This window comes from Suncus etruscus, chromosome 18, assembly GCF_024139225.1.
Source record: "Suncus etruscus isolate mSunEtr1 chromosome 18, mSunEtr1.pri.cur, whole genome shotgun sequence".
Classification (NCBI taxonomy): domain Eukaryota; kingdom Metazoa; phylum Chordata; class Mammalia; order Eulipotyphla; family Soricidae; genus Suncus; species Suncus etruscus.
Window position 1 is genome coordinate 58,669,866 of NC_064865.1, and position 72,089 is coordinate 58,741,954.

Consider the following 72,089-nt stretch of genomic DNA (forward strand, 5'->3'; position numbering starts at 1 on the left):
TGTTTGTTCTGACTATTCAGGTGTGTTTCTTGTAGGCAGCTAAAGGTTGGGTTCAGTTGTTGTTTTTTTTTTTTATCCATTTAGCCACTCTGTGTCTTTTAACAGGTGCATTTAGTCCATTGACATTGAGAGAGATAATTTTCATGTAATTTAGTACCATTTTTGTGTAGAGGTTTGATGTATTTGTTGGTCTGTCTTGTCTTAAATTAGACCTTTCAGTTTTTCTTTTAAGGCCAGTTTTGAATCTGTAAAGTTTCTTAGGTGTTGTTTATCTGTGAAACTATGTATACTTCCTTTAACCTGAAAGTGAGTAGGTCTAGGTGCAGTATTCTAGGCGAAGCATTTATTTCATTGAGTTTTGTCACTATGTCCCACCACTGCCTTCTGGCCTTGAGTGTTTCTGGTGACAGGTCTGCTATAAATTTCAAGGATGCTCCCCGAAATGTAATTTCCCTTTTCAATCTTGCTGCTATCTGTGGGTTTCATCACTGTGACTAGGATGTGTCTTGGGGTGTTTTTTCTGGGGTCTCTTTTAGCTGTTATTCTTCGGGCATGCAGGATTTGGTCACATGTATTATTTAGCTCTGGTAGTTTCTCTGTGATGATGTTCTTGACTGTTGATTCTTCCTGGAGATTTTCTTCTAGGGTCTCTGGGACTCCAATGATTCTTAAGCTGTTTCTGTTGAGCTTATCAAAGACTTCTATTTTCATCTGTTCATATTTTCTGTGTAATTTTTCCATTGTCTGATCATTATCTTTAAGGCTTTTTTCAATCTCTTCTGCTGTATAAAGTTGTTATGCATCTCATCTTCCAGCATACTAATTTTATCCTCAGCTGCTGTTACCCTGTGGAAGAACTTATCCATTTTGTCTATCAATTTGTTTACTGAGCTTTTCACACCTGTTATTTGACCTGATATTTAAGTTTAAAGTTTTCTGATTTATATCTTCATAATATCTTGATTCTTATTAGTGTTCTGTTCTAGAAAAAAATTGAACTTAGACCCCCAGCTAACTCATGTACGAAGGTTAAATCCAAATGGATGAAAGACCTAGAAATCAGACCCAAAACCTTAAGAAATATAGAACAACACGTAGGTAAAACACTCCAGGACATTGAGACTAAAGGCATCTTCAAGGAGGAAACTGCACTCTCCAAGCAAGTGAAAGCAGAAATTAACAGATGGGAATATATTAAACTGAGAAGCTTCTGAACCTCAAAAGAAATAGCACCCAGGATACAAGAGCCCCCCCCCACTGAGTGGGAGAAACTATTCACCCAATACCCATCAGATAAGGGGCTAATCTCCAAAATATACAAGGCACTGACAGAACTTTACAAGAAAAAGAAAAACATCTAATTTTTACATCAAAAAATGGCAGAAATGTGGAGAGAAAGAAATTCTTATCCACTGCTGGTGGTAATGCCGTCTAGTTCAACCTTTATGGAATATGCAATATGGAGATTCCTCCAAAAACTGGAAATCGAGCTCCCATACGATCCAGCTATACCACTCCTAGGAATATATCCTAGGAACACAAAAATACAAAACAAAAATCCCTTCCTTACACATATATTCATTGCAGCATTATTTACAATAGCAAGTCTCTGGAAACAGCCAAGATACCCTTCAACAGATGAATGGCTAAAGAAACTCTGGTACATATACACAATGGAATATTATGCAGCTTTCAGGAGAGATGAAGTCATGAAATTTTCCTATACATAGATGTACATGGAATCTATTATGCAGAGTGAAATAAGTCAGAGAGAGAGAGAAAGATGCAGAATGGTTTCACTCATCTATGGGTTTTAAGAAAAATGAAAGGCATTCTTGCAATAATAATTTTCAGACACAAAGAGAAAAGAGCTGGGAGTCCAAGGTCACCTCATGAAGCTCATCACAAAGAGTGATGAGTTTAGTTAGAGAAATAACTACATTCTGAACTGTCCTAATAATGAGAATGTATGAGGGAAATGGAAAGCCTGTCTAGAGTACAGGCGGGGGTCGGGTGGGGAGGAGGGAGATTTGGGACATTGGTGATGGGAATGTTGCACTGGTGATGGGTGGTGTTCTTCACATGACTGAAACCCAAACACAATCATATATGTAATCAAGGTGTTTAAATAAAATAAAATATATTCAAAAAAATAATTTACATCAAGACTAGTATCAAAGTATATTAAAAAATTAGAGTGCTCAACAATAAAAGTAACAATTATCCCATAAAAATATTGAGAAATGATAATGAAACTTTGATGAAAAAATATATGCAGAGGACCTACAGCGATTAAAAAAAGTGTTCATTGCCTTCTATTATTTGGGAAATATAAAAGAAAATCACAATGAAATAATGTCGCATGGCAGTGAAAATGGAAATTATCAGTGTTGAAAGAGTGCAGTAGGAAAGGAATCCTCATTCACTGTTGATGGGAATGTTATTTGGTTCAGCTTCAATGGGAAGCTTTATAAACAGGTTTTTCCAAAAAGGAAGAACAGAATTGCAATCTTATCTTATTAATCTAACCTTAAATTTAATTAATTTCCATTAAATTTCTAGTCATCTACATCTCAGCAAGCAAGAAATGTTCATTTGAAAACACAGCACAACTATAATCCTTGCAATGCCTAATACATTTGCCAGGATTCAAAACCACGCATATGTGCAATGACAGATGACTAGATACAGAAGTTCTTCCATAGATACAGAAGGCAAATCTGTGCAGCTAATGAAAAGATGAAATCATACCTTTTTTTTGGGGGGGGGCACACCCGGTAACGCTCAGGGGGTTACTCCTGGCTATGTGCTCAGAAGTTGCTCCTGGCTTGGGGGAACATATGGGACACCGGGGGATCGAACCGCGGTCTGTCCAAGGCTAGTGCAGGCAAGGCAGGCACCTTATCTTTAGCGCCACCGCCCGGCCCATGAAATCATACCTTGGCTGAAATATCTATGGAACTGCAAAGTGTCATGTTAAGTGAAATAATTCAGAGGGCAAAAGATAAATACCAGATGATTTTATTTTGCTGTGAAACACATAAAGTGAACCAAAAGAGTCAAGCAATATTGAATAGTATAAAATAATGACAAATCCTTTTCCTTGTGTAGCAAAACTCATATTACAAAATATGATGAACAAGGGTTGGGATGGAGGAGGGCAGCTACTGATGGCAAAGGATACGGGTGGAGAATCATGGGAACTTTGCTGAAGGTAAGGTACAGAATTATTGGACATCAATTCTATATATGCTAATACTATATAAGCCTGCTATCTGACTATAATACAAAAAATTTAAAAGACTAGGTTATTTGTCTCAGTAAGCAGTAAACTATTTCTATATTATCCTTCTTTTTCCTTTTTTCTTTTTTCTTTTTTTTGTTTTTGGGTCACACCTGGCAGCACTCAGGGGTTACTCCTGGCTTTTTGCTCAGAAATCGTCCCCAGCAGGCTCAGGGGACCATAGGGGATGCCAGGATTCAAACCACCATCCTTCTCCATGCAAGACAAACGCCTTACAGCTGTGCTATCTCTCTGGCCCTTATACTATCCCCTTTTAAGGAAAGAAAATTGCAAGCTAAGATGTTATCCAAAGATCAAATTATAAACTGAATTATGATTAATTCGATAAATGTTATCAAAAATTAATTTGTCATATAGCATATTTAAGAGATTAAACTAGAATATTATAACTAACTACTAGCATATCATAAAAATTAAAACACAAATTTTAATATATGGGGCCTGAGCGATGGTGCAGCAGTAGGGTGTTTGCCTTGCACATGGCTAATCTAGGACAGACCATGACTCGATCCCCAGAATCCCATATGATCTCCCAAGCCAGGAGCAATTTCTGAGCACATAGCCAGGAGAAACCCCTGAGAAACCACTGGGTTTGGTAAAAAAAAAAATCTAAAAAAAAATTATTATGTATTTATTATGCAATCCAATGAACACAAATCAAGGGAAGCCTCCTGTTAAGTGAATGAAATATTTAAGTTACCTCAACAGAAAAATATGTTATAAGAAAACCCAATATAATTGCAAGCTCAAATCCCAGGATATTACTCAGAATTACCAATACCCAGAGCACTGAGGAACTTTGTAGCTTCCACTGGGACTTCAAAACTATCCCCACATGGCCAAAGACTTGAAATGGACTTGTGCTTTCCTCAAATCAGGCTACATTTTAGTACAAGGAAGAGAGTGACAGAAACTACGAATTTCCTCCGTGGTGTCAGCTCCTGAGACAAACATCCTGTCTATATGATGAGGTAAAAATTTTTTGAATATATTCTGGAGAGTTTCCTTAGTTATAAGAAAGGCTGTATGTGATAGATGAATAATTATCAATTTGGGGAACATTAAAATTAACCATATTTTTACTTGAAAGTTTTTTCAAATAAAAGATATAAAAATAATATTTTTATTAAGAATAAGAATCTGGAAGAATAAAAAAAGGAATCTGGAAGAAATTATTGCAAAATTCTTCCATCCCAGAACCATAGTGGAGTACAATGATTCTTACTAGTAATATTTTTGGTGTACAGACACAATCTGTACACTGTTTTATAATAATGCTTTTCTGAGTTCAGAGATTACTCAGAATACTCAGCACATGCTTTGCATGCTTTGATCTGGGGATCCTCCAAAAATCAACCTTTAATTACCTTGTCATAAGGATCCCCTGAGCATTGCTGAACTTCAGAAAATATAAAGAAATGAAATTTTGTTTTTCTGAAGAAAATCACACATTATCTATTTTTATCTATGACATTTTGCCTGCCCACTAATTTAAAACATTCTAGAGGGGGCCAGAATTATAGCACAATTGGGAGAGCATTTGCCTTGTACTCAACCAACCCGATTTGTTCCTTGGCTTCTCATATGGTGCCCCCCGGAGCCAGAAGTGATTTCAAAGCTCAGAGCCAGGAGTGACCTTGAGCGCCGATGGGTATGGCCTAAATAAAGAAATAAGTAAAGAAATAAAGAAATAAATAAACTCTCTAGAAATCCAAGCCTGCCCTTTTCCTCAGGTCCTTAGAGTCTCCTGGAAATCCTTTGCAATTGGGTTAATAAATTTCCCCTCTAAGAGTAGAACAAACTTGTCATTTTCTTTCTTTCCAAGAAATGTATACTTCAAGGACAAAGTACCAGATATTTTTGCACTCACTTGTGGCAAAATAATAAACCTACAATCAGAAGTCAATGTAGTTTTTTTGTGACATACACAAGGAAGTATGATGACAATAAAGAGAAAGCCCAGAAGTTTGTTTCTTGGTGGTTGAACCCAATAAGCCGAGCTGGAGGGAAAAGTTCCTGCAGGTCTGTAGGGGTTGACACTATTCCCTGTGATTCTCCCAGTCTGGCTGTACCTCCCTAGGCTTGAGGATGCAGTGTTGCTTGGGTCCCAGAATGCCAGGTTCCAGTTATGCCATTCAGGAGTACTCAGGAACCTCAGGACCATCAACACTTGGAGGCCACATGGTACCAGGACTGAGGGTGTGGTAAGGGAAAAACACTCCCAGTCCTATCCTTATGCTTTTCTTTGTTTTTGTTTTTGTTTTTTTTGTTTTGTTTTGTTTTGGGCCACATACTCAGGGGTTACTCCTGGCTCTGCACTCAGAAATTATTCCTGGCTTGGGGGACCATATGGGATTCCAGGAATCAAACCTAGGTCCATCCTGGATCAGTTGTATGAAAGGCAAACTCACTACCACTGAGTTATTACTCCTGCCCCTATGCTTTTATTTTTATCTGAATTATTTTTAATCAGGGGGAAAGAAACTATCTACCCACAGGTGCCCAGGGAACCCTGAGTTCCCTCTCTTGATATGCTGTGAACCAGTCTTCTAAAATAGAGCTAGAGTCCCGAGATTATTTTCCTAGAGGGTTCTTAAGACTAAAATAACTAGATCCTGTCAGGAAGTGCTCTAAGCTTAGGCCCAGAGAGGCAGAAAAAGGAAACAGAAGACAGGACTCCTGTAAACAGTTTCTGCAGCAATTGAACAGTGACAATGCAGCAGGATCAATTCAGCAGAGTACAAACACTTCAACTGTGACTTTATATAGCCACTCAGGCCAACTGCCATTCTGCAGCAGTTACAGGCGGTGAGCTTCTGATTACTGATGTCTTAATCCCAAAAGGGACATTAATATTCTTATGTCTGACCTGGGACGATAAGAGGCTCTGTTTCCTTGTAGATTGACCCTGCAGGGCTTACTGGTTCTTTGGTACATTGGTATTAAATACAAATGTAGGTTAAGTAAATGCTTTTCATGCAGTTGCCCCTGACACAGAAATGGGAATATTCCTTAGCACCACTAGGTGAGGTCTGAAAACCAACAACCTAGAAATACAAAATCATCAGTTAAAAAAAAAAGGAAAGAAGATCTGAGTCATCCAAACCATGTTACTTAACAGTCTCTTTTACTATGCCCCTGTCTGCTATACCTTGATTCTTTTTAACTTATGTCCCAATATCCTAAACTTTTACTACTTGTAAAATTGAAATGTCAATGTGAAAATTCATAATTTTTATAACCAATATCTAAAAAATGTACTCAAGGTAACTAAATTTCTAGAGATGGATATAAATATATGAAACCTTTTCATTTTTATGCAGATAAGATGTTTATCCTGATATATTTTTCAAGCTTTGAAGCTTAAACTTACGTTGCAAAAATTTCTATTCAACAGATTCCATTTTGCTCTGCAGTTAGCGACACTCCGAAGTCCAAGATTATGGCGAACTTCACTCTGAGTAGGTTTCTTCTCCTTGGCTTTTCCGTCAAACCTGAGTTAGAAATCATGTATGCTTCTCTGTTCTTAGGCTTATACATGTTCTTTTTAACTGGTAACATCCTCATCATCACCATCACTTCCATGGACGAGAGTCTCAACTCCCCCATGTACTTCTTCCTGAAGCATCTCTCCTTTTTGGATTTCTGCTATATTTCTGTAACAGTACCAAAGTTCATTTACAACTCTTACATGCAGAGTGAAATTATTTCCCTCTGGGAATGCATGATACAGTGCTTTGCTTTCATTGCTTGTGGTTGTACTGAAATGGCCATGCTCACAATGATGTCCTATGACCGCTATGTGGCCATCTGCCTTCCACTGCGCTATGACATCATCATGGATGTCAAAACCTGTGTCTATGGAGTAATCGGAGTCTGGGTCAGTGGGGCCATCTCTGGAGTCATGCACACAGCAGCGACTTTCTCCATCCGCTTCTGTGCCCCCCGGATCATCCACCAGTTCTTCTGTGACATCCCCCAGATCCTGAAACTCTCCTGCGCCAATGACTATCTTCCTGAGGTTGGTGTCACTCTCTTCACATCTTTGCTGTCATTTCTTTGTTTCTTCTTTATTGGATTCTCCTATATGCACATATTTTCCTCTGTGCTGAGGATGCCATCTGCAGAAGGCAGAGCCAAGGCCTTTTCCACCTGCCTCCCCCACCTCGCTGTTGTCATATTATTTCTTTCTACAGGTGCCTTTGAATACTTTAAGCCTCATTCTGACTCTCCGACTGATTTGGACATTTTCCTCACTATCATGTATACTGTAGTACCTCCAACCTTCAATCCAGTGATCTATAGTCTGAGAAATAAAGCCATCAAGTCAGCTGTAAGAAAGATTTTTCATTGAAGAAAAGAAGCATTTACTTATATTCACTCTTAATTCCGAGAAAATTCAATATATAATAGCTAACATTAATATATCTGATCGATTGATTATTTTAGGACACACCTAATGGTCTTAAATAGGGATCATTCCTATTGTGCTTGGGGAATCATTTGGGATGTTAGGGATATAACCAGTATCAGCTGCATTCAAGGCAAGCTCCCTACCTACTGTACTATCACTCTGGCCTTGATAGATTAAAATTTCTTTTACGCTGAAGTAAATGAGTCAGAGGGAGAGGAATAAACATAGAATAATCTCATTCTTCTGTGGAATATAAGGAAAATAAAGACATTGGGAGATAATATCCAGCTACAATGGAGATGAGCATTAGGAGGACCAGTCTATGGTAGAAATCTTGCCACACAAAATGCAGCGAGTGCAGTTAGAGAAAGGTCTAATATGAAAGGTATATTCATGGCACCCACTTATAAGCAGTAGTGCTGACTTCAATGTCAAAAAGAAAAGAGTGAGAGAAAGGAAAATAAATTCTCTGCCCCAGAGCCAGGTAGGGGAGGGTAGATGGGAGGCAAGAGGGCATCTGGGAGGGTGCTAGGCAAATTGATGTTGGTGATAAGAAATGTGCACTGATGACTGAAACTTGCCTATGAACAACTTTATCTGTGACAAAAACTATAGTATGAACAGCCTTCTAACAATGGTGCTTAAATAAAAATAAATAAAATTTATTGTTAGTGATGTTATGGTTGATAAAACCCTTTTATTTATGTGCTCCCTGAGAAATTAAAATATTCATACTTTGGGCTACAGAGATGTCTTTTCTCTATAGTTTAACCCACAAAATCACATGTGAACATAAATCAAGTTTAATAAAATATATGTCAATGTAACTTTGACCCCCTCATAATTTTTGCACTGGCAATGGAAAAGAATAGGTATGACATTCCTAATTCATTGTCCTAATTACATATTCATGACAGATATTATATAATGACTAAACATTAAAGAAAATGCTCTGATTTTAGCAACACTAACCATTCAGAGTTTAGTAATATTCTACTGATACCTTTAGGTTCCATTCAGGCATGTTAAAATCTCTTTAAATAAGTCATGGCCTCATTTATTTTGTCTCTTTAGATGCACTGGATTACTATGCACTCATTCCTAAGTAAGAAATATTTAAATAGACAACCTAAGAGAGCCACAGAGAGAGATCTATATATGTAATATATATACATATGTATATTAGACAGAGTGATTTACATACAGAGATGCTGACTGTAAGTGAGGCATGTGAAAAAGGACCCTGGGGGAGTAGAGTGCTTATAGATTCAAAAATCATAAATACCCATGAGCCACTTCAGACAGAATCACTCCAACAACCTTTTGTTTTAGGTGGTGATGGGATATTTATAATGTGTCTCAGCCAATCAGGTTAGGAGGAAACAGGAAAAAGAGAAAAACAGGATAAGTGCTCTGCTTAAAGGAAGAACAGGATGTATGTTCTGTCTGGGGAGAAAAACAGATGTTTGTTTTGTTTAGGGAGAAAATAAGATGTTATTGTCTGTGTGTTTAGCTATCTCTCTTCATTTTCTGTTCACCAAACACAAAAATTTGAAATGGGCTAGATAGGCCGAATATACTACTATTCTCTGCAAGAGGCAATATCCTAAAACCAGTAGTAGCATCACTGCCAACAGCAAGATAGAGCAGAACCAACATACTAGGAGCAGAGTTATTTGAAAAGTAAGAAAACGGGTTATTATTTTAAATAAGCACAGTAAAAGCTGAGATAAAAACTCAACCTTAATGTAGATTAGATCAGAGTGGTCTTTCCCAAGAAGCATTTGGTCATATCTTTCCACTGCAGGTTTCATGCCAGTCTTTAGTTTGCCTAAACCTAGAAAGTCTTCTAAGTCTTAGGGAAAGTAAAGGCTTCCGTTTCCCCATTTTTTCCAGTTAGAGGCTTTAATTTTAAGACATTACATGAGCTCTTGGTCTCTATCTAATGTCCCATGTCATTGCCAGTCTTTACAAAGCCTGCTCTGGTTTTATCTAAGGCTTCAGTTGGATCCATATTTTGGAGTGTTAGGCCAATCTCAGAGCAACTAAAGTTTATGTCAAGCCAATATAACATATGTTCAGGGGTTTAGAACCACTTGGAATGTTTAAATTTTGGAGTTCATATGTTTACTGGACAAAACTGGGTGTTTGGGCCATACCCAGTGACACTCAAGGGTTACTCCTGGCTATGATCTCAGAAATCGCTCCTGACTCAGGGAATCATGAGGAACACCAGGGATCAAAACTAGGTTCATGCAAGGTAAATGCTCTACCACTGTGATATCACTCTGGCCCCAGAAACTCCTTTCTTTAAGACATCCCATTTTACTGTCTCTATGGGGAAAAAAATTGAAAAAAGAATGTTGCCACAAAATGATTAGGTATGACAAAAGCTCCCATGGGTGGGAGAGCTGAAGGTGGTAAATTAGTGTAGGCAGGTTGCTGTAGAGGAGAGAATGGAGTAGAGCTATAGGAGTATACTATTTGGCCTCAACGAAACTATGGCTAGGTTGTAGTTCACTATCCCTGATTCATAGGTATAGAACAACATTGTTCCCAAGAAATACATATATTCCCCTTTGTCTGCTGGTAAAGTCCAAGGCAACAAATACACATTTATCTTCTTTGTCTGTTGTGGTAGGATGCCCTATTTCCTCCTATCTGTTGTGATAAGTACAAGTTAGGACAATTCTGAAGAACTACTTAAGCTAACAAGAAATCCGTTGGTACAGTGCAGTCAGAGAGGCAACGGAAGTGTCATTTATTTCTTTCAGCTGCTGGGTTGAGTCATGGGTTAATATCAATCCTTTAGCCAGGGTCCAAATAAACATTCCTGTTAATGTGGTCAGTCTACTTGCAAAAGGCAGATTAAGGTGATGTCTGAAGGAGGATCAGAATATGCCAGATGTATATGGCAGTCATCTTATTCTGGTGGCACAAGACTGAAAGTGTATAAGGGTTGGCACTCAAGGGCACACTGGCTGTTGAGTTGCAAGGATTTAATAGGAACAGTGACCAATCTGGGATAGAAAAGCACAGGGAAAACAATATAAAAGGCACAGAAGAGAGGAGAGATGGCTAGGAGATGTTAAATGGCAAACGGGATGGGGTGGTCTTTGCTTCAATATGGCACAAACATAAGAATTAACTAATAACATAAATGTAGCCACCAAATATACACACATGCACACATATACACAGTTGATTAATCAGTTTTGCTGCTGCTACTATCTGTTCTTTTGACCCATCTAGGGTTGTAGGGATGAAACTGATAAAGAAAAAAACAGTTCCTATAACAAAGTTAGCCTTTTCAGTAGATTGAAACTTTTCCCCACATTTTCCAAACTCACAGACCTGATCCTAGCCTGTACAACATGAAAATGGGTCAAAGTGTTCGATATAAACACCGGCAAGTGTGGTCAGGTATGTCATCGAAGACAGTGAGAAGTTACCATTATCAGTTTTCATGCTCTAAGTGAGGGAATTAATATTTTACTAGATGCGAGGACAGGCTGCCCTAGTGGCCCCTCCTAGAGGAATAGTAAGGAAATTTTAAGATAGTTTCTGTAAATTATAATTCTTAGGAATTACTACTCATAAGGGTAAACTTGACTGTCAAAGTATCATAGGTTAAATTGTGCATACATCATTGTCAGATTAATCAGCTTTTTGCACATCCTAGTCTTTATGCATAACACAAAAACCTTTTTCATAAATTTCTCTAAGCAAAACTTTAGAACATTGCAAATATACATAATTTGAAAACAAGTTGTTAAACTTTCTTACACTGAGCACAGTAATGAGTCTTGAGCATTTAAATTACTTTACCATAGACTTTTTTGAAAGAGCTAGAGGTCTTTTGAATCTTGATGGATTCAACTTTTAATGAGGTATAGGATGTAGGAATATACCCATAACCTTTGCCTCACATTAGTGACTTACTTTCTATCCAATTTTTGTCAATTTTCAGCCAGATAGGTGAATTAACTGTTTTTGAACCTGTGCACCTTCTTGAAGGTGTGTAGGACTTTCTTTGGAATAAATTTAAAGAAAATAATGTTAGTGATAAGTCAGAGGGTCATACCTCTGTTTTTAGGTCATACCTAAAATGTCATACCTTTCTGTTTTTAAAATTTGAGTTTTGAGGGTCTTGTAATCATGTTCAATGATGTTTTATCCCTGGGGATTGTAGGAGATGCCAGCAACACGTTTTGTTTTCCATTCATTACAGAATGATTGGAAAGTTTTACTAATGTAGGCTGAGCCATTTTCAGTATTGATGGCATGGGGAATGCTCATGACAGAAAATCATTGTAACAAAAAGGAATAAATGGCTTTTAGCTCTTTCAGGAGTTATAGCGACAGCCCATATAAAATTAGAATAAGAGTCAATGAATACATGAAGAAAAGGTTTGTTTGGGAAAAGGTTAACATGTGTAATATATCCATTTGCTATTATTCATTTTATTATAGGGGTTAGCTTGGACAATTTTTCCCTGTTTTGTTTTAATGATATGTGATAATGTGATAATGTAGTGGACATTTGTGTGTAGGGCCTGATGTTCTTCTACAGGTGAGGTAAAAATAAACACAGCTACATGATTTTAAGGTTTTGTTTTTTTAAACAGCAGCCTAGGGATACTAGAATGATATCTACTCTGAGGAATGAAAATAAGTTCAGAGCATTTTTGTAAAAGAGTTCTAATAATGAACCACATGGTTATGGGCATTTAGGAAGCAATTACGATTCCAGAGGAAAAGCCAACCATATAGGTTGAATCACTCAATACATTATATGACGCTGGCAGATGGGAGAGTAAATAAATCAAAATAGTGAGTTCCACCTGTTGGCAAACAAGTTGATAAACACTTGTGGTCAAAAATGGGCCAATGACCCCACATTTTCTGAGGAGGAGCCATCATTGTAATACACTGGGGTATGGGGAATGGGGAAGATGAGAATGATGGAAGAGATTACAAACAAGTTCTTCTAAAAAATCCCAAGGTTTCCCAGTTGAGTAGTTGGAGAAAAGTTCTCTTTAGAAATCAGTAAAGCTTTTTGAATAACATTTCTGAAGGACAAAATGAAGTCAATTTCTTTCTTATGGATGGGGAGAAAAATGATATGAGGGTCATATCCCAGTAAAGTATGCACTCCCAGTCACCCTTTGATTATAAGGAGGTTATTAACTCCAAATATGACACGAGGGGGATAGTCTGCTTGTTGTGTGAATAGAGCTGTTATATCAGGCCTGATAGCTGCAGAATTGCTGCAGTGGTGACTATGGTGTAGCAAAGTACAATAACAATATTTTCCCCAGAAGCAAACCAGGAAATGTAGGACTTCTGGAGGCAATTATTTCTGAGCCACAGGGATTAAGTGCTTTGGGTTATCCAGGACAGAGACTCCTTTAAGGGTTGTCAACAAATTACTAATCTCTGAGTTAGGAATAATGAGGGAGGGGCTAGTTCAATTAATGTCTCCTAGCAACTTTTCAAAGTCACTAAGAGTTTTAAAGTCTTTCCATTTGATGAAAATTTTCTGGGTACAGTAGTACTCAATAGTACCCAGTGCACAGTAGTGTGCTCAAGAACATAATCCAACATAACCTAATATCATAATGGGGATATATCTGAAGTTTCTCTGTGGCAAACTGTAAGACAACCACCAGAAAGTCTGTCATCACATCTTCATATAATTTCTGAAGCTCCTTGTCATTAAAATACACAAGCAAGATATCTTCCATATAGTTAATAATATAAGCATGGGTAAGTAAAGGGTATAAAGTAAAGGGTATAAAACCACAATAACACAATATTGACACATGGTAGGTGAATTGGACATTCCCTGAAGTAAAATAGTCCACTGAACTCTGCAGTGAAACAGAAGATGGAAAGCATTTATGGTAATCTGGGTGACTTGGATATTATAGAAAACCAGTCTTTTCAAGCTAACACAACCAGTGGCCAGTCTTTTGGAATTACTGCAGGAGAGAAGGTTAAGTTGGAGAGTCCCCATGAAAATCGGAGTAAAATTAATATTTCACAAGTCAATTAACAACCACCATTTGCCTAATTTCTCTTGTATAACAAAAACAAGAAAATTCCACTCTGAAAACCAAGTTTTAATATGTCATCATTTATACTGTTCCTGTACAAAATCTAGCAGCACCCTTAACTTTTAGTTATTGAGGGGACACTATGGTGTCCACACAGGATTGTAAGATTTTCACTGAATGCAGAGAGGTGGTAGAAGCTGGGCCACAGCAGCTCCAATTAAAAAGACCTGTCCTCAGAATTAGGGGCCAATGAGGGTGTTGGAGAAGAAACTATAAACTGAGCGTGTCACCATTGTTATACATTTTAACCCTCTAGATTCAAGGGCATGGGGCTACATGGAGCTTTAAGTAGCTACAATCCCTTTTGAGCCAATGTATTTTATCCATCTAGCACTCTGTCAGACAGAGGAAGATGGCAAAGTGCCCACTACATGAAGGCCATAATTTATTGCCTACAAGGCCAAACTACAGGGCTAGTAATGGGAAGAGATGATAGAAACATTGAGTTCTGCGTCAATTATTCCCTTAAACTTTTTCCCATGAATCTCATAAGTAAAAATGGTGCTCACCCTCTATATAATCAGAGCCACCAGGGGATTAAGAGAGGCTGCTAAGGGATTAATGCAGCAGAAACCTTCAATCGTAGGGAGATTAGAATGGCCAGACATAACAAAAAGGAGGATCTGGACAATATGCTCTCCCCTTTCAAACATCCAAACAATTGATACTGATATGACAATTATTATTTCCTCAGTATAGTCAGAGTCTATTACCCTGACATGAACAGTGATTCCCTTAAGAGTCAGACTGCTTCTCTCTAGAAGTAGGCCTACAGTGGCTGGTGGGATTGGCCCCTTTATCATTTGTAGGGCAAGGTCCAGGTGCTATCGTAATAGTGTTAGGGCAGGGAATACCTAAGGCAAAATTCTCTATAGTAGCAGGTTTCAGTGAATTTATTAATTGTAGCACTGTAATCCCAGGTTGGGGAGGGGGAATACAGTCTGGAGTGTCTCCTGATTCTGAAGGTCTTTGGGTTGGTCCCTTGGCCAGTTATCTGAGACCAGATTGTTGGGGCAATCTCTTACCCAATGGTCTCCATAGCCACATTGTGAGCATTGTCCAGGTAGTAATTTCCAGAAGCCAGAGCCTGTAAGGGTCTGCATTATCTGCAGAAATAGTCCAATTTATCAAAACCAAAATATCCTCCCTGGCTTGTGAGGCCTGATGTTTGACTCTTCTCCAGTTTCTAAAGACAGTATTATCAGAAGAGCAGTAATATCGTGCCCAGTGGTATTCCCTGCCACACCTTGAAAAGGTATGGGGGTTGGTGCTCTCAAAGGGTGAAGTTGTGAGGGTCTTTGCATTTCCTGAAGAGATGGCCTGATTTTTCCACATTGGTACATTTGTCCTGAGCTTGCCTCTGCACTACATAAACCTCAATAGCATTCATATGTGCCTTATGTTTAATAGAACCAATGTCTGACACACTCATAAATAACCCATGTCATCCTCTCTCTCTGATGGGGCACAAGATTGCCTAAAAATATTTATTAGCATTCTCAAAAGCTAATCGCCTCCAAAGGTGTTGTTGAATTTCTTTAACCTGTCTCTGAAGTGCATTTTTCAGTTTCACAAATAAATTTACATATCTCAGAGACTCTCTGAAAAGTTCTGTATAGCTTTTTAATTTCAGCATCAACATCAATCTTTTCCTAAGCCTCAATGCTGCCTCATTGATATGAGATAAACAGTGCAAGAAATGATATCTTGTTTAGTTGTGTCTTCCCACTCTTCCTTACCTATTAGAATCTCATAAATCAATACAACCCCTGAAAATTTTCTCTCAGAATGACCTAAGGTGTGGAGTTTTGTCTTGGTCTCATCACAGAACTATTTTTCCATTGTATATTTTGAGAAGGGCTTGTGTATATTTTAGCAACCTTAAGAAAATACTGGGGGATTCTAAGTACACTTTCACCCTAGCCAGTAAAGTATTTATTGCATTATAGACAAGTAGGTCTGTATGAAGCACAGGCCTTTTTTTAATTATGTGAACAATGGTGCAAAGAAAGAGAACAAGGTAAAGTTACAGTGGAAGGACAATCACCCAAAAACAGAGTTCTCAGAAGAAATCTTCCTGCTGACACCTTAATTTTGAACTTACAGTCAAAGAACATTAAGAAAAATAAAACAGGGGCCAGTGTGGTGGCGCTAGAGGTAAGGTGTCTGCCTTGCCAGCAGCAGCCTAGGACGGACCGCGGTTCAATCCCCCGGTGTTCCATGTGGTCCCCCAAGCCAGGAGCGACTTCTGAGCGCATAGCCAGGAGCAACCCCTGAGCATCATGAAGTGTGGTCCAAAAACAAAATAAATAAATAAATAAACAAACAAATAAATAAATAAATAATAAAACAGAACCCATGTACAATTACTTTGTTCCTCAAGACCTCAGATTGTAGTACATTATAACATTACTTAGTGGTAACCAAAGCAATCTAAAGCCATAAAATTTATGTAACTGCTTAAACTTGAAGGTGTAGTAGTTTTTTACATTTCCATGTATATGAATATTAGTTTAAGTTAACCTCAAAAGTTTAAGTGGTTTTTTTTTAAGTTTAGAGTCAACGGAGCACAGTAAAAATGGTGTTAGAGTGGCAATTATCATTTGCACAGGCCCACCAAAATATGGGGGACATTGAAAGGAAAAGCCTTGGCCTAAATACAAGGAGATCCTACCTCTGAAGTTTCCTGGCATAAGATCAACTCTAGGCTCCAGGCAAACTAGTTTGTCTAATTCAGGTCATTGTCTGTAGTGCCAATACAGTTTTATTTTTCACACATTCTCTGTTGTTGGTATGTTTCTGTATTGAAGATCCTGGAATCTGTATGTCCTACATTGAAGTCAGGATGGTGCAGAGCATCCTCTAATTTCAGCTCACAATTAAAGGTCAATGCAGAAAGCCCTGTCCAGTAAGCAGGTGGTTGTTGTTGTTAAGTCTTCTCAGTGTTAAGGGAAGACTCTTTTGAGTAGATCGATGTCAGAGCAGCAGTAGGGTCTTTCCTCATAGAGGATTGGTTCCAAGTGATGTTATAGACAACTTAGGATGTTTCATAGATGGCTTCCCTAGTTCAGGGGTGAATGGCACAGGTCTTTTTAAAGTGGCCAAGTGAGTCCATTTTAGAGGCTTAATAAATAGAAGCTGATGTATGCCAGTGCTCCAGCAAAAGACATCTGTGATTTTAGTCCATCACTAGGGGACCATCATGGTGGAATATTTGTTACCCCCACTCATTTTGTCACCATTTTTGTCTCTGTGTTGAGGTTCTGTTCTCAAATACCAGATGATCAAAAACAAATACCAGATGATCTTACTTCTCTATGGTGTACAGAAAGTGAACTAAGAGTGTCGAACAATATTGAATAACATTGAATAATGACAAGTTCTTGGCATTGTATAGCAAAACTTTTTCAGGCACCAGATGTAAGTGAGACTAGTGATGTTAGATTATGGGTAAGTAAAGAGCTTACAGATTCAAAAACCTTCCACAAGTCAAGTTGGGGGGGAATTACTCTAACAACTCTTTATTTTAGATGGGGATGGGATATTTATAGTGTGTGTCAGCCAATCAGGTTAGAAATAAAACTGTAAAAGGACAAAAATGGGTCAGTACTCTATTTAAAGGTAAAACTGGTTGTATACACTGTCTTAGACAGAAAAACAAAATTTTTTTTTGTCTCAGGTATCAATGGATGTATCATAGGCAAGGGATAAATTTTTGGTATAATTTGATCATATTTTCAATTTTATCATAGTATTAATATTAACATTTTTGGTTTTTAAATATATAAATATAAATATAGATTTATAAATATATTATAAATCTATATTTCTATGTTATATATTATAAATATATAAATATAAAAATAAAAAATAGATATTAATTCTTTATATTTAAATAAAACTTTATTGTACTTTTTACAATGTGTTTATATAGTATCAAGTTATGTACAAATAGTAATATTGAACTTTGTTTATTTTCAATTTGCATCCCAGTGATTTATTTTTGTTCACTTATTGCTGTGGAGAGAAATCCAAAGATTCTACTGTTAAAATGGTAAAATAAAACATTCTAGTTTTGTGCCTGACCTTAGACAGAAAACATTCCATGTCTTTCAATTGAACAAAATACTATATGAAAAGTGATGAAATATATGTCAAGTGGAACATAGCCATAGCACTCCAGAATATGAACCTCAAAAAGAATCTTTATTATTTGGAAACATTGGCAAAAAATAAGTAAGACAAAACTAAAAAAATTAATGGTATCCAATAAGACAAGTTGTATGTGGTTAAAAAAAAGCTCTAAATTTAATAATTTAGAACAAGTCTAATACCCATATATTTAAAAAAAAAAGCTCTCAGAATGTTCAACATTAAAAGTACCAACAATCCCATAAAATGTGTAATAATGATAAAAAACTTTTCTAAAAAGAAATGAAGGGGTCTACAGACATAGGAATGTGTTCATTGCCTTCAATTATCAAGGAAATGCAAATGAAAATCACAGTAAAATAATATCTCATAGCATAGCAATGATAATGGAAATGACTAGTGTTGGTCGGAATGCAGTGGGAAAGGAACCCTCATTCACTGTTGATGGGAATGTTATTTGGTTCAGCTTCAATGGAAAGCTTTATGAGTAATTCTCAAAAAAGTAAGAATAGAATTGCAATCTGATCTTAATCCAAACTTAATTAAGTTCAATTAATTGCAATTAAACTTCTGGGCATCTAAAGCTCACTAAGTAGAAACATTAATTTTCAAACACAGCACAACTGTATTCTTGCAATGTCTAATACATTTGCCAGGATTGGAAACCACCCAAGTTTGCAATGACAGATGACCAAATACAGAAGTTCTTCCATAGATACATAAGGCAAATTTATGCAGCTAAAAAAAAAAAAAGTTTAAATCATACAGTTGGCTTCAATGTTGATGGAACTGGAAAATGTTATGTTAAGCAAAATAAGTCAGAGGGCAAAAGACAAATACTAGATGATCTTACTTCTCCGTAGTATACAGAAAGTGAACCAAGAGTGTCAAAAATTATTTAGTAGTATCAAATAATGACAAATCCTTGGCCTTGTGTTGCAAAACTCAGATTACAAAACATGGTGGACAAGGGTTAGGATGGAGGAGGGCAACAATAGGTGACAGAGAAAAAGGGTGGAAAATCTTGGGTTCTTTTCTGAGGGTGAAGAACAGAATTATTGTACATCAATGATATAAATGCTAATACTATTTTATATATTATATAATATAAATATATATAATATATTATAAAAAGTTGAAAGTCTAGGCTATTTCATTGACAATAAACTATTTGTATTTTACCTCCTCCCCACCTTTACCTCCTTTTAAGAGAAGACAACTGCAAGCTCAGTTGTTATCTAAGTATACTTAATCTTTAGAAACTGAATTATGATTCAGTCAATAAAATTATTTTTATTTAATAATAATTTTATTTATGTTTTTATTTAATTAAAATTAATTTTATTATAATATATTTAAGAAATTAAATTAGCATAATATTATTAGCAATTAGCACATTGTAGAAATTGAAACACACATTCTAACATATTGATTGCATGATCCACTGAACACAAATCAAGGGAAGCCTCCAGAAAGTAGATCATTCAGTCACCCCAACAGAAAAATATGTTACTAGAAAACTCAATGTAATTGTAAACTGGGGCCCCAGGGTGTTGCTCAAAACTGCCAATACCCAGAGCACCAAGAAAATATATGGCTTCCACTGGGACTTCACAACTATCCCCAAATGGCCAAAGGATTGAAATGGTGCTTTCTTCAACACAGGCTACATCTTAGTGCAAGAAAGAGAGTGGCAGAAACTACAAATTTTCTCCAAGCCAGCTCCTTAGACTGACAGCTTTTCCTTATGATGAGGTAAGAAATTTCTGAATATATTCTGAAGGGTTTCCTTGGGTATAAGAAATGCTGTATGTGAAATGAGAGATGAATACACTACACATTTGGGGAACATTAAAACTAACCATATCTTTACTTGAATTTTTTCAAGTAAAAGGTATAATGTTTTGATTAAGAATAAGAATTCAGAAGAAAGTATTGCAAAGTCCTTCCATCCCAGAACCACGGTGGTGTAAAATAATTACTTTTAGCATTATCTTTGCAGTGCATACACAATCTGTACACTGCTAATAATATTTTATTATTATAGAATAATGCTTTTCTGGGCTGTGAGACTACTCAGAAGACTCAGCACATGCTTTGTAGGCAGGAGCTGGGGATCCTGCAAGCATGGTGGAGTTCAATCGTTAAGCAGTTATGAGGATCTCCTGAGGACTGCTAACCTACTTCAGAAAATAAAAACAAAATGAAGCTTTGCTTTCCTGAAGAAAATCGTCCGTTATCTGTGTCTATTTAAATTTGTTTGCTCACACGTTTAAAATATTTTTAAAATCCAGAATTAGGGCTTTCTGCCTTGGTCCCTGAACTCTCTCTTTCAGGTCATCACAAAGTCTCCCAGAAACCTTTAGTTCTGAAATTTGGTCAGTTTGTTTTTCCCCTAAGAGTAAAACAAAGTGGTAATTTTCTATCCAAGAAAAAATAGATTTAATTAGAAGAAAAAGCACCAGAAATTTATACTATCAAACATGGCAAAATAATAGATCTACAGTAAGAAGCTAGAGTGTTTTTTGAGACGTATACACAGGAAGAGTGATACCAATGGAAAGAGACCTTGCGAGCTTGTTTCTAGGTGGTATTTGAACCCACTGAGACTGAAGCTGGAGGGAAAATTTTCCTGCAAGTCTCTAGGGGTTGCAGCTATTCCCTGTTATTCTCCAACCTAGGTCTGAGGGTGCTGTACTGCTAGGTCTCCCATTGCCAGGGATTGGCTATTGCCACCTCAGGACCAAAAATATTTGGGGTCCTCATAGTACCAGACCCAATTAGGGTGCGGTAAGTAAAAAAATGCTCTCAGTCCTATTCCTGTGCTTTAATTTTTATCTGGATTTATTTTTCATTAGGGAGGAAAGAAACTGCCCACCGGGAGCTCATGTGATATTTGGTCCCCTGCCTTGTTACTCTGTAAACCAGTCTTCTAATTTAGAACTAGATTCCAAAATGGAGGTGCTAGAGGGCTCTCCAGTCTAGAATAAGGAGGTCCTGTCTAGCAATGCTGTTGAACTTTCAGGGCTCACTGGAAAGTGCTCAGGATCAAATGGTGCACAGGATCAAATCCAGATGTAGGTTAAATGAGTGCTTTGCATGCAGCAACCCCAAGTTTCTGTTCCTGCACACCTTGGTTCAGTAGCCCCTGAGCACAGAGATGGGAATATTCCTTAGTACCCCTGGGTATGGCCTAAAAGCCAACAACCTAGAAATCCAAACTCTTCAGTAAACAACAACAACAAAAGTGTCACAGACCAAATTGGTCCTGACACTACGGAATCTTTGGGGTTCCCTTGAAAGTTGTGCATATAGGTTTTTGTGGGAAGTAAAGGTCAAGGACTCAAACTGTTCTGTTTACTCAAAGCAGAAAGTGAAATATTTATACTCAATTTCTTGACAAGTCATAATTTTCAGACAAAGTTATTTAGACAGAACTAATTTAACCAAAAAAAAAAAAAAAAGCACAGGGACAAACTGAAAGCACAGCAAGGCATATTTCTGAGGCAGGATAGTTTCACTTTTGAGGTTGCTTCTTGCTATCAGTAGTGTCTCAGTAGCAAGGTCAGTTGAGAAATGTTTTGGTTTTATGCATACTGAACTGAGTTCTGAAATGTTAACCCTTAAAGCTATGACTGCACCTAGGCTAAGAGAAAGTTAGACTAGAGTGTTTCCTATGTAAACATTTTATGGGATTATTATGTTACTGACCCTACCCTGATGGGTGATTGTGCCCTACCCCAGGGTGTGACCTGGCATTCTGCCCCCACCCTAGGGTGGTACCTGATTCTGCTTCCACCATTGGGTGGTATCTGATCCCACCATTGGGTGGTACCTGATTCTGGGGGATAAAAACAAGGGTCTGTGGAAGGCAAGGGGCTTTTGGCTGGAATTGATGCTGAGGCTTTGTACTTCAGTCTTGTCCATCGAATAAAGCTAATATTTCCAAAATCCTGACTATCTGCGAGCTGTTTACCCACTGCTGCACCTCAGAACCGCCAGCTGAACAGGGTGGCAGACGCGTGCTTCAAGCTGGAGGGGAAAGAGACCTCATCCTCCATCCCTCCATCAGTCAACTTCTTCAGGGGCTGACTTGCAACACTAGAGAATGAGAAATGTTTATAAGACTAAAAAAAAATACTTGAAGCTAAGCAAATGCTCCTCAGAGGGTGTGTTTATATGTCTAAGTACTTTTTAAAATGGCAGCTAAATTATGTCTCAAATAATATCTCTGATGCATGCCTTCATTTCCAGAATGCCTTGTGGATAGGCAATCAAGGATTTTCCTGTCCCTAATACCTGTGAGAATAGGTTATTTTTTCAAGCATCTTTTCTTAGAGGTGCTACTTTTTTTTTTTCAAACAACCTCTCTGCGAGAACAGACTGCTTTGAAAAAGTTCCTGTAATAGCAGATAGTTTAAAAAAAAGGGGGGGGGGCTCTTAGTCAATTAGGACTTTTATAAACTTGGTGCTTTCCTAGGTCTAAGGATTTGTTAACAAGGGGGATGTAACACCAAAAACATGAGTCTTCCAAACCATGTTACTTGACAATACCTTTGCTCTACCCCAGCTACTATATTTTGATTGATTCTTTCTAACCTATGTCCCAGCTTCCTAGACATTTATCATTTTTATATTGATATATCCAGAGGAAACTTCATGGTTTTTCATAGCATAATTATTATGTAATACATACTCAACACATAATGCATACTTATTACATAATATGATACATAATTATTACATAAGGCGTTTAGTTGCTAGAGATATTTACTACTATAAAAATCTCCACATTTATACAGAGAAAATCTTTATACTGACATTTCGACTGATGTTGCAAAATTTTCTATTCAACAGATTCCATCTTGCTCTGGAGTCATCAGCCTTCAGAAGTCAAAGACTATGGCTAATATCACTTGGAGTGGATTTCTTCTCCTTGGTTTTTCTGTCAAACCTGAGTTAGAAATAGTATATGCTTCTCTGTTCTTAGGCTTATACATGTTGTCTTTAACTGGTAACATCCTCATCATCACCACAACTACCATCGATGAAAGTCTAAGCTCCCCCATGTACTACTTCCTGAAGCATCTTTCCTTTTTGGATCTCTGTTATATTTCTGTGACGGTCCCAAAGTTCATTTACAACTCTTACATGCAGAGCGGCATAATTTCCATCTGGGAATGCATATTACAGTGTTTTGCTTTCATTGCTTGTAGTTGTACTGAGCTGGTAATGCTCACAGTGATGTCCTATGATCGCTATGTGGCCATCTGCCTTCCATTGCACTATGACATCATCATGAATGTCAAAACCTGTTTCCAAGGAGTCATTGGCGTCTGGGTCAGTGGGGTCATCATTGGAGTCATGCACACAACAGCGACTTTTTCCATCTGCTTCTGTGCCCCCCGGATCATCCACCAGTTCTTCTGCGACATCCCCCAGATTCTGAAGCTCTCCTGCTCCAATGACTATCTTGCTGAGGTTGGTGTGTTTGTCTTCACAGCTTTTCTGTCATTGTTTTGTTTCATGTTTATTGGATTTTCCTACTTGCATATATTTTCTTCTGTTCTGAGGATGTCATCAGCGGAGGGCAGATCCAAGACCTTTTCCACATGCCTCCCCCACCTCACTGTTGTCATAGTATTTCTTTCTACAGGTGCCTTTGAATATTTTAAGCCTCATTCTGATTCTCCAACTGCTTTGGACATTTTTCTCACCATTATGTATACAGTTGTTCCCCCAACACTCAATCCAATGATCTATAGTCTGAGAAATAAAGCCATCAAGTCAGCTGTAAGAAAGGTTTTTCAAAGGAGAAACGAAGTGCTTACTGCTATTCATTCTCAATTGGTAGGCAAGTTCAATATATAATGAATAATTGTCAAGATAGTCATAAATTAAAATTCAGTTTTAATGATGTACTATGATTGATGAAACTCTTACGTATGTTCTACCTAGGAAATTAAAACATATGTAGTGCTACATAGAATGAATATTGTGAATATTAACCCATAAATTAGATTTGTAACTAATGTAATACTCAGCGTTTATAACATGAGCATAATTTTGTTCCCAAGTAATTTTCTAGTAATCAACTGGTGCTGAAAGAAGAGTAGATATATATTCTTAATTATCCTTAGTACTCTAGAATTTAGACATCATATGTATCCAAGAATTGATGAAAACTTCTTATTCTCGAATCTTTTGTCATTTGGAGCTCAATAATTTTCTACCAATCCCTTTAGAACACATTCATATATGTTAAAGTCACCTTGAAAAAGTCACATATCCCATTTGCTTATTTCTTCGGATGCATTGCATTGTTTTGCATTCCTAATATAGATTTAAATAACGTGTTCAATAACCTTGGAGAAAAACAGAAATACAGGTTTCAATTGTATGTATTTATTTTTATCACTGTGATTTACAAAGCTGTTGACAATATAGTCTTGGGCCTGCAATATTCCAGCTCTTATCCCACTACCAGTAAAACCATAATGTGGAGTTTTCTTTTCACTTAGAAAATATTACCTGCAGTTACAGTATTCAAGGTAGAAAATGGGTTCAATATTATATTTAAATTTTATCATATTCATATCAATATTTTGTTCTCTAAAATATATTCTCAATGTTTTAAGTTTTATATAATATTGGTCATTTTACTTATCTTTAATGTTTTTTACTTTTATTTTCATTTTCATGATTTATTTATTTGTTAATATTAGAACTAATATTATTGTTCCATTCAATTTCCACCCCAGAGCCTCCATCCATTGCCATTATTCCAGGATCTTCATGCCCCCTGGCTTCCACCCCACAGCATTCTCATCTCTGTCTAAGCTGCATGCTTTCATTTTTAATCATTCTTAAATAGAATTACATCATTCACTATCTATTCAAATGTCATTTGACACTAGGGTTACTTACAGGTCTTGAAAATTGCCAATAATGCTGAACATATATAGTTGTGGATCTACCCTTCAGATGTTCAGGTGATATTATTAGATTTTGGTAGTTAAATGGCCATAGGATTGCATGATCAAAGGCAAATTGTTTTTAATATTTGAAAAGTACCAGCCTATTTTCACAAACAGGTTGAGCCAGGCAATGGTCCCAGCAGACTTCCTGTTTTCAAACCTCCCACCAGCTCTTACATGCCTAATTTTATTCAAATATCCTACTGCTTTCATTACTTAATATTCAATGTTACTTTGAATTCAGGAAGTATGAAATCCCCATTTTGAAATTATTCATCTTCAGGTGTTATTGTTGGGCTTGGTTCTGGTTTCAGTTTGCAGTCACACCCAATGATGCTCAAGAATTTTTCTACTCTGTCCTCAAGAGGAAACCCTTGTGGGACCTTGAGAATTCTGTTTTCCCCATGAAATGTTCTGCTTCTTTGCTAAACAGTTTATCAGCTGCTTCTGTATTTTCTTTGTTAGCTTGTAGGCTTATAGAAATGTGACTTTCAGATAGGAGTTGGCGACAAAGGGAGACCATTTGTTGGAACCAGATGGCCAGGTTGTCCCATGTGGATGTAGGATGGGAGAGATAGGTAAAGGGGGACACTTATGTCAATGTCTGTTACCATGGAATCGGGCTGTCTGAATTTTAACATTAAGAGGGACCCAATGGAATAAAAAAAGTATTCTTTAAAATGTGGCAGGTGCCAATAGGAAAGTAACTAGGTAGGTTTAGAATGATATTTTAATCTATAAAATCTGAGTGGAACAGTGACGTGGGGTCCTTGACTGGAGGCCTGCTGTCTGGTGGAAGTTTGGACCCTTACCTAGATAAGAAAATTAAATGCTTCTGTGTTTTGCATTCTCATGTCTTTGTCTGTGCTTATTGATCTCTCTCTCTCTCTCTCTCTCTCTCTCTCTCTCTCTCTCTCTCTCTCTCTCTCTCTCTCTCTCTCTCTCTCTCTCTCTCTCTCTCTCTCTCTCTCCTCTCTCTCTCTCTCACCCATGCTCAATACCTTCAAGGGGTGCTTAAGAGAACAGATGTAGTGTCAGGGATCAAACCAGGGCAGGCAGTTAAACCCCTTCCTTACTTCTTATACTATCTTTCTAACGCACATATTTATATTTTTCTGTTGGGTTCGTGCTAGCAGACCAGTGATAAGACAAATAGACCACCTGGCAATGCAAGTTACAAAGCGGGGTTTGTTTGATTAGCTAGCTAAGCATCCTAGACTTCCACCTGGGAACAGGCTTCAGGTCAAGAACCCCAAGTCTAGGGACACCCCTAGAGTCGGTGAGGATATATATAGCCATCACATGTGTCAGAGCTGAATGTACAGCTCCAGAAAGCAGATAAAAGGGATGCACAATTCAAATGCCACAAGATACAAAAAATCAGATGTTACAAGGTTGATCTGTTAAGGCCTATCCTGAGTGCACGGATGTGGGTGCCATGTTTCAAATCTTGTGTGTCCCTCTGTCTCCAACTCTTATCTGAAGGCCACATTCCCACAAGCCAACAAGCTAACAAAGGGAGTATACAGAAGCAGTTTCAGCAAAAGCAGACATTTTCATGGGGAAAGAGGAAACCTCAGGTTCCTACATTTCCAATCAGAATTGCTTTGGCTATCCTGGGCATTGTAGTTTTATACAAATATTAGTATTGTTTCCTCAATTTCCATAAAAATTCAATTCAAATTTTGATAAAGATTGTACTGACTCCATATATTGCTTTGTATATCATGGTCATTTTAAAATATTATTTTTAATGTATAAGCTAAAATGTATTTGTTTGGGTTTTTTTCTCAATGTAGTTACCTTAGGGTAATTTGACCTTTTATTGCTTTTTGTTGGTTCTATCTCACTAATTTATTCTTTTTGATTTGATAATAAATGTTATTAAATAGCTCAAATAAAACCACAATAGTTGTACTCAAATATTGAATTAGAGAACTTGATAAGGTAGAGGAAAACATCAAAAAAAGTAAAATGTTTAAAATATTATTATTTTTATTTAGCATTTATTTTGGAGTCACACTGATCTGTGCTTAGGTTTTAATCCAAGTTCTGGGCTCAGAAGCATTTCTGGTAGGGCTCATGGGACCATTTGGCTAGGCGTGTGTCCTTCCGGCTGTACTAGCTCCCTCTCCTGAAAAAACATTTTAATTAATATGACAATTTTGTAATCATGGTGCTAAAATAAAAATATTATTTTTAAAAAGATGACAGAGTATTGGAAATCTTTTCTTTAGAGCCATCATTTGTGTAATCAGAATTCAAGAAGTAAAGAGAGAAAATTGAAGAATTAAAGGAAGCAACATACTTTTTCAATCTTAAACAATAGTTATACCCAATTCTGGGATGTGCAAAGACCCAAACTAAATAAACTACACAAACTACACAAATATACTAGTGTCAAGAGCAAAGTGAAAAAAAACTCTTGAGAGAAAGAGGAAAAGTAAAGTCATACATTGGCTTCACAGAACATTTGTCAAATGAATCTCCATAGACCATAAGAAAATGTGTTGGATGAAAAATACCTCCAATAAGGGGCCGGAGCAGTGGTAAGTGGTAAGGCATCTACCTTGCCTGTGCTAACCTAGGGGAGACCACGGTTCAATCCCCTGGTGTCCCATATGGGCCCCCAAGTCAGGAGTGATTTCTGAGAGCATAGCCAGGAGTAACCCATGAGCATCATCAGGCGTGACCCAAAAACAAAAACAAAAACAAAAAAAAGAAAAATACCTTCAATCAACAATACTCCATTTAATTAGGTTTTCACTTAAATTCAAGGGGCAATAAAAAGTTTCTTACAGAACCACTAAAGGAATCAAGGCCTCTAAGCTATCTCTGGTGTTAAGTTCAAGAGAATGATGCACCGTTCAAAGACACCAAGACCACTGTCTCATGCAAAAGCAGGGGGTTTATTTTATTTTACAAGCATATGCAGGGGCTGTCTAGAATCCAGCATAAGCTAGAAACTGCCAGCCTTGAGCCATGAGCTTACAAGCTGTATATAGGAATTCAAACAATAGAAAGGTACAGTAGATTGATTTGCTTTAGGAAGTACATGACATCTAGCATTTGCTCAATCACATTTTTGCAAGGTGCAGGTGCAAGCTTACAGGGTTAACATGACCAGGTTAAAACCAAGTAGGAAAAGAAAGAAAGTTAAACTATAACTGGGTCTACAAGTTCCCACAATTGTGAAGCGGGGTGAGTGATCAGGGCAGTCAGGAAACTCAGGGGAAACTTAAGTTCCCAGAATTGTGAAGGGGGGTGGGTGATCAGGGCAGTTTGCAAACCCAGGGGAAACTTTTCCTTTACACTGGGATAACTTACAATAAATAGCAAGGAATATTTGGGCTGGAGCCACACTACAGTCTTTCATGTGCCTTGCTTGTGGAGGTACTGGGTTTGCTCAGGAGCATCTCATATGATCTCTCAAGCCCCACTAGGAATGATCCCTGAGCAAAGAGCCAGGAGTAAGTCCTGAGCACTGCTGGGTGTGACTCAACACACACACACACACACACACACACAAATTCAGTCAGAAGTACTATGATACTAATTTAAAAAGACAACCTTAAATGTGGTGTAGAGGAAAATTGATAATGTTTTTTTAAATATATTTTATTTAAACACCTTGATTAAATACATGATTGTGCTTGGGTTTCACTCATGTAAAGAACACCACCCATCACCAGTGCAACATTCCCATCACCAATGTCCCAAGTCTCCCTCCTCCCCACCCGACCCCTGCCTGTACTCTAGACAGGCTTTCCATTTCCCTCATGCATTCTCATTATTAGGACAGTTCAAAATGTATTTATTTCTCTAACTAAACTCATCACTCTTTGTGGTGAGCTTCCTGAGGTGAGCTGGAACTTCCAGCTCTTTTCTCTTTTGTGTCTGAAAATGATTATTGCAAGAATGTCTTTCATTTTTCTTAAAACCCATAGATGAGTGAGACCATTCTGCGTTTCTCTCTCTCTCTCTGACTTATTTCACTCAGCATAATAGATTCCGTGTACATCCATGTATAGGAAAATTTCATGACTTCATCTCTCCTGACAGCTACATAATATTCCATTGTGTATATGTACCACAGTTTCTTTAGCCATTCGTCTGTTGAAGGGCATCTTGGTTGTTTCCAGAGTCTTGCTATGGTAAATAGTGCTGCAATGAATATAGGTGTAAGGAAGGGATTTTTGTATTGTATTTTTGTGTTCCTAGGGTGTATTCCTAGGAGTGGTATAGCTGGATCATATGGGAGTTTGATTTTCAGTTTTTGGAGGAATCTCCATATGATAATGGTTTTCTTACAATGTACTTGAAGTTACTTGTCTTAAATTCAAAGCTCAGGCTTTACTTATAAATTTAATTGTAACCTCAAGACAAAAATCCTTAGAAGAAAAAAATAAGCAAATAGAAGTTGATTGCTTTAAAAAAAAAAGGGGGGGGGGATATCAAGTACAAGAAAAATAAACTTAAAAAATAGACAAAAACACCTAAAATCCATACTGAAGAACAATAATGCACACACTTGATCATAGATCACATGATGGAATACAAAACAAATGTCATTAAAATCATAAACTTGTGATTGGAACCAGTATCCTTCAAAATCAAATGCTCTGAATGTAGAAATAAATAAATAAATAAATAAACCTGAGGATACAAGTGATAGTACAGCAGGAATGGTGTTTGCCTTCCACATAGTTGATTCAAGTTCAATCTCCCACCTCCCATATTACTCCTGAGTGCTGCCAGAAATTATTCCCAAGTGGAGCAACAGGAGTTACCCCCAAGTACTGAGAACGTGGCAGCAAATGAACTAAGTCATCAAGGAAATCTAGGGAAACTCAATCATTTGAATCTATGTTAGAAGCAGAGGACGGAAGGCAAAAGAGATCATGTAAAGGGCTGAGATGGGAATGAGTAAAATACAAAAGGGGGCAGTACACAGGTAATTTTCTCTTTGGCCCTTCTCAAATCTCTTTTCTTTCATCTTTCACTATTCTCAGGTATACATCAAGGTAGCAGAAGTTCACACCCATATGCACTTGGACAGGGAGGAGAGCTAGGCTCAACAGCGCCAGCAACCATTGTTGCCAGGAGCGGAACTGCACCGCTGACAGAAATAAGGAGCAGAAAAGTGAAGGAAGGCTGACCTCTAAGTAGCAAAGGGGAGGAGAAAGAGCTAGGTTCAACAAGCTCACCCAACAGCCCCCTCTAGAACCACCTTCAGAAAGGGGACCCATCTCCACGCCACTTCTTCAAACAAAACCACGTAACTTGAACTAGCTAGCCCTGCCCCCCAGTTAGAGGAGGAAATAAGGGAGGCACCAGAACCAAACAGGTGCAAGACTACTAAGTATTAGGCTAGATACAGAGGGAACAATATATTCTGGCAGCCCTAGGGGTGAGGGAAGAGCATATGGGAGGTAGGACAAAAAGGGAGGTGTAGGGAGGACAAATTGGTGATGGAAATCCCCCCTGATTTTATGTAAATATGTACCTAAGGTATTATTGTCAACAAAATGTAAGCCAATATGATCAAAATAAAAATTAAATTAAAAAAAAGTCAATGAAACTAAAAGAACTGCTTCTTTAAAAAAAAAAGTAAAGGTAAAAAATAAACAAGATTGATAGACCACTGGCAAACCTAACAAAGAAAGAGAGAGAGAGAAACTTGACAACTCGTATTAGGAATGAAAAAGGAGAGATCACTACTGATATGACAGAGATTCAAAGGGTAATCAGAAACTACTTTGAGAAACTCTATGCCACTAAAAATGAGAACCTGGAAGAAATGGATAAATTCTTGGACTCTTATAATCTTCCACGGTTGAAGGAAAAGGATATAGCATATCTAAATACCCCCATCACCATTGATGAAATTAAAACGGTAATCAAATGTCTGCCAAAAAACAAAAGCCCAGGCCCAGATGGATTCACTAATGAATTATTTCGAACTTTCCAAGAGGAACTACTACCAATCCTGGCAAGACTCTTTCATAAAATTGAACAAACAGAAACACTTCCAAATAGCTTTTATGAAGCCAACATCACCTTGATACCTAAACCAGACAGAGATGCTACAAAAAAAGAAAATTATCAGACTGATATCGCTGATGAATGCAGATGCAAAGATCCTCAACAAAATCCTGGCAAATAGGATTCAATGCCTCATTAAGATCATCCACTACGATCAAGTAGGTTTCATCCCAGGAATGCAAGGATGGTTTAACATCATAAATCTATCAACATAATACACAACATCAATAACAAGAAAAATAAAAACCACATGATCATATCAATAGATGCAGAGAAAGCATTTGATAAGGTCCAACACCCATTCTTTTTTTTTATTTTTATTTTTAATTATGAGAACAAGGGTGCAAAGAAAGAGGACAAGGTAAAGTTACAGTGGAAGGACAATCACCCATAACATAATTCTCAGAAGTCCCCTTGCTGATATCTTAACTTTAAAATTTCAGCCAAAGAAAATTAAGATAAATAAGACAGAATCCATGTACAATTACTTTGTCCCTCAAGTCCCCAGATTGTAACACATTATAATATTTCTTAACAGTACACAAGGCAATCTAAAGCCATAAAACTTACGTAACTCCTTAAACATTACAGGAATAGTATTTTCTTACATTTCCATATACATGCATATTAGCTTAAGTTAACCTCAAATTTTAAGTGAGTTCTTTTTAAGGATTAGAGTCAAAGGAGCACAGTAAGAATGGTGTTAGAGTGTCAATTGTTGTTTGCATAGGCCCACCAAAATATGAGGGACATGGAAAGAAATAACCTTGGCCTAAGTACAAAGAGACCAGACCCCTGAAGTTTCCTGGCACAAGACCAAGTCTAGGCTCCAGGCAAGCTAGATCGTCCAATCCAATACATTGTCTGTATCCAACACCCATTCTTGATCAAAACTCTCAGCAAGATGGGAATGGAAGGAACCTTTCTCAATATAGTTAAGGCCATCTACCACAGCCAGTGGCAAATATTATCCTCAATGAAGAAAAACTAAAAGCCTTCCCTCTAAATTCTGGCACAAGACAAGGCTGTCCTCTCTCACCACTCCTATTCAACATAGCACTGGAAGTACTTGCTATAGCGATTGGGCAAGAAAAATATATCAAGGGAATCCAGATAGAAAAGGAAGAAGTCAAGCTCTCACTGTTTGCAGATGACATGATACTCTACTTAGAAAACCCTAAAGACTCTACCAAAAAGCTTCTAGAAACAATAGACTCATATAGCAAGGTGGCAGGCTACAAAATTAACACACAAAAATCAATGGCCTTTCTATACACCAATAGTAATAAGGATGAAATGGACATTAAGAAAACAACCCCATTCACAATAGTGCCACACAAACTCAAATAACTTGGAATCAACTTGACTAAAAATGTGAAGGACCTATACAAAGAAAACTATAAAACTCTGCTCCAAGAAATAAGATAGGACACACGGAAATGGAAACGCATACCCTGCTCATGGATTGGCAGGATTAACATCATCAAAATGGCAATACTCCCCAAGGCATTATACAGATTTAATGCTATCACTCTAAAGATACCCATGACATTCTTCAAAGAAGTGGATCAGGCACTTTTGAAATTCATTTGGAACAATAAACACCCTCGAATAGCTAAAGCAATCATTGGGGAAAAGAATATGGGAGGAATTACTTTCCCCAACTTTAAACTGTACTACAAAGCAATAGTTATCAAAACAGCATGGTATTGGAATAAGGACAGGCCCTCAAATCAGTGGAATAGGCTTGAATACTCAGAAAATGTTCCCCAGACATACAATCACCTAATTTTTGATAAAGGAGCAAGAAATCCTAAATGGAGCAGGGAAAGCCTCTTCAACAAGTGGTGTTGGCACAATTGGATAGCCACTTGCAAAAAATTGAACTTAGACCCCCAGCTAACATCATGTACGAAGGTAAAATCCAAATGGATTAAAGACCTCGATATCAGCCCCAAAACCATAAGATATATAGAATAGCACATAGGCAAAACACTCCAGGACATTACAGGCATCTTCAAGGAGGAAACTGCACTCTACAAGCAAGTGAAAGCAGAGATTAACAGATGGGGATATACTAAGCTGAGAAGCTTCTGCACCTCAAAGGAAATAGTGCCCAGGATACAAGAGCCACCCACTGAGTGGGAGAAACTATTCACCCAATACCCATCAGATAAGGGGCTAATCTCCAAAATATACAAGGCACTGACAGAACTTTACAAGAAAAAAACATCTAATCCCATCAAAAAATGGGGAGAAGAAATGAACAGACACTTTGACAAAGAAGAAATACAAATGGCCAAAAGACACATGAAAAAGTGCTCCACATCACTAATCATCAGGGAGATGCAAATCAAAACAACGATGAGATACCATCTCACACCACAGAGAATGGCACACATCACAAAGAATGAGAATAAAAAGTGTTGGCGGGGATGTGGAGAGAAAGGAACTCTTATCCACTGCTGGTGGGAATTCCGTCTAGTTCAACCTTTGTGGAAAGCGATATGGAGATTCCTCCAAAAACTGGAAATCAAGCTCCCATATGATTCAGCTATACCACTCCTAGGAATATACCCTAGGAACACAAAAATACAATACAAAAATCCCTTCCTTACACCTATATTCATTGCAGCACTATTTACCATAGCAAGACTCTGGAAACAACCAAGATGCCCTTCAACAGACGAATGGCTAAAGAAACTGTGGTACATATACACAATGGAATATTATGCAGCTGTCAGGAGAGATGAAGTCATGAAATTTTCCTATACATGGATGTACACGGAATCTATTATGCTGAGTGAAATAAGTCAGAGAGAGAGAAAAAAACGCAGAATGGTCTCACTCATCTATGGGTTTTAAGAAAAATGAAAGACATTCTTGCAATAATCATTTTCAGACACAAAAGAGAAAAGAGCTGGAAGTTCCAGCTCACCTCAGGAAGCTCACCACAAAGAGTGATGAGTTTAGTTAGAGAAATAACTACATTTTGAACTGTCCTAATTATGAGAATGTATGAGGGAAATGGAGAGCCTGTTTAGAGTACAGGCGGGGGTCGGGTGGGGAGGAGGGAGACTTGGGACATTGGTGATGGGAATGTTGCACTGGTGATGGGTGGTGTTCTTTACATGACTGAAACCCAAACACAATCATGTATGTAATCAAGGTGTTTAAATAAAAAAAAACCTCTGTTGTATTCATGAGAAATTGAACCTCTCAATATTGAACAAAGATTGAATAAAAAATTACTCTCATCAATAACAAATGTAAATTAAAATAGCTAAAATTTCCCAAGAAATCCAAATTCAAGTAAATTATATAGAATAAGTCTTCAAGAGGATCTATATTATATATGCCTATCAATATCTTCTAGAAACTAGGACTTAAGAATTCATCTAAATAATTTCTATGATAACTAACTTTACACCAAATGAAGAATGACCACACCAAAAAGGAAAATCACAAACTCAATGGCAAAAAGGAAAGTTTTCCCTTAAAGATTAAACACAGAGTATATGTATTCTAAATACTATTATTTATAGTAGTATTAAAATTACTCACCATAAAGTATTCATAAATTAACAGTAAATTAATTTATATTTGTAAGCAAGTAGACTCTTGTTATTTGCAGTTAAATTATCATGATGTCTATGACAGTATTCATAGAATGTATTAAAGCCCTACAAAATTTCTTTAGAAATAATAAACCAGCAGCATAATGTAATAGCACAAAATTAAAATGCAAGAATCTGTAAAATTTCCACTGGAAACAACATGTATACATGAGAAAGAAAAAATTAAAACCCACATTTACAATTGCTTCAACAAGTGAAGTACCTGGAAATCAGTTTAACAAAGGTGAAAAGACTTGTACACCAGATTCTAGGTAGTAAAAGAAATAGAAAGCAATACAAGGCAATGAAAAAACATTTCATATTTGTGGATGGAAAAATTAACTTTATTCAAATGACCCATGTGCCATTAGAGAGATTTAAAGCAAATCCATTCAAAACTGAAATAATAAAATCACAACCACACAACCAAACTGAAAAGTGTGTCTGTCAAGGAGGCAGGATTGGGGAAGAGGTCAAAGGAGAAACAGGGCATTGGTGGAGATAATTACAGGTGATGGTATTAATGTTAGAAATTTTATGTCTTCATTTTAAATATAAATAACTTTGTAAACATGATAATTTAATGAAAAAATTTAATCTGAATGATATTCTTCAGTGATTTAGGACAACAACTACTAAAAACATGAGGCCCCAAATACCCAATAGACAAAGAAATATCAACAAAAAATGATAGTAGCTAGTTTCTCTGGCTTTAAACTATACTGCAAAACTATAGTAATCAAAAAAAGAGTGATAACTCACTAAAATGTCTTTTGGACCAATGAGAGACTAGCTCTAAACCCTAGGGTGAATGGACAGTTAATTTATGACAAAAATTATTTTAATAAACTCATTCATGTTCTGCCTCACAAATTGAGGGGGAAATAATGGAGGGCACCAAGACCAAAAAGTCATATGAACATTGAGTAGAAATAAAAAATGATCAGACTTGAACAACAAATTCAAAGTCAATGATACCCAATCTACAACCGGCTAGACACAGAAGAGACCACTTATTCTAACAGCCCAGGGGAGGGGGCTAAAGGAGGGGAGATATGGGATACATGCTGGGAACAGGGGTGGAGGGAGGACAACATTGGTGGTGGGAATGCCCCTGATTCATTGTCATTATGTAACTTAATACTACTGTGAATGATTTGTAATCCACTTTGGTCAAAATAAAAATTATTCATTAAAAATGTGGACAAAAATAAAAAAAGGAAAGTCCCTTTAACTAATGGTATTGGGAAAATGGTATAGAAAATAAAAGTAATAACCTGGGTTCATAGGTTACTCCACAGTAAAACATTAATTCAAATGAATAAAATAAAATGACATCAGACTTGAATCCATGAACTAATTTGAAAAAAAAAATGTAGGGAAAGCTCTCTATGATTTTGGCCTCAGAGGTATCTGAACTCCATTGATAAGAAAAGCAAATAGTTCTACATCAAACTAAAGAGTTTCTGCTCTATGGGGTTAAAGAGATATTTCAGCCAATAAGGTACTCCTGGCCTTGTAAGTGGTTGAGCTGCATTTAATCTTCAGCACCCTAAACTCTGAGCCAAGAGTAAAACCCTGAGCACTCCTGAGTTTGATACAACTCTCACCCCTCAAAAAGTTCTATCCCATGAAAGAAAAAAATGGCTAAAACAAAACACCATACTGAATGGAGACAATGTTCAAGCATCATCCATATGACCTTGGGATTCTATCAAAAATATTCAAAACACACTTAAGAATGAACATCAAAGAAACAAAAGTTCCCACTTTTGAAACTGCATCAAAGAAGATATAAAGATATACCAAAGGATAGAACAAATATTAAACAGCCCTGGTTCTCAGGGAAATTCACTTCAATACACAGGACTTATAATTTCATACCAGAGAGTGACCTATATGAAAAAGTACTCAGGACTGGCTGGATGCAGGAAAAGGGGGTGTCACTGTTGGTGGGAAGACTTTTACCCTCAGAAATGAATACTCTCAATTGGGTTTGATCATGAGTCACTGAGTATGTTTTTAGAGCGTTTAATGGACATTTTTATAGTGGACATTCCATCTGTGAACAAATAACTTGGTGACTTTTTAATGGTTATTAGAGGCTTTCTGGCTCAAAATAAAATTCATTTGCTTCAGTGTTTGTAATCTACTAGCATTTACTCCCTTTGCTTATAAATGAAATTATAGGATTGGACACTGTAATGAGATAACATAACTCAAATCAATATCTAAGCCATTAAGTTTGACATTAAATTAAGCCTGTTGGAAATTCTGACTTTCAAACACAACAAAACTCTAAGTGGTGCAATTCAGCAGTAGTGTACTTTCTTGGCAGGAGTGAAACTATAGACTTGATTCCCAGCAAACAAAATTAATTAGTTAAAACAGAATAATGCTGTTTTATGACTTGGCTCAGTGAACAGATCAGTGTCATCATTAGATCAACTCAGATGTATACACAGTAGAATAAATCAATATAATTGCATGTGTGGGCCCAAGGGTATTTATAAGACAAGGTGAATACACAGAGCACCCAGAAACTCAGCTATTACCAAAGGGACTTCAGAGATTAACCTCTAGTGGCCAAAGAAGGATTGAAGTGGACGACTACTTTTTTTTCCATAGGGCACATTTTACTGAAAGAGACTAAATCACCAAGATCACGCCATCAGCTAATTGTTTACCGCTAATACTGACAACTTGCCCTGATGTTGAGAAAAAAAAGTTACTGAATATGTTCTGGTGAGTTTCCTGAGATTCTAAAAATAAAAAAGTTACATGAATGAAAGTATTGTAAAATACTGAGTTGCAAACTTGAAGTAAAATGTGTGAAGTCAGATTATTTTAATGGAGCTTAGAAACCTGAGGGGGAAAGTTTAAACCCCTTCCAGTTGAGAGCTATTTTGTGGACCAAATTTCCCGCTTCCCTAGCGATAATTTCCTTATATAGCCATGACAGAAGAAAAATGTAAATATACACATGAAGGAATGACACCATGATATATTATATATTTTATTATTCAGATTGATATTTATAATCTGTTATTGACTGTTACAGATTGATTTCAAATTATGTGGACTTCTTTCTTATCAAACATCATGCTGTTCTAATGTAATAAATACTTTTTATGGTTCTTTTATTTGTTTGTTTTTGGGCCACACATGATGATGGTCAGGAATTACTCCTGGCAGGATCGGGGACCATATGGGATGCCGGGGACCAAGCCTATATTGGCCATGTGCAATGCAAACTTTCTGCCCACTGTGCTTGCTCTAGCCCCTGATAAATACATTTTAAAACTCAAATAGATCAAATATATATATGTGTGTGTACATAATGTGCATCTTTATATTTGTGTGTTGGTGCCAGATATTAAACCCAGATCCTCACAAATGCCAGGGATTCTAAGTCACATTCCAAATCCTCAGATCCAATATTTTGGGGAAGATCACAACCAGAAGTTGTTAGTGATTTCATTTGCCCGGTACTAACTTTGACATTCCCAAATCAAAGCATATGCTTGGACACCTAAACCTTTTTCTAAATACTGGATTGAATATTTTAATGAGAAAAATAAGTACATTTTCTGTTTATAAATTAAGGAATATAAAAGGAAATAAGAAAGTTTTTTTTGGGGGGCCTACATTCAGCAGTGCTCAGGAGTTACTCCTGGCTCTGTACTCAGAAATAACTCCTGGCAGGCTTGGGACACCATATGGGATCCTGAGGATTGAACCCACATCCGTCCTAGGTAAGTGATAGGGCAAATGCCCTACCACTGTGCTACCATACCACTCAGCCATAGAAAATAAGAACATTTTCAAGAATCTACTGAGAAACCACCCTTCTCATCACACCCAATCACCCCCATTTTCTGGTTTCTTTACATAGGGAGAAACTCTGATGGAAGAAACATTAAGAAACCCCTAGAATGGACTTGTGAATGGTCAAGGCTTTAAGAATTACAGAGTAAAATGTGCACCAAAATATAACTGGTAAAAAAAAAATAAATCACTAACTGTATATAACTAAATATATTTTTGAAAACAGTATTGTTTATCTAATGCTAGATTAGAGATGTTGGATTTTAATTGGTTTGTTAAAGTGAGTACAAAGTTAGAGGCAAAGAAATTGTAGCATCCAAAAGTGAAGCCAATATAAAATTATGGAGCAAACTAAAAGTACTAGGGTTACTTTAGAATTTCATTAAAGAATACAAGTGATCATTTGTAGATACTTGACATGGAACTTTTTTAATTAGGATAAGAGCATCTTTAAATATCTAAGAACAACCTAGAGAGACTCCAGGTCCCTTCATTGTTTTCCTTTTTATATCCTTGGTACCACAGAAGTGTAGTAAAAATAAAGGGCAGCTCAGAATCTATATGTCATTATGTAATATTTTTAGACAAAAAAGTGTTAATGCAAAAATTATCTATATAGTGTATTTTTGTGTTATTGGGCACATTGATATGCTTTCAAGGTACTTATAAAGTATATATAAATGGATAAAGCTTAAAAGGAAAACCTGGACCTTATTCTTCTATGTGGTCACTATATTAGTAGTTTGTGAGAGAACCAAATTAACAACTTGGTAGAAATGCAGTATTTCAATATATATAAATTAAGTCTTTTTCCATTTGTTTCCATACAGAAAAGTAAAAATATTTCCCCAAAACATCGAAATGGAAGTTTTTGGAGGCTACAACAATTGACATGGTATGTTTCTATTACCCAAGAAAATGTGTACATGTGTCATTTTCTATCTAAAAGGATTAAAACATCATTATCTAAAGCTTTTCATTTTAGTCTAGATATAAAAATGTCTTAGTTGACCTTAGACAACTGTCTAAGAATCTCTAGAATGCAAACATGCATCCAGATCTATCTATACTTACACAAACGCACAAATAGCGTGTCACAATTCCTTGACTTCCCTATCTAAATCCTCATCTTTTTCATCAAGAGGAGTGTTAATTTTTACTCCTTTCACAAACATAATTAGTGGTAGGAATTTAGATGGATAAATATACCCACCCAAAGAAAGAAAAAAATGAAAAATGCCCCTTGTGTTTCTATCTATCTTGCAGCTATCAGCCACTCCTCAGAGCCATCCATGGCTAACTTGACTCTCAATGGATTTCTTCTTCTGGGCTTTTCCTCCAAGCCCGAGCTGGAACTCTTCTACGCTTCTGTCTTCCTGGTCTTGTATGTGTTGGCCCTTCTCGGCAACAGCCTCATCATCACCTCCATCTCCATGGACAGCAGCCTGCACTCGCCCATGTACTTCTTCCTGAAGCATCTCTCCTTCCTGGACCTGTGCTACATCTCTGTCACGGTACCCAGGTTCCTCTACAACTCTTTCCTGCACGACGGGTTGGTCTCAGTGGGGGCTTGCATGCTGCAGTGCTTTGCCTTCATCCTCTGTGCAGTGGCTGAGCTGGCCATGCTCACTCTCATGTCCTACGACCGCTACGTGGCCATCTGCAAGCCACTACACTACGATGTCATCATGAACCTCAGAACCTGTGTCCAGGGTGTCGTCGCAGTTTGGGTAAGTGGTGTCATTTCAGGGATCATGCAAACAGCATCCACCTTCTCCCTGCGCTTCTGCGGTCCCCCCATCATCCATCACTTCTTCTGTGATGTCCCCCAGCTGGTGAAACTCTCCTGTTCCAAGGACAGTCTGGGTGAGGCCGGTGTCACCATCTTCCTCTGCTTGCTGGCCTTCCTCTGCTTCCTCTTCATTGTCTGGTCCTACGTGAACATCTTTGGCTCGGTGTTGAGGATGCCCTCCGAGGAAGGCAGGGCCAAGGCCTTTTCCACCTGCCTACCCCATCTGGTTGTGGTCTTGTTGTTCATCTTTACCACCAGCTTTGAGTATTTGAAATCTCATTCGGATTCGCCCACTGGGTCTGACGTTTTGCTCACCATCATGTACACAGTTGTGCCCCCCACCTTCAATCCTGTCATCTATAGCCTGAGAAATAAGCACATCAAGGCAGCCCTGAGAAAGGTGTTTTTGACCAAAAAGTTCTGACTCTCTTGTGGAGGCACTTCGAGGAATTCCTTAGGAGAGGTAGGTTTAAAAAGTGGTTAGGTGGTAATATATAACCATCGGCGAATTGGGCTAGGTAAGTCATTAATTGTAAGGACAAAGTTCCAGTGGGTAGGATCTATCTATCTCTTTATGTGTATATATTATATAATATTATAATATAATATATTATCTGAGTAATAAAAATAGACACAGCTGAAATGATAGCATAGTGAATAGGGCATTTGCCTTGCATAGATTTGATCTATGATTTGATCTCTGGCATCTCATATGGCTCCCAAGCCTGCCAGGAATAATTTTAGAGCACAGAGTAAGGAGTAACCCCTGAGCAATGCCAGGTGTGCCCCCCCCAAAATAGTCAGATATAGAACTAAGTATATAGATATATGTATATACAATGTATGGTTCAATCTTACCCCAAAAACCAAGTATGAGAATAATATTAATTCCTAGAATTTGGCTTCCCTGTTCATTCCTGTGGATGATGGTGGAAACCAGTATAAATAGAGTTTTATTTCCCATTTTTCTTAGTTACACTGAAATTTAGGAAATGACATGATATCCAAGAACAGATGAGAAAGCCCTGGGGGTCTTTTAACAGTCCTGATCACTCAGAGCTTCAGGGATGTTCTTAGCAGCCTCTTAGCAATATATTGACATCCCCTTGCAAAAGTTTCATTGGACCTTTTTACTTGTTTCTTCAAATGGACTGGATTGCTTTGTCATTTAATGTAGAAATAACAGCATAATCCATGCCTTGAACATGCACATATAGATAAAAATAGATTTATTAACAGAATCATAAATAAGATAAAAACAAATATATTTTATTATGAAAACGGAAGACCCAATGCACAGATTCAATAGCAGATGCCAGAGGAAATAGAATTGATTCATTGAAAAAGTGCTTAGACTAAAAGAGGCAATTTTCAGAGAATGAATAAATAAAATGAATAGGAAATTATGGAGGGGGGACAAACTAGGAATATGCTTAGGTGGAAGAAGCTGGCATGAATGAGACATTGAGTGAGATCCCATGCATGGTACCTCCAGGACCACTGAGGTGACAACCCTCCTGGCCACTGAACAGTGTTGGGCTGTCTCCGGTGGTTCCCATTAATGGCAACTGAACTTGCCAGTACTGGTCCCAGTTACCCAAGGCTGCTTGAAATTGTCCCCTTTAAAAACCCTCTTGAGCAAGAGATCCAACTATAGGCATTTACAAATAACATCTATTATTTACCCATCATTATTCTCAAAGCTCCTCTTTGTTCTCTTTGACCATGCTTGGAGGGAATGGAAAGCAGACAATATTTGAAGAGGGAAAGACTTTTTACATGAAATAAAAGTCACTTTTAGGAGCCTTCTAAAATTAAGTGCATAAATTTTCAGATTTGAGAAATGTGGAATCATGCTCCTTATACTCACAGCACTATCCAAATGAACTTTATCTTTTCTGGACCCATTGTCGCCTTAGTAGATTAAATTGACACCTTTGTGTCAGATAATAAAATATGATAAAATGGGAGAAATTCTGCTTGACTTATTATTCTGTTCATGATTGTAAATATCAAACTCTTGTCAATTAGCAGTTTCCCCGTCATCTTTTATGCACAATTCTCTTTGATTAACTCTTCTATTACTTTCATTTAGGCTATAATAAGTCCTTTCAATACTCATAAAGTTTTATGAGTTCTTTACCAATTTCCAGGACATGCCTACTGAGATTTTGGTTGCAATACATTAAAACTAGAAATCAAATAGAGAATGGTGTTATGATAACCATCTTATCTTTCGATCATAACCAAATTAATTTACATTATTTAAAATTCTAATTGATTATTCTTTGTTTTTAGTGTAATAATTTTTTCTTATATATTTTCTTATCTAGTGTATATTTTTCTTATATTTGTTTCTAAGTATTTGTTGATATTCTACTTTATATCATTATCAATTGATTGTGTTCGTAGCTAACATTGCGATCAATTTCGGTGTGGTCTTATGGTCAAAGGTTTTGCTTAATTCATTTATATTTATAGCTAAACAATAGGTGGTTTTCTTTGTTACCCTATCAAGCATTTTTCTCTGACTTTTTAAAAGTTTGGTATTTATTTTGATTCTACACAAAGAATGATATAATGTAGACGGTTTTGTAATTTGAAGGAGACAATTCATCTTGCTCATTACTCTATGGACTTGTAGCATACTTGATTTTGTGCTTGGCATAAATTTGTGCAAATTTTAATTATTGCTTCATATATTTATTCTGTTCTTTTCTTCAGTTTCTATATTCATTTTGTATATAATATAATTACATTTTCCTCACAGTTTCTGGCAATAAAACAAAACCATCAGTGAATCAGTAAGACCAAGAGGTATTTCTTTTTTTATTTTTATTTTTTTACTTTTTGGGGGGAGTGTGGCACTCAAGAGTTAGTTTTGGCTCTTCGCTCAGAAATGTCTCCTACTGGGCTCAGGGGACCATATGGGATGCCTGGGATTGAACCTGTGTCAGCAGCGTGCAAGACAAACACCCTACCCACTGTGCTATCACTTCAATCTACCAAAGAATAAAAATACTGACAATATCTTAGTGATATCTTAGTGTGAGTTTATCACAATGACAAAAAAGTACCAGATAGGATCAAAAGTGAATGAGGATAAGTTACAACAGATATCACAAAAATATAAAGAAATAACTAGAGAGTACTATGAGTAAAGAATTTCATGTCATAAACATTGAAGAACCTAGAAAAATTGGTTAAATTTGGGGAATCCTATAACCTCCCAAGACTGAATTATGGGAATGTAGCACATCTGAACAAATTAATTACCAGCACAGAAATCAATGCAGTAAAGAAAAGTCTCTACAACAACCAAATTCCAAGTCTCAATGGGCTTACAAGTGGGTTCTCCTAAACCTTCCGGGAGGACTGACTTCCTTCTTTCTCAAGCTCTCCTACAAAGTCCAAAAAACAGGAACTGTTCTGGTCAATTTCTAGGAGACCAATATTACTCTGAAACCAAAAGCAGGAACCATCACTAAGAAGGAAAATTCCAGACCAAAATCCTGATAAAACTTGTAACCTTCAATGTGGATTCTTAGCAAAATTTTAGCAAATGGAATTCAACACAATCACTCCACTAGATGTGTAGAAAGTTCCACAGAATCTAGAGTCAAACAACCAAATTGTAACTGGTAATTGCTAGTGGTTCTGAGCATTAAAAAATGACAGGAAAATTCCTCCAAAAACTAGAAATTGAGCTCCCATATGATCCAGCTATACCACTCCTAGGGATGTACCCTAGAAACACAAAAACACAATACACGATGACCTTTTGCATTTCTATATTCATTGCAGTGCTATTTGCAATAGCCAGAATCTGGAAACAACCAAGATACCCTTCAACAGATGAATGGCTAAAGAAACTGTGGTGCAGATACACCATGGAATACTATGCAGCAGTCAGAAGAAAAGAAGTCATGAAATTTTCCTATACATAATGGACATGAAAACTATTATGCTGAGTGAAATAAGCCAGAGTGAGAGAGATAGATACAGAATAGTCTCCCTCATTTGTGGGATTTAGAAAAATAAAAGACATATTGTAATATACTGTCAATAGAGATAAGGGCTAGAAGGAACAGCCCACGATAGGAAGCTTGCCACAAAGTGTGGTGAGTACAATTAGAGAAAGAGCTATACTGACAACTATCATGACAGTGGTAGTGAGTGAGAGAAACAGAATGCCTGTCTCGAGTACAGACAGGGGGTGAGGGAGAATGGAGATGAAGGCATTGAAGGTGGAAATTGTTGCAGTTGGGTTAATTGAAACCCAAGTACAAACATATTTGTAATCATAGTATTAAAAATATTTTTAAATAAAAATGACAGAGGTACGAGTATATTTTTGTTATTTTATAGACTCGGGCCAGAGAGATAATGCAGGGGTTAAGGAACTTGTCTTGCCTGTGGTTAACTCCTGTTGAAGTCGAGCCATGCATATGTTCTCCAGAGCATCATGAGGAGTAACAGAGCCAGGAGTAAGCCCTGGGCATTGCTGAGTGTATCCAAAAACAATCCATCTTCCCCCCGCCAAAATTACACTTTGATTCTCCACATGAAATCTTTTTTTCCAATTCCCAATTAGTACCAAATTGCATTAGTACTTTTTCTGAGTTGCTACTCATCATATCATTGACGAGCAAGAATAATATTTTGCATCTTGCCTTTCCACTTATGGTCCAGTTCACTCCATTTTAAAATATCTTCCCATTCTTTTTAAATTTTTGCAGAATATGCTTCTCTCTTGATTTTCAGATTTCCCCTATGATTTTTATGATTTGGAATCATTATTCTGAAAGTATTTTTATAAGTTTATATTTGACTCTAAGCCTCTGAGTTACTTCAAATGAATTTGTGTGTAAGGTTTTAGTACTCTATTTTCCCATATGGTTGATCGTTTGAACTATCATCATTTTTTAATTCAGTTTTTGAGCCACACCTGGTAATGCTCAGACATTACTCGTGGATATGTGGGGGACCACATAGAAAACCTGGGATCGAACCCAGTTCTGTCCTAGGTCAGCCACATGCAAGGCAAAAGCCCTACCACTGTACTATCTCTCTGGCTCCGGCCATATTTTAAAAGAATATATTCTTCATTTATTTTTCTCCTCTCTCTCTCTCTCTCCATCATAATACTTTTCGAACAGCATGGTCTCTTGAACCCTGTAATTTTATAATCTTGTAATTTAAATTAGAAGACTTTCAAATTGGTTAACCAACCTACCTGAGATTTAAAAACAGTTAGGGGCAGTTTTGAAAAAAGATAAAAAAAAATAAGATAAAAAAAAATAGAAGGGGTGATTTCCTTGCACACAGCCCACCCAGGGTTCAGTCTCTGTCATACCTGATTGCAGAGACAGGAATAAGCCTTGAACACAGCTATGTGTGGCCCCAAAATATCAAAAGCAAAACAGACTCCTCAAAAAAAAAAAAATCTGTGAATCTCTGCAAGGGTATTTGTCTATTAAGATTACACTGATTTCTGTCTATTAAGTAGCAAGGTTCTGCTCTATTAGCATTTTTGTGTGCCTTAGAGGTGTTTCATAGTTGTCTTGGTGCATTTGTTTATATACATGTTTCTTTTTCTCTTTCCCTCTCTCCTGTTTCCCCCTCTTCAGTGTTTGCTGTAAACGACACTGTTTTTCTCCCAAACTTTAATAGTTCATAATTGGTATACAAAACTATTTTTAAAAAGTACATTGATCTCTCTCTCCTCGCTTCTCCTTCTCTCCATCAATTCTTGATATTGGACGTGGTTCCAGTTGAATTTTCCAAACAATGTAGAATAAACCCGACTCAATTTATTTCAGCGATTCAGCGGGAGGCCAGGAGGGGGCGCCCGGCCACCAGAAAACGCTAACCCCCCGATAGTCCTGTGCTTACCCTCTTCTGCCGGCAGGCGGCGCCCGAGACGTTTCTGGCCTGTGAAAAGGAACCGCTTTGCTGGGTTTGCTGTACTTAGGGTCCTGGGTCCCCCTGGGAAGAAATAGAGTCTGCGACTGCAGAGAAACTGAGTCAGGCTTCGTGGATGCATAATTTAAATAGAATTCACAGAGCAGCTCTCCTGGGCTGCTCCCAGGTGTTTTATTGGCTTTGTCAGTTATTATTTCACACATACACACACACACACACACACACACACACACACACACACACACACACACACACACACACATACACACACCCAGTGATGCTCAGGAGTTACTCCTGACTATGTGCTCAGAAATTGCTCCTGGTTTGGGGGCCCACATAGGAAGCAGGGGAATCGAACCATGGTCTGTCCTAGGTCAGCAGCTTGCAAAGGCAAATGCCCTACAGCTGTGCCACTGCTTTGGTCTCAACTCTTGTTTTATTTTATTTAAAAAAAAACATTTCAATTAATTTTTTAATTTTAATTAGCATTTTAATTATTTAAAAACCTTTTTATTTTTTAATTAAAACCATCTTTAATCTATTTTTAAAATTTTAAAGGATACTGTGGACATATATATTGGTTTTGGGGGTCATAACCCACCACGCTCAGGGGTTCCTCCTGGCTCTATGCTCAGAGATCACTCCTGGCAGGCTCGAGGGACCATATGAGATGCCGGGATTCGAACCACCGACCTTCTGCATGCAAGGCAAACGCTTTTACCTCCATGCCACCTCTCTGGCCCACTGCGGACATTTGTTCAATACCGTATTACTAACTCTTCTCTAAGATTAGCCTCAATGGCTGCACCATATCATTGAAATATTTCTTATATTTTGAATTTTATTTAATTGAAACAGTTGTGATCAACAGAATCTTTCATGGTTGAATTAGAGATATACAATGAGTCAGGCCCTTCCCACCAAGAATGTCAACCTCCCTCTACCCATAGCCCCACTCTTTGCCCCCTGCCTGCCAGTGGAACAGGCCCCCTTTGAGTTTAGATTGTTAAAGTGGATGTCCCTTGATTCTATTGTCCTTGACTTTGGCTTGGAGATTTAATTCTGTCCTTATTTCTTTCGCTGTCAATGAATCCGAGACCACTTGGCCCCTGGCCCCAGCCTTTCTTTGATCCTTTCTTCTTAGTTTTATACAAAAATGCGAAAATATTTGGTAAAATTAAGGTATCTGCGCCCCCAGGTTCTATGAAAAAGAAGGAGTGCCTAAAAACATTTTTTATAAAACTTTTTATTATTTTGTCTGTTTTGTGGCCAGAGCCTGCAATGTTCAGGGCTTATTCCAGGCTTTACACTCAGTTACACCTGTCTCTAAACTCAGGTATCAGTCCTGGTGGTGGTCTGGGGACCATGTGGGATGCTGGGGATCAACTACAGGTACCCTACCATTGTAGGATTGCTCCAACCCCTGAAATATTTTTGTAATCATTATTAATTTTCAAGCATGCAAAGTTCCAACACATCAATCCCTTCACCAGTGTCCACTTGCCTCAATTAATATTCCTTGCTTCAACCCCCAAATTCCTCAAAAGCAAACACTTTTTCGTTTGTTTGTTTTTGTCTTTATTTTTGGGCCACACCCGGCGGTGCTCAGGGGTTACTCCTGGCTGGCTGCTCAGAAATAGCTCCTGGCAGGCACCGGGGACCATATGGGACACCGGGATTCGAACCAACCACCTTTGGTCCTGGATCGGCTGCTTGCAAGGCAAACGCCGCTGTGCTATCTCTCCGGAGAGCAAACACTTTTTCCCTCTACCCTCTTCCTAATGTCCCCTTCTTTATCTTACCCCCTCCCCAATTCCAGGGTCCAACTTCCTGCTGAACTCCAGTTCTCCTGCTCTTCATGTCTTTGATCTGTAGAGCTTTGGTCCTCCAGGAGGGAGTTTCTTTATAGGCCACATATGAGAGAACGTTCTGTGTCTGTTCCTCTGCCTCTGGCTAACTTCACTCAACACGATTCTATTTTAAATCCAAATATTTTATCTTACACCAAAATCAGGGACAAAGAGATGGTACAATGGGCAGGGCAATTGGTTTACACATTTTTTACCAGATTCCTCAGCACCCCATAAGGTTCATTTGAACCTACCAGTAGTGATTCCTGACCATAATAGAGCCAGAATTCAGCCCTGAACACCCCTGAATGTGCCCTCCCCCTTTATTTCTCCCTCTCAAAAACAATAACAACTTTATACCAAAGTCAAAATATTTTCACCCATTCCTTTCCTTCTCTGGCTTATTTCTCAGGTGCTCTGGGCAGCAATGTATTTGAGTGTGGGTGGTTCTGGAGGGAGCTGGGACAGGTCTTACTGGGATGAGAGCACCCCCAAAGGGAAGTCTGTATAAAATGTGTCTTTTATTTGCATCATCTTCTCACTTCCTTCTTTGACTTGCCAGTGGGATTTAATGAATATTGCTCATCCTATCACTTCATCCCTTCCAAGGTGCTATGAAGGGGAAATTCCTGCATCTTCCCCTAAAACTTCTACCCAAGTGGTCATGCCTGTCCCCTGCGACTCCAGAGACACTGAACCCAATGGCTCAGGACACATCCAGCAGTGACTCAGCCTGCCCTTGTCTCTGCAGGGCGCAGCCAGCAAGGCTGAACAGAATAGGACAGCTGGACAGTGAGTCTGCAGGCAGCTCTGGGTGCAGAAGGAATCAGTGGTCAGGGGGCATCGTCAATGGAGCATACTGAGTAAAGGCCCTTCGCCCTGGCAGAGGCAGCAGATTTCCAAAGGAGGAAGGACTTCCAGAGGAAAAATAGTAGAAATCCCAAACCTCAGGCTCTCCCAGATGCCGACAGGGACTGGTTATTATTAACACACTTTTGACATTGTTGACTCAAGGCCTCCTTTCTGATAGCTCTCCAGGTTTTATCTGCCATGAAATATGGTGTCTCTGCTTTCTTGGATGGGATTGACAAGTCACTTGAAAAATAAATCAAGACTTGGGCATGAGCTATTGTACAAAGAGGAAGGCAATTGTCTTGAACAAATCCCCGCATCTCCTAGGGTTCCCTGACCAATGCCAGGAGTGATTCTTGAGTGCAGAACCAGGAATAACCCCTGAGCACCTCTGGCTGTGGCCTCAAAACCAAAGGATAATAATACCAAGGATGGAGGGATAGGATAAGGGTGAAGATGCTTGAGTTAACATATACTTGACCAACCCTGAACACAGAGCCAGGAGAAAAGTCCTGCGCACTATCATATGTGTATCCTGCCTCCTCTCATTCACAAAAGAAAATTATTTTGCTCATTATGACTCCTTCCCTTTCTCTGATGGTACTATTTATTTTTATTATTCATCAAGTTCTGTGAAGGGACTTGATGGAATATTGAACCCTCTCTTTTTTCCCCACTGGCTTTCTTTGCCAAAATAGCTCAATTTTCTGCTTCTTGTCTGTGTTGCTTGTCAGATGATTTTCCTCTGGTATTTGCCTGAGCCCCAAGGCCTGGAGTGGCCTTCAACCCCAATGCTCTGCCAACCCTCCTCCTGCCCTCCCAACCAGCTGCCATCTCTGCAACCCAAAACCACTGTCCCCAGCACCTTCTGCCCTCTCTTCTCTCACTCAACCCAACACCCAGGTTCTACAAGCTTCCTTGGCCACCAAACCAACTCTTGCTTCTGCCAAATTCCTGTCTTTGTTCAACTATCTCTTCAAGGCTCCACAGTTAATTCAAACTTTGTTTCCTTTCTCTCTCCCTAACAGAAGAATCCAAGAAAGAATCGTGTCATGCATATGTTTTCATTGTATGTATACTTGTGTATTTTTGTATGTGTGCATGCTTTGGAGTCACACCCAGTGATGCTCAAGGGATCGTTTTTGAAGGTACTCTGGTGACCATTTGGGTCCTGGAGTGACAGAAATCAGACCCAGATTGGTAGTATGCAAGGTAAGCACTCTAGCTGCTGTGATATTTCTCCAAAATTTTATCCTTTTGGGGGGCACACCTGGTGATTCTCGGGGGTTATTTCTGGCTTTGAACTCAGGGATCACTCCTGGAAGCCTTCCCCACTGTGGTGTCTCTGCAGCCCCAAGTCCCTGATTAAATCCTTTGAGCATTAGGCGATGTTGACATGAAGGGACCAACACTGGGTATCCTTTCTCTTCCGTAGAAGTAAAATACATATCCTGAAAGTGATGAAATCCTTGAATGCTTCATATCATGGGGAACAACATTCCTAAATTATTTTCACACAATCCCAGAGTTGGGAAGAGTGCTGGTAGGTGAAGCTCACTTTAAAACCAAAGAGAAATAAACGAACAGATGTTGGTGCTTTGAATTTCCAGCAAAATGTTCCAGAAAAGGCCAAAATCAAAACCCTCTGGGTGCAGGTATTGTAACTATTGCTCATAGAGACTTTAAATATTGACCACATTAAGAGAATTACTTTGTCCTTTTCTTTTTGATCTAAGTTGTTATTTATTTGGAGGAAAATGTTGGTTGTTCAATGGCATTTGATTCCCATAGTATAAAAGTGTCGTTTCAAAATGCACAACTCATTGGAATCTGGTACATTCACAAGACTGCATGGCTTCAGCTTCTTCCAGAAATTTCCCAGAATTTTAAAAGGAAATCCAGTGTTCCCCAGTCAAATGTGTCCATCTGGGGCCAGAGCGATAGCACAGCAGTAGGATGTTTGCCTTGCACACAGAAGACCTGAGACCAACCCAGGTTCAATCTCCAGCATTCAATATGGTCCCCAGAGCCTGCCAGGGTCGATTTGTGAGAGCCACGTGTAACCCCTGAGCTCAGCCAGCTGTGACCCAAAAACAAAAACAAAAAAAGTTTCCCATCTTCTGCACCATCCAACTCCTGACAACCAATGCACCTTTCATCTCAAGAGTTACCAGTTCTGGTATGTTCCTATAAATGTGACTTCAGTCATTTGATATGTGACTTTCTGTGTCTGGTTTCTTTCTCATAGCATAGTTTTCATTTTGTCATGCTATAAAAATGATTCATTCATTTTTACTTAATTGGGTTGCTTCCACTATTTCACTATTGTGAATAATATTGCTGTTGACTCTGGTGTAGAAATATCTATGTTCTTGTTTTCAATGTTTTTGAATATATAATATGTGTGAAATTGTTTTTTAATACTTGTTTAAGTTTGGAAGAGCTGTCAAATTACTGTTCCTCAGAGTTGGATAAGTTTATATTGCAAATATATTTTATATTGCAAATATATTTATATATTGCCTCTATTTATAGGCATGGCAGGGGGAGTGTTGTCATATATTTACAAGTGTTTTCTATATTTAAACTGGTAGAAATCAAGTAAGCATGAAATAGAGTAGTATTTCCAAAGTTTGATTTATAGTTTCCCATTGACTAATGATGTTAAACTTTGTCACATAATTTCTAGCCATTTGTATAATTATCCTTTGTGTAAATGCCTGTTCATGTCATTTACAGATATTTTACCTGAAAATCATTAGTTATTGTTAAGAAAATTCTTTACATGTTTTAGAAGTTATGATCTTATCAAATACATGATTTTTCAAATTACTTTTTCTTATTCCATAGGTTACCTTTTTCACTCTGGGCATTGGGTTTCATTTATTTTATTTTATTCTTTCTTTCTCTCTCTTTTTCTTTCTTCCTCCTCCCTCCCTCCCTCCCTCCCTTCCTCCCTCTCTTCCTTCCTCCCTCCCTTCTTTCCTCCCTCCCTCCCTCCCTCCCTTCCTTCCTTCCTTCCTTCCTTCCTTCCATCCTTCTTTCCTTCCTTCCTTTTATCTGTCTCTGCACTCAGAAGTTATTCCAGGCAGACTCAGGAGACCACATGAGATGCTGGAGTTGAACCCAGGTCAGCTGCATGTAAGGCAAATACCCTATCTGCTGTGCTATCGCTCAGGCCCCTGCCCTGCATTGGGTTTCTTGATGCCCAGAACTTTAAAGTTTTTAATACAGACAGGCAGAAAGGTAAGGCTCTGTGGAAGAGAGATATAAAAAGACACTGAATAAGCAAACAAGACTGAAAACTGGATGCCTTTGAGATGCAGACACTTTTTTCTTCAGAAAACAGAATTTTTCACAGTGACCTGCAGAACACACAGGAGATAATAACCTATCAACACTCTGTTGCTCCTAAGTCATTCCTGAGCTCAAATATTTATGTTTATCTTTTCCACAGCCTCACTTGCTTCTGGTTATTCTTCTGCTAGATTCTGCAGGTATATCAGGTCCTCTTGTCCTATATAAGAATGGAATATGAGCTATCAGCCTGATCATCAGCCTGGGATCTATTTATTCCCAGTCATCAATTTGGGGGAATGTCTTTCATCCCCAAATGCACTGGAAGAATAAAAGTTGACCCTTGCTAGTCAACAGCGTCAGTACATAGACTGGCAGCTGTCTAGTGAGAATAGTCCACATGTCCACACTGGGCAGAGCTAACTGCCCTCGGTCCTTTCCTAGGTAACTGAGGTGAAACTGGGGATCAAGGTGGGTAGAACAGGATGGCTTAGTGCATGTAGTCTCTTGAGACTCATGACCTTGAGTGATGAGACTTCAAAACTATTGACTTGACCTAAGTCTTCTGTTACCTTAGATGAGTACTCCAGGGGCATGCCCATGGTAATCAACTTAGTTGCCATAAGCCAACTTATCTCTTCTCTAACTGTGACAATGTGATCCAATCTACTTTGTTTGCTATGACTTGTCTTTGTCAAATTATTATTCTATTTTGATGAGGTGGATGGCACAACTGGTTGGGATTCAGGGCCCATTCCTATCTTAGAACTTGGGGGACCACTTTTAGCAGCCATGCAGTGTTAGGATTTAAACTTGGGGTTTCAAGCATAAAGAGTCTGTGTTCTCCAACCCTTTGAGCCAGTTCCCCATCCTCTGCCATTTTTGAAAAGGAATATTTGATTTTATGTTGTCAAGTTTGAGTTCTTTCAATATTCACATGCTGCAGAGCAATGTTTGGTCAAAAGTGGTCCCAAATTCTCATTTTCTAGTGATGTACAGACCAGGGGTGTAACACCAGAGCTATCTTTGCCGAGAATAACCTTATGCATTTGTGTTCACTGTGTTTCTTAATAACATTATTTACTTTTGTTAATCTTGTGTTATTTTGTGTGCCCTGATGTACAAAGCCCACCGATAATATTTCCAATTGGGTATTCCATGGAATACTGGGGATACTGCATGGAGATTGAATTAAAAAGTGATTGCAAACTACGAACGTGGGAAATTAGTGATGATTATTGCATGCCATAGCTGACATCTTAAAAAAAATAAGAGCAATGGGATATTATTGCTAAGCATGGAACTACATTTAAAAATCTATAAATTATAAGCAAGTAGACTAAGAAAGACCTACACCAGAACAGAGAAAATCCTAATGACTAGGGGGAAACCCCAACATAGAAGCCTATCTCCTCTACATAACAAACAGGGTCAAAGAAAGAGTTTGGCTGAAAGTCAAAGAAAGAAAAGAAGAAACTAGACCAATTATGTTGTTTAATTCATGGCTAGCTCTGGGTGGTTCATGTAATCCAAGAATTATTCTTCACTGCATTGCAAAAGTGGTTATAAGGAATTTTTAATCTAATACTTTGAAATTTTAATTTGTATCTCTCAGTGTGAATTGTCATAGAAAGTTAAATGTATGATGCATTTCAAACTTCCATATGTTTTTAAGGCTCACCACATTTTTACCAAATAGTCTTGTTTCACTATCAAAATGACCTTGTACACCTGTTCACCTTTCTCTATTCCTTCTTGGTTTAATCCTGATCTGTGGTAGACCTGTGCATTTCCTCTAGTTTATTCAATTTGTTGATATGTGGGTGCAGATATTCATTGTAGTCTCATGACCTTTTGGATTTATATGATCTTTCTGTTCTTCTATTTCTGTTTTACAAATTAGCATTTTATTTCTGTTTTTACTGGAGTGTCTGGCATAAATAGAACCATAGAAAATATAATCATCTTGCTGAGAATGCAATAAATTCACACACTACTGAGATACTTCAATGTTTCAATCCACATTTTTTTTCATTTCCTTTGTGAAAGTTACATTAAGGGAGGAAAAAAAAACCTCCCTTGAGTATTCTAAAGATATTTTTGGTGAGTGAAACAGTAATCTCAGCAAAGTTCACAGTTGGTGTCAGAAAGCAGAATTTTAGTTTGTTCTGGACTAATTACTATTTAATTTCAAAACGCAATATTTATAAAGTAGTTATAAATATTTTAAATGATATATTTTGTCTTTGATTAGCTTCACACTTTTTTGAATGATCAAATGGCTTTACGGCTTGAGATTTTAAAATCTACTCAGGCATCATGTTCTTATAGCATATTATAAAATGAAACTCCTGACAAAGGACATTTTTAATAGGAAAAAAGTCACTATTCAAAATACCACAAGATAGCTACACATCTAAGGGCCATAGAAACAGTCTAGGGTTAAGACTACTGGCTTGAATGTATTGACAATACTTCAATTCCCATCCACTATATGATACCTCAGCATAGGAAGTATAGTCCTGGATGCCCCACGAGCAACACTGGGGTTGCTAGAATATGGCCCATCATGGCTCTGAAAAGCATCACTTCCTTGGGCTCTTTCAATGTTTCTTGGGAGGCTTCCCTCAAAATCAAACAATAAAGTACAGGTTCAACTTACAATTGATTACGAAGTACATGCAAATAGGTGCTACCCTTCCCTTGGAAATCTGAGCTGAGGTTAACAGTTAATAACAGTTAATTACATCCTTACCAATCTCTAGGGACTAGAGTGATGGTTCTAGAAGAACCAGGTGATGAAAGTATGAGGTACCACTGCTCTGTAGTTGGCATCAAGGTGGTAGAAAACATCTGAACCTTATCATTCTCTTGTTCCCCTTAATGATATAAAGAAGTTGATTTAGGCAGAAACAGTCCATCAGGCAATAGATCAATTACTCATAAAAATACCAGATAATTTTCTCTGACAATAATAATAAATAAATAACCATCCAGGGACCAACAACAACAACAACAACAACAACAACAACAGCAACAAAAAGCTCTAGCCTAGCTTTTGGTATACGATCTGTTCAACAAACAAGAGCTCCAATTCCAGAAGTCTGACTGAGACAACTGCAACTGAACAAGTCTTCTGGAAACATAATGAAAGACTTTATCCCAGGCTCCACTCTAGGAGCAACATAACGACCAAGAACACCAATTACAGAATATGGATTAAAACGACACTGAAGAAGCATAACTGCTAGAACCACAAAGAAAGACTTCATAAACTCCATTCCCTGAGCTGCACAGCCACCAAGATCTCTAGAAACAGAGGTCTGATTTTACCATCCAAGACAAAGTAGAAGTCTTCCACACACCACAAAAGCAGCAAGGGGAGAGTAAATGATCATGCAAGGAGCCTAGAGTTAATCCCATGACAATATACTTCAGGGGTGGAGAAACTCTGTATCTCCTAGGTCAAGGGAATTCCCTCTACAATATCCCCAGTAGTTACTGTGCCTATGCAGGGGGATAAAGAAAAGGAGGGGAAAAAAGCACAAAACAATCATTTTCCCACATGTTTATTTATCGATTGATCGATTTTTTTTGACGTCTTTGTTTTTGTGTGGAGACTACGGTTGATGTCTCCAATATTATTTTATTTTATTTTGTCGTGTCTTTCTCTTTCTTTTTGCACTCAAGCATGATTTGATTTCAGAACTGAGACTATTGTGTGGTGCCTGTCTTTATTGCTGTAGTGCTCACCGGTTATTTAATTTGATATTTTTTTTCTGTATTGTTGTGGTATCTCAATAACCTTTTTCACGTCCTCTTTCAAACTGAGGTTGGAAGTCTCTAGAGGGACTCTGCCCATTTTCAGCATATTAGACTTTTGACTTCTTTTTTTTTCCTCTTATTTTATACCCCAATCTATTGCTTTTCTTTCCTTCAAACAAAACCACATGCCTCGATTTATCTAGCTCTGCCTCTTAAATAGAGGGGGAAACAAGGGAGGGTTCCAGGACCAAACAGATATGAGATCACTAATAGTAAGCCAGATAAAGAGGGATCCACCTACTTTAGCAGCCCAGGGGGTGATGGTGGGGTATATGGGTTGTAGAAAGGGAACTGGAATGGGGGGGAGGACATAGTTGGTGATGGGTATTCCCCTGACTCAATGTTAATATGTACCTAAAATACTACAGTGAAAGATATGTAAGCCATTATGGAAAAAAATTGTGTTTTTAATCAGAAACTTTCTTTGACTTCCATGTATTATTATTATATCAAGTATATTATGTTATGTCACTATATTATGTTATGTTAGTTTACCTCATTATGTTAATCAATTTTGTCTCTTGAATAAATTCTTACAATAAAAAATGGCAAGAGGTAAAAAAATAATAATTATAAATAAATAAGGATGAGAGAATACTCTAGAAGCTGGTTGATGAACACTATTCAACTCATCAAGTTATAAAATTAAAAAGATAGAATTTTTAAGAAGAAGAATTGCAGTCATTAAAAAGGGGTACCAAGATTACCCTTGGCCCTATAGTATAGGGAAGAGAAAGAAAGAAATGAGATGTGGGGAGAAACACAGGTAAGAAATATTTTGAGTTAAGGGTCAAGGAGACAGATATATCAGTGATGTAAAGGAGGGACAGACCTAAATACCAAAGCCAGAGTGACAACACCAAAATCAAACTTTAACCCAACCAAATTTAAAGTGGTGTATTTCAAGATGGCAGGCTGGGTTGGAGGTATGGGAGAGAAATTGGAAACCTTGGTGGACGGAGGTTGACACTAGTCATGGGATTGGTGCTGGAACATCATTACCTAACATTCAACTATGAAGAGCTTTGTAATTCACTGTGGTCTAAGAAAAAATAAATTAAAATAGTTAGCCATAGCTCAATAATGACTTTTTAAATAGACGGTGAAATGTTGGAGAACTAAAGGAAAGAGAAGACTAACCAGTTACTGGCAAAGTATAGGTAGGTGCAACCTCTGGAAAACAGGATAAATGTTTCTTAAGAAGCTAAAACACCACTACCATGCGGTTCGGCAGTATTGATTTTGGACACCTAAAAATAGAAAATCATCAGTTCAAAAAAGTTACATCCACCCCAACATTTATTGCAGCATAATTTATTATGACTACCTGCGTAAGTCAGTTAAATGGCCATCAATCAAGGATTGGATAGAAACATACACTATATACAATAAAATGTGCTTCAGTTATAATAAAAGATAAATTTTGTGACAAACTAGAAGTAGCTCAAGGAAATTTCCTGACATTAATTAAATCAACATTAAATATTAGAAGAGGATTCTTACTCCTAGATGTGTATTATACATAAAATAACATGGATTATCAGACAAAAAATAAATACAAACCAGTAGACATTGCCAGGTAAACTAGTTACCTGATAGAAAGAAAGTGAAGATTGGAGCAAAGGGAAGAGGGGCTGAAGGAAGGATGGTAGGTGCTATTTATTAGTCAAGACCTGGAAAGTACCCAAGTGTCATAAAACAAATGAACAAATAAAGATGTTATATATGTGCACAATGAACTTTCTATTCACTAGAGAAAATGAAATTATATTTTTATACAACATAAATCTGGAGAGATTTCTGTTAAACAAGCAGACTGGAAGACCTACACAGGAAAAGTTCACTCATATGTGGCATATAACAAATAAATAAATAAATAAATAAATAAAGCAAAGGAAGAGACAAGATCCAGCAAAAACAACCCCCTAGACCCAGACCACAGAGTGTGTGTTTTGGGGTGAAAGGGTAAGATGATGGTAGAGGGATATTGGAATTCTGATGGCAGATAGTGTAGTAAAAACAGACCCCAAAGCATACAAATATCTCTATTTTTCTAAACCAATGCTAAAAATAGGTATTTTTTAAATCAGATATTATTAACATTTTATTTTTTTATTTTCACCAAAGTGGATTACAAATCTTTCACAGTAATATTTTAGGTACATAAGGACATTGAATCAGGGACGTTCCCACCATCAATGCTGTCCTCCCTCCACTCTGTTTCCAGCATGCATCCCATATTCCCTCTTTTATTTTAAAAGGAAACCAACAACGTGGAAGAGAATTGGAACAGGCAACTTGATCTTCTTGGAAGGTTAATTATAGGAGGTCTCAAAACTTTTAATTTACTTTTACTTTCATTTTTTGTTTATTTATCTATTTTTTTGACATTCAAATAAACATTCATCTATTTATTTTTGTGGCCACACTCAGCAATGCTCAGAGGTGACTCCTGGGTCTGCCTTCAGGAATTTCTCCTGCCAGTGCTCTTGGGACCATTTGGGATGCTTTGAATCAAACCTGGGTCAAGGGCCAGAGTGTTAGATAGCACAGTGGTAGGGCATTTGCATTGTACATAGCTGACCCAGAACAGACCTGGGTTTGATCCCAGGCATCCCATATGGTCCCCCAAACCAGGTTCTAAGTGCAGAGCCCAGAATAACCCCTGACAGTCACCACCGGGTATGTACTAAAATAAAATTTTAAAAAATCACCCTGTGGGTCAACCATGTGCAAGGTCCCACCTACTGCACTGTCAGTCCAGTCCCAAACGTTCAGTATTTTTTGACCAGGATGCTGACAATTAAATCCAGGTCATGTTCTTATGCTTTGCCCCTTAGCCACCTCCCTCAACCCAGATTATCTGATATCTTACTAGAGATAAGAGACAAAAAGTTCCAGCTCAAGGGTGCCATAGAGAACAAAGAGGACCTCTCAGACATTGAGGAATCAGAGATAATTCAACAGTTTTGTTTTGTTTTGTTTTGGTTTTTTATCCCATAGAGCACCTGTTGTCACTGGCTCTCACTGAAACTTATTTAGAGGAATTTTCATTCTATAGAATTTAATTTGAATTGTCTTTTAGCCACCTAATTCTTGGAGAAATGCCTCTGCCACATTGCAGTATTTATTGAGTCAGTAACAACAGGCTTTGTTTTATTCCTTATTTCCCAAACCAGTCCTCACCTACCCCTTCCAGTATCTCTCTTCCTCTGTGGCACAGGCAGAGGAAGATTCCTCCACTCCTCACCCAAGTTTCCTTCCAAAACTCAACTTTATGCTTCAGGAGAGACTGGCCTGAAAATTATCTCTTCTCCATTTGGGGGTTGGGGGTAGGTTGGGTCACACCCAGCAGTATTCAGACCCCCAGAAAGAAATAGGTATTAATACAACTGAGGGAATGGCGGCCTCAAAAAAATATGTGCAGATCCTAACAATGCAACCTGGGGATGGGGCCTCAATGGAAAACAAAATACCTGTAGATGGGGTGCATGGGAGGCAATGAGAGGGGCTCATCCTGCAGAAAGGGTGCCTCCCTCCAACCCCAGTGTCCTTCCCAGAGATACAAAAGGAGACACAAACCCAGAGGCAAAGTCCAGAGCATACAGATGGGGGCAGAGATGGGATGGACAAGAGCCCCAGACAGGGGATGCCGGAGCTCTGGGAGCTGGGAGAAGCAGGAAGGACCCTCATGGGACCCCAGGATTTGGAAGAAGCAGAAAGGACCATCTTGGTTTTATGCTCAGGATCACTCCAGGCATTGCTCAGCAAACTATGTGATGCCAGTGATGGAACTAGAGTCAGCTGTACGCAAGGCAAGTGTCTTACCCTCTGTCCTATCTCTCAGACCCTCCTCTCTACTTTCGTATGAAGTCTCAGGTCAAGAAGGTCAGGAAACTCAGAAACCCAGGCTGAAGAGTTGGGAAAGAGGGGTGTCATTTGCCTTTTTTGTTGCTTGTTCCTACCAAGGTGTTTCCCCCACAGCTGGAGGAAAGGTTGGGTCCCAGGTGTTGGACAACTTCTCGGGTTGATGTGGGCCTCCCAAGTGATGTCAGAACAATGAAAATAGAGGTGTTTCTAAGAACTGCCATCTAAGAGGAACTGGGCAAAGTTGTCTGGGAAGGTTGAACTAGAGTAAACTGCCCCTCTACCCTCCACTGCCTCCCCTCACCAGGTGCCACCCCACCCAGACAGCAGTTGCTGTACTTGAATCTAGGCCACAAAGGAGAATGAAAAATGAAGAAGAGAAGCATCTTTTAGGGAAAGTCCCTCTGAAGCTCCCTCTTCATCTTCTGCCACCTACTCATCAGTCCGATCCTCTTTGTCATTAAGATCTGTCTTCATGGTGAGGGGCTGGCCTTGAACCAACTGTGCCTTTATTGTCCCCTTTCATTAATGGGAGGTAATTTCTACACTCCCATCTGACCCTGTCCAGGCAGAAATTTAGGGTACAGTCAGTGCGCTTTGAGAGGTATATCAAAGCTCTTCCTTCCCTTCCTTTATAACCACTCTCCAAATTCCCAGTGTCCAAGAAACTGACCAAAGTGGACAATACCAAGTTTCTGCCCTCTGGCTTCCAATTAGGATCAACCAGTGGAATCCCAGCAGCGACCTGATAAAATCTTAATGCGAGTTAGAAGCCAGTCCTCGTTCTCCCTCTCTCATGGTCTTTCCAACTCAATGCTCTAGGTTCTGAGCTCTTGGGCCTCTCAGGAGCAGGAAAACTTCATTGTCACAAGGACAGTAGATAGAGTTTCCTTTTCCTTTCCCATTTTCCTGTGCTCTCATTCCCCTATTTGAAATAGACCCTTTTATTAAGCACCACTCCAAAACTACTTTCAAAAGATTCCAGTCATCTATATTAGATGGAAAGCCTTATAGCGAAACCAAACTTTCTCACATAAAATAGACAACTATTTAAGGTCCAAGAGATAGTAGGACAAGTCAGGTGCTTGCCTTACATGTATCCACCTCAGATTCTACTTCTAGTACCACGTATGATTCCATGCTTCACCAGGAGGGACCCTTAAGCACAGCCCAAGGAGTATGCCCCAAACACCGCTGGGTGAGGCCCCAAATCAATAAAAAAAAAAAACGCAGACAGCTATTTAAGGGAAATGAAAATGTGAAGGTGTTATGGTTATGGTAGCTTTCAGAGGTGGAGAAATATGTGAAAAATCTTCCTAAGGTTCCAGTGAGATGGTGTTAACATGTCCTTTAAGATCCAGAAACAATTCCTTTATCCCTAATGATACCTAAATCAATCTCTATACACAATTTTTAAGTCTTTCCTTGGTCTTTGTTATGACACATCCTTGATATATATTACATATTAAAGTGAAATTCTCCTGCATAGGTGATGAGTAGATACTTTAGAGATACTTCTAACAGTCAGCTACAGTAAACCAAGTATTTTCTTCACTATGCAGAAGTTACTGGAAACATTAGGAGTTCTGGTCTACCAGAAATGAAGATGCCAACAATAGTGTCAGTATAGGAGGCAAAGAGCAGACTCAGATCAGGGATGACATGTGGCATCTACTCTGCCACACCCCAAGTCTCCCCCATACTATGCTTAGGAATTGATCTTGCCAATTTTAAATAGGGGCCACCAGAGTCACATCTGGTGATGATTGGAGGACAATGTGGTGGCCAGGATCAATTGCAGGGCCACAGATATTCTAAGCAGGTTGCTCAACTACTTAAGATATCTTCCTGGTCCCTTAGTCTTGTCTTTAAAAAGAAAAACAAGCTAAGAAAAATGCAGCCTCAATTTCCAACCATTATGGTGTGACAGAGTCTCTTGGTCCCTGCATATCTGTCTGGGAATGAAAGAATGCAAAGTCCTAACTGCTCTTTCATTGTGGGGGAGGCTTTTCCTCAGTGCTCTTTGTGTAGTTTAGAACCCTGAGATAATGCTGCCCCCAAACAAGGGGTAGGCTTTCCTCATCATTTGGCCTAAAAGCAGTGGGTTCCATACACTGCATCTTCTTAAGTCATGACCCAGAACTACAGTGTATTTGGATATGTCCTTTGGGAGCCCAGATCAACTATATGTGGGGAGTGGAGACGAGGAATATAGTGAAGATATGCAGACCGCTGCTGTGATGTGGGCATGAGACTTAGCACAGGAGTAAGGCAGTTACCTTGCAAGTGGTTAACCTGGGTTTGTAACTCAGCATACATAGACCTTGTGCACTGCCAGGAATAATCCCTGACAATGAGCCCGGAGTAAATCCTGAGCATAACTATGTGTAGCAAGGAAGGAAAGGGAAGAAAAGGGAAGGGGAAGGGAGGAGAAAAAAAGGGAAAGGGAAGGGAGAGAAAGGAAGAGAAGGGAAGGGAGGAAAGGGAAGGAAAATGAAGAAGAGTTCTCTATGTCTGACCCACAGATCTCATGTCTCCTACCAACATTTAGAAAACAATAACAGGCTTTTTTCTTAACTCATTGGGGGGTAAACTCTAATCTCCAACCAAGACTGTTAAATAAACTATACATTATTTTAATATTTAATCATCTGTTTAATGATTTTCTCTTCTGCCAGACCTTTTTTTTCATTGATTTGTTACTGACTTATAATGTTATGGAAATTCGGGGGAACAGTTTTACACCTCTACTTGTATATATGATCTAGGTAACTCCTACAAGTGTGTATGGATCTCCAGGGCCTTGCCCAGTCATGCTTGAGGGACCACATGGTGCCAGAGACCAAACCAAGGACATTCATATGTCCCTGGACTACTGCACACTCTCTCTGGCACCTCCATCTTATTTTTATTTTTTAAAGGACACTTCATACCATTAACTATAGAGGCTACACCAGTTTATATTCCCACCAGCTGAAAATCACAATTACTTCTTTTCCATATACTCACCAATTTAGTTATTTCCACAACTTTTTTGGTTTTTTTGTTTGTTTGTTTTTGGTTTTGGGTTACACCCGGAGGTGCTCAAGGTTTACCCCTGGCTCTATGCTCAGAAATCACTCCTGGAAGGCTCAGGGGGCCATATGGGATGCCAGGATTCGAACCACCATCCTTCTGCATGCAAGGCAATGCCTTACCTCCATGTTATCTCTCTGGCCCCAGTTATTTCAACAACTTTGAATATTGGCTCTTCAGTCTCAGTGAATTAGAATGAGGCTTGTCCTTTCATGATGATTTTTTTTTACTGAAGGAAGACCCCAATACAGTAAGGGTCAACACACATGTATTTGTTGCTACATTAAAGGCAGAGGTGGCATGGCTTTGCTAGCAATCACCCACCTTCAATTGGCCCTGAAGGCTCAAGACTGGTACTTTAGATGGACAAGATGGTCTGGAAGTTTGTTTCTCCTGCCAGTAGAGCTCAATTCTATTGCCTGAACACAGGTAGTTACTATTTGGAGCTGTGGCACTGTGGCAGATGCTATTACTCTCTACAGGCCCCCACCATAGTCTTCCCAGCTTGGGCATGCACTAGTAGGTTCTCATGTGCCTGACTTTGGGAGAAAAGTCAGCTGTGCTGCCAAAATCTCTTCATGTGTGTTGACAAATGACTGATGGTAAACGTTGTGTAGTTTCCTCTAGTTTTCTAAACTGGAAGGTGGGAGCAACGTATTCTGAGGATGAATTCGGACCCAAACAGAGGGCATGAAGGCCAGACTGACAACTGAAAGACACTATTAAATGGCCATTGATAACAGTATTGTTCATGGAGCTTCTCTGAGCTGGGTTCACTTTTGGATGGTTTTCCTCATTTAACACATGTGAAAAATCGGATCTGCCATGCCTCAGGTTGCAAAGAACCTTCACCCATACTATAACAGAAGTGACTCTACCATTAGCTGCAAGTTCCTTACAAGTACAATGGCTTTCCAAGTTCCCCACTCTGTTTCTCACAGAATGTCCACACATCACTACCTCACATATCCGTGTCTTCTTTCAGAACATCCAAGCCATCAGAGTCCCCATCAGACCCACCAAAACAGTCAGTGCTCCCTTGCCTCCAATTCCTTTCTGTCATCCTTGGGTGCTTCAGACTTCTCCTGTGCTAATTTGAGGAGTCAGTATTTAATCTCTTCACCCCACTTCTTCTCATAAGGCCTGTGCTTTCCCATGACAATGATCCTCATTACAATGATCTAGTTAATGATAATTCACTCTTGCTGAGGAATTTCCCGTGTTCTAGGTGCTTGATGATATGACCTTGTCAAAAGCTTCCTGTTCTGTTATATAGTGTGTGACTATATAATCCTTCATTTATAGTGAGGGAAACAAAAGCACAATTCAGGCAATATTTTGGTTGGTTCAAGATCCTCGAGGCTGGTGAGGTGGCACTAGAGGTAAGCGCTAGCCAAGGAAGGATTGGGGTTCAATCCCCCCCCCCAGCATCCCATATGGTCCCCCCAAGCCAGGGGCGATTTCTGAGCACTTAGCCAGGAGTAACCCCTGAGCATCAAACTGTGTGGCCCAAAAACAACAAACAAACAAAAAATCCTCACCATGGAATAATGTTGCTTCGATAAAGAAGAAAATTAGGTTAATGAGGGAAAATCTAGTCAGTCTGTTGAGAGAGGTCCCCTCAGGAACTCAATTCCAGGGTATAGATCAATGCTGTTTGGGTCAGAATATAATTCAACAGTTCTAATCAACCCCAATGAGCTTTTTTTGGTAGGCCTCTGTGGTATAAAGATTATATCCCAGGGGTGGCGAACACGCGGCTCTTTGCCTCTTATCATGATTTTGTCTACGGTGGCTCTTTGCCAAGTTTGGATTTTGTTCTGCTGCTTCTGAGGAGGGACCTCTGAGGAGAGATCTCCGAGTGCGGAGTCCCGTCTCCCATCCCTCGGAAACAACTGCAGGGGCCAGCGAGCGGGGGGATCTGTATGTCACATGTTGGGTCACATATTGCCGTTAGTTCTGAGTGTAAAGGACGCAGCACACCCTCACCATCACTGCAGGATTTTGACCCTCACTCAAAATGGCAAAATGCAATATGTGTTTAATATATTATTGTTAAAATTAGATGCTTTTGTGTGAGTGTCTATTTTGGCAGGTCACTGCGTGGTTTGGCTCTTTGTGTCGAACTTGTTCGCCACTCCTGCCAAATATCCAGTCACCTTTGGTTTCTGGTTGCTTGATCTGTTGGAACTGCTTGATCTATCCTCCTAATTGCTTCTGATAAAATGACTTTTCTGTGGTCCATTACTTCCACCAAACTTGAGATAAAATTTCTGAAAGCATTGAAAGGGTTGATAAGAACAGCAAGAAAGAACTCAAAATGTCAGATTTCTAAATCTGAGGTGTAATAGTTAGAAATACACAGACCCTGAGCCCACAGCCATCCAATCCCTGTAAATTCTCTTCAGCAACAACCTGGACCAGATTAGCTTTCCAAGTTACCCACTCTCTGTTTCTCACAGATTGTCCACACATCACTGCCTCAGATATCCGTGTCTCCTTTCAGAGCATCTGAATCCTCAGACTTCCCATCAGATCCACCAAAACAGTCAGTGCTCCCTTGCCCCAAGTCCTTTCTATCATCTCTGGGTGCTCCAAATAAGCTCCTGTGCTTATTTGAAAAATCAGTATTTTAATCTCTTCAACCCCACTTCTTCCCATAAGGCCTGTGTTTCCCCGCATGACAAGGAATGCTCACCTTTTATTAAATAAAAGAAGTTTTAGCTGGCTGTCCTATGTAGATATACCATAAAAGGCTATGTTAGCCCCCCATTATTCACAAACTCATGGAAAAGAAATGAGGCCACTGACACAGGATGTTGGCCTTGTGTGGGCTAGTCCTTCGTTTGTTTGTGGTAATCAGGAGACGAATGTCTTGACCAGCATTTCATTTCACTACAAACTCAACAACCTTTAGGGACTGATTCATTAATCATTAATTTCTCTTCCTCAGTGCCAGGAAGGCAAAGATGAGCAAAGAAAGAGAGCCACCTACTCAAGTAAGCTTATGGTCGTCAGAGAAATGCAGACACGCACAAATTAGACCTCAATGTCACAGCATCCACACAGGAGTGGGTGGTGAACCTTTTGAGAGCTTTTCCAGCCTCTCGACTCCTGAGTCTTAAATCAGTGACTTCCTTTCCCCCATGTCTCTGGGCAGGGGGAAGATGGTCATAAAATTGGCTCCAAGATTTTTTCCAGTGACAATGGGATCCTCTAGAGGGAGCCAGATGGTCACAGGAAAACCACCTGTTTGGGGAGTCTCCAGGCTCTTTGGCTGATACCTCTTTTTCATTTGTAAAACGTTTGTTTTGTTTTTAGGACATTTACAATTTGGCTTGAGGCATTATGATTTACAGACTCTTCAAGAGAGGGTTTCATGCATATAACACCTTTTATACCCTCCTTTGACAGCCCTTAACCTGCTGGCACAACCAAAATATAGACCAACTCCAGTTATTTCAGTGGAATTTTTATAAATAATTTCTTTACTTAATCACTGTGGCTGCAAAAAATGTTCATAGTTTGGTTTCAGTCTTTGAATATTCAGTAGAATTTAGCATGAGGGAACCTTCATCTAAATACAAAATCTCACCTTGGTCATACGGGTTATAAGCTTTGGTGTTGTTGGTCTTTTTTGTTTGTTTGTTTGTTTGTTTGTCTTTTTTTTAAGTTTAAGAACAAAACCGGATTTTGACACCCAGTTTTTATTTCAGAACCTAGTCTTTCTTTTATTTTTCTTATTTAAAAATATCTTTATTTAAGCACCATAATTACAAGCATGATTGTAGTTGGTTTCTAGTCATAAACAGAACATCCTCCTTCACCAGGGCAACATTTCCACCACCAATATTCTTCCTTTTTCTGATTAAAGATAAAAGGCAGAGATTTATTCTCTCTTGGAAATTAAGAGGAGACTCTTTGGGGGTTGATGCCTTCAGAGGTTTGAGGTAGGCCAGCAATTAGTGGTTTCCTTGATTTCCAAGTTTACCTTCACCTTGTTTCTTTCTGAGCGAGTCTGAGTCCAAATCTCAGTTAAAAAGTAATAATAATAATAAGACTAGTACATAAGATTAAGGTTATATAGGATTGGGGTTGTATGTAATTAGGATTACTCTAGTAATTTCTTTTAATTTGAAAATATTGGTAAAGATTATCTCTCCCATTTTTTGTTTTTAGAAACATCTGAGCTCCCCAAAACTGGCACCTTCACACAGAAAGTTGAGGGCAATTATAGTTAACTATAATTATGTCCCTGGCTAGATCTCTTTGAGTCTGTCCTCTCCTGCTGCCCAGATCCCTACAGTGATGTGGCTTCTCTCAAGGCCTAATTCATACTCTCCCAATGATCTCTGCCTCATCTCCTCCAGTCAGGGTCTCCCCCAAACTGTCATAGCCCTAAAAGTGCCCACTACTATAACTATCCTGGCTTGTGGGCAAACATATAATGATCAGACCTTCAAAATAAGTTGAAAAGTCTTGGCCTGTTCCACGTTCTCCATATTTGCATGTTATGCTATTACACGTGGTGGTGCCATGTTGGATGATTCTATCAGTCAACTGTTTTCACCTGTTTCCAAGCTTCCTTTCACAATATTTCCTACCTGCAGGAGAAGATCAGGGCCTTCTGCCTTTTCCCAATTTGAACACACTCTTAAAGGTCAGTGAGATTGTCAGTGATGGTTTCCATCACAGTTTCTTATGGGCAAGTCTGAGTTCTACCTATGTTTTCTTAGTTTTATAATGTTGTAAGTGTGATGCTTTTCAAGCAATTTTGAATCACTTTCTTGAGACCAGGTCTGTGGCTTGTCTTTCTCTCATGTCCTCTCAGATCAATGCAGGGTCCCAAATGTCTAAAATAGCAATGACTACTGGAGGACAGAAACAACAAATGAGTCCAGGATTCATTGAATGAAAGGGAAACTGGAAAGTAATTGAAGACCCACTTGGAAGGAGAAGGAGAAATATTAAAATGTGACATTTTGCTTCCTCATACCATGAATATTATTAATTTTAAGTGTATATATTTATAAACATGACAGGTTTCTCTTTTTTTGTTTTGTTTTTTTTGGGCCATACCCAGTGATGCTCAGGGGTTACTCCTGGCTATGCACTCAGAAATCACTACTGGCTCGGGGGACCATAAGGGATGCCGTAGACCGAACCCATGTCCTTCCTGGGTGAGCCATGTACAAGGCAAATGCCCTACCACTGTGCTATCACTTTGATCCCAACATGACAGTTTCTTAACATAATTTTAAATACGCATCATTGGGACCTGAGAGATAGCACAGCAGAAGGGCTTTTGCCTTACATGTGGCTGACCAGTGAGGGACCCAATTTGATTCCTGGCATCCCATATGTTCCGCCAGCCTGCCAGGGGCAATTTCTGAGTACAGAACCAGGAGTAACCCCTGAGCACCACTGGGTGTGACCCAAAAACGAATCATTCAAATAATAAAAAGTTTTTTTCTAAAAATAGATAAATTAATAAATACTTATCATTGATACACAGTTTTAGGGAATTTACTTTATTTTTATGCATCTATACACATGTAGTTGTCATCATTTCTACCATTTAATAAAGTCCTGCTCAAGGGCCAGCCAGATAGCATGGAGGTAGGGCATTTGCCTTCCATGCAGAAGGATGGTAATTCAAATCCCAGCATCCCATATGGTCCCCCAGGCCTGCCAGGAGTGATTTCTGAGCATTGAGCCAGGAGTAACCCCTGAGTGCTGCCGGGTGTGACCCAAAAATCCCCCCCAAAAAACACAAAAAAAAGCCTGCTCAGATGAGGAATATAAAGAAATATTAAAGAAACAATAAATGGCCAAAGAAAAAAGGAGCTGGGAATTTTGATTACAGAACTGAGTTTACTGGGAGGGACAGAGGCAGGAAAAATGTGAAGGGTCTTTGGAATGTTGGTGGAAGAAGTAGACTTCTAGTGGTGTATATGAAACAATTTGTACATGAAAAGTAGTGTTAACAGTACTGTAAAACACAGTACCTCAATTAAAGTGGTTAAAAAATATATGCACAGATGAAAGGACTTGTCCATTGAGTTACTGAAACGCAATCATGAACAACTTCGCAGTTGTGGGGAAAGAAAACAATATTATGAACAACTTTGTAAACTTGGTGCTTAAATAAGCTAATAAAGACCACATAAAGAAAAAATTTAAATAAATAAAGCACTCACTGCTGCTTTACTTCACTCATTTCCTGTCTCAGAATCCATGTACCTGCAGTGACTTCCACCTGGAATGACAGGAATGAATAAATACCTCTCCTCCTGCCCCCTCATCTTTCTTGAGAGCCATGGCTAGGAACTGGTCAAGGTTCAATGCTAAAGACTAAGGAGGTGCTGCTGTTCCGACCCAGCAGTGCCAGGGATTCCCTGGGCCTCCTGGTAGTCAAGACCCCAGTAACATCCACATGCACTCTAACCCCCTGTCCTATCTCTCTGGCTCCCAAAATTTGACTCTTGTTGGCTCTCAGAGGGGTGCATCTCAGTGTGGGTGAGAAGTGATGAATGCTTGGAATAGCAGGACAGGGACTGAGAAGATGATGTTGATCACAAGGAAAAAGGAAAATCAGACCCTCAAGCTGGATCTTCATGGCAATGGTCAGGGGCAAACCCAATGTGGGTCAAGAGGAAGATGGCGACCTTCTGAAATGAATCTTGTGCTGTGGAAATTCTGGGATGCTCGAGACAATTTAGAACAGAGGTCATTGGACAGTCAGTGAGGACAACATGAATAAATCCATGTTCAATCCAATGGAAAGTCAGGGAGGTTGCATAGAAAGGTGTGCATGAGAACATGTATGAGAACACATGTACACAGAAATTAACCATTTGGGGTAGGAGAGACAGTACAGGAGGCAAGACACTTACTCGCATGCAGAAGACTGTGGTTTGAATCCCAGGCAGTACATACAGTCATCACTGGGGTTCTCTTCAGCACAGATCCAACCAGTCATAACTCTGCCAGGCAGGCATAGCTACTCAAAAACCCATAATAATTTTTAAAAATCAGAATTCAATCATAAAAATTTAGTAATACAAGCGTTTCAATAATGATAAAATTTTATTATTTTTTTAATAATAAAATAATTTACTATTTTATGGTGGAGGATGTTTCCACATTAGGCCAGATGGGGTGGCATGACATCAGTCATTTGTGTGAATGGTGTTAGAGCCTCCAGACTCTGCTTTAAATCTCAAGATAGGGCCAAAGCAGTATAAGAAGAGATAGGAAGGGTCCTTGACTTAGATGCAGCCAACACAGTTCAATTCTTAGCACCCTGTTGGTTGCCTTGAGTCCACCAGAAGTGATCTGTAAGCACAGAACTAGGAAGGAGTCAGTCCTGAGCATCACGAAGTGTCACCACAAAAGGAAAACAAAGCAAACAGAATCTTCAAATAGCTGCCACTTTGTTTTTGTTGTTGTTGTTGTTGTTGTTGTTCTTGGGTCACATCCAGTGACTCTATGGCTCTATGCACAGGACACCCTCCTGGCAGTGCTTTTGGGGTTGGGGGGAACATAGGTGGTGCCAGGAATCGAAGCCAGGTCAGCTGCCTGCAAAGCAAGTGTCTCACCTGTTGATCTATCTCTTCAGCCCAGAGCTGCTATTTTATTCGCTGGTGAATTTGGACCTCCATTTCTTCATCTGTAATAGGAAAAAAACAACAGAGCCTACATGTAAAGAATTTTCCTGGAGAAAAAAATGAAATAAATCAATATATATTCTATGCTTAATTTCTCAGGACACTGGGACATAGTAGATAGTTCAAAGAAGTCAAAACTGTTAGGAAGAAATTGTCATACATTCAGGACATGATACCTAAGGCAGACGATTGTCTGCAAGCATGCTGGAGGTAGAAGAATGAAATATTCTTTTGTGTTTTCTACCTTTTGAATCTTTAATTAGCACAGTAAGTTGGGGCATTCCCACTGTGTGAAGGACTCCTACACACTTAAAACAATTTCCCTAAAGTCTTGTGCGCAGTCTCCCAGATCGGCTGCTCAGAGGAGCAACTCAATGCTTCAAAAAAAAAAGAAAAAGAAAAAAAATCACTTCCTACTTCACATCTGCTCAGTTTTTCTTCCTCTCTTTTCTTTTTTGTTTCCTTTTTCTCACTTGACTTTAAATCTCTTGAGCATATTAACAAGACTGAGAAAAATTTCCCTGGCCTTTTCATTGCAGTATGATTCAGCATGCTTCTGATGAATCTTTTATAATGGGTGTGCAAATTTTCTCTAATATTTGAGGGACATCACTTTAATGGATTATGTCTTGTTGATTCACAATGATTATTAAAATGTTGCTTCCTTTTCTCCCCCCCTCTAATGCTATGATCATGTTAGGGGACATTTGTCATTAGTTGATACATTTAGGGATAATTTTTCATAGTTTCTTAATCTCAAGCCAGAATGTAGAGGAAGTTTAAGTCTCGGAAGATGGTTAGATGGATGCTGAGTAAAAAACGTGTTGCAGACCACAGAGTTCAAAGATATATATTGGGATTTGATTTCTAAGATTTTAATGTATTGGACGTCATACAAGATAAAAAAAATTTTCCAGCAAATAAAAATATAACCCTGCTGTTTTGTTAATGTAAAATTAAGATTCACATCTTACCAGAAGTTTATGTTTAGAGATTTTAATTTCTGATAATACCCATTATTACCATAAATTGAAATTTATGTATTACAAAAAGTAGATTTTTCTTCTTTAAGGTAGGTGTTAGCACTTTAAGGTGGTGCTTGTAAATATGAAGTCTTAAGGAGGGGCCTGAGAGATAGTACAGCGTAGAGCATCTATGCTGCCAACAGCCGATCCAGGATAGACAGTAGTTCGAATGCAATATCCCCATATGGTCCCCTGTCCCTGCCAGGAGCGATTTCTGAGCTCGAATCCAGGAGTAACCCCTAAATACCGCTGCCAGGTGTGATCCCCACCCAAAAACAAACAAACAAACAAAAGAAGTGATAAGAAGGGGCCTGAGAGATAGCACAGTGGTAGGTCATTTGTCTTGCAAGCGGCTGCCCCTGGATGGACCCGGATTCAATTCCTGACATCCGATATGGTCCCCCTAGTTTTCCAGTGACAACTTCTGAGTGCAGAGCAAGGAGTAACTCCAGAGC

The 72,089-nt window shown here is 38.5% G+C and overlaps 3 protein-coding genes across 3 annotated transcripts; all 3 read left to right on the top strand.

Moving 5' to 3' along the window:
- Window positions 1-6,746: 6,746 nt before the first annotated feature.
- Window positions 6,747-7,658, top strand: LOC125995942 (olfactory receptor 14J1-like). The gene has a single exon (XM_049764890.1). The coding sequence runs from the start codon at window positions 6,747-6,749 to the stop codon at window positions 7,656-7,658; it is 912 nt and encodes a 303-aa protein (XP_049620847.1).
- A 5,825-nt stretch (window positions 7,659-13,483) lies between these two features.
- Window positions 13,484-30,489, top strand: LOC125995944 (olfactory receptor 14J1-like; the record flags this gene model as incomplete). The annotated part of the gene is made up of 4 exons (XM_049764891.1): window positions 13,484-13,487; window positions 13,598-13,716; window positions 22,847-23,791; window positions 30,478-30,489. Coding segments are annotated over exons 1-4 (1,080 nt in total), but the record flags the coding sequence as incomplete, so codon positions are not given.
- Window positions 30,490-39,748: 9,259 nt separating this feature from the next.
- On the top strand, window positions 39,749-40,672 carry LOC125995945 (olfactory receptor 14J1-like). Its single transcript, XM_049764892.1, has one exon. It carries the CDS (start codon window positions 39,749-39,751, stop codon window positions 40,670-40,672), a length of 924 nt encoding a protein of 307 aa, XP_049620849.1.
- The last annotated feature ends 31,417 nt before the right edge of the window (window positions 40,673-72,089 follow it).

Coding starts and splice junctions, on each gene's coding strand:
- LOC125995942 (XM_049764890.1), top strand. CDS start 6,747: ATGGCGAACTTCACTCTGAGTAGGTTTCTTCTCCTTGGCTTTTCCGTC.
- LOC125995945 (XM_049764892.1), top strand. CDS start 39,749: ATGGCTAACTTGACTCTCAATGGATTTCTTCTTCTGGGCTTTTCCTCC.